Source organism: Coptis chinensis, chromosome 2, assembly GCF_015680905.1.
Source record: "Coptis chinensis isolate HL-2020 chromosome 2, ASM1568090v1, whole genome shotgun sequence".
In the NCBI taxonomy this organism is placed as follows: domain Eukaryota; kingdom Viridiplantae; phylum Streptophyta; class Magnoliopsida; order Ranunculales; family Ranunculaceae; genus Coptis; species Coptis chinensis.
In genome coordinates this window covers 72,892,819-72,964,907 of record NC_141457.1, presented here as the reverse complement: position 1 = coordinate 72,964,907, position 72,089 = coordinate 72,892,819, and the positions used below count along the sequence as shown (strand labels likewise).

General features: G+C 36.6%; 4 protein-coding genes and 2 long non-coding RNA genes across 9 annotated transcripts; 3 read left to right on the top strand and 3 right to left on the bottom strand.

The window, feature by feature from the left end:
• Positions 1–9,076: 9,076 nt before the first annotated feature.
• On the bottom strand, positions 9,077–10,525 carry LOC147517683 (uncharacterized). Its single transcript, XM_086593674.1, has one exon. The coding sequence runs from the start codon at positions 10,523–10,525 to the stop codon at positions 9,077–9,079; it is 1,449 nt and encodes a 482-aa protein (XP_086449800.1).
• Positions 10,526–15,906: 5,381 nt separating this feature from the next.
• On the top strand, positions 15,907–18,378 carry LOC147517682 (putative xyloglucan endotransglucosylase/hydrolase protein B). The gene is made up of 4 exons (XM_086593673.1): positions 15,907–16,096; positions 16,195–16,259; positions 16,400–16,556; positions 18,296–18,378. The coding sequence occupies exons 1-4, from the start codon at positions 15,907–15,909 to the stop codon at positions 18,376–18,378; spliced, it is 495 nt and encodes a 164-aa protein (XP_086449799.1).
• Positions 18,379–32,350: 13,972 nt separating this feature from the next.
• Positions 32,351–32,923, top strand: LOC147517681 (protein FAR1-RELATED SEQUENCE 6-like). Its single transcript, XM_086593672.1, has one exon. The coding sequence runs from the start codon at positions 32,351–32,353 to the stop codon at positions 32,921–32,923; it is 573 nt and encodes a 190-aa protein (XP_086449798.1).
• A 20,789-nt stretch (positions 32,924–53,712) lies between these two features.
• LOC147517680 (uncharacterized) lies at positions 53,713–56,214 on the top strand. Of its 3 annotated transcripts, none has more exons than XR_015213931.1 (3): positions 53,713–54,018; positions 54,839–54,964; positions 55,652–56,214. It is a non-coding gene; the product is annotated as an uncharacterized LOC147517680 (long non-coding RNA). The 3 variants fall into 3 exon arrangements; XR_015213932.1 differs by lacking the exon at positions 53,713–54,018 and adding an exon at positions 54,167–54,280; XR_015213930.1 differs by lacking the exon at positions 53,713–54,018 and having other exon boundaries at positions 54,674–54,964.
• Positions 56,215–58,961: 2,747 nt separating this feature from the next.
• Positions 58,962–70,888, bottom strand: LOC147517678 (putative methylesterase 11, chloroplastic). Of its 2 annotated transcripts, XM_086589812.1 has the most exons (8): positions 70,566–70,888; positions 64,118–64,675; positions 63,895–64,031; positions 63,679–63,721; positions 61,777–62,013; positions 60,733–60,876; positions 60,149–60,277; positions 58,962–59,550 (listed from the first exon to the last, which is right to left on the bottom strand). In XM_086589812.1, exons 1-8 carry the CDS (start codon positions 70,566–70,568, stop codon positions 59,281–59,283), a joined length of 1,521 nt encoding a protein of 506 aa, XP_086445938.1. In that variant the 5' UTR covers positions 70,569–70,888; the 3' UTR covers positions 58,962–59,280. The 2 variants fall into 2 exon arrangements, with proteins under 2 accessions (XP_086445938.1, XP_086445939.1); XM_086589813.1 differs by lacking the exon at positions 64,118–64,675 and having other exon boundaries at positions 70,566–70,733.
• Positions 66,240–66,691, bottom strand: LOC147517679 (uncharacterized). Its single transcript, XR_015211530.1, has 2 exons — positions 66,553–66,691; positions 66,240–66,451 (listed from the first exon to the last, which is right to left on the bottom strand). It is a non-coding gene; the product is annotated as an uncharacterized LOC147517679 (long non-coding RNA).
• Positions 70,889–72,089: the final 1,201 nt, after the last annotated feature.

The following is a 72,089-nucleotide window of genomic DNA, read 5'->3' as shown; positions in this document are numbered from 1 at the left end:
AGTTGGTATACCTGATTGTGTGTTTCTTTTCCTAGTGAAATTAGCTCCGAAATTGAGACTCTGTTTTGATTCATTAGTTCTTTCATTGAAGTAGGCTCATCTGTCACTGCTTGTTCAATTTGAACTCTTGTATTTCTAATTTGATATCTACGAAAAACAAATTAGGGATAAGTCATATTTGTTAATGTTTTTGTGAGGAATAGTAATGCTTTTGTTAACGAATATCACCTGTTTCTCATCTGGTCGACGTGGCCAAAATGTTCCAAATTCAAGTACAACTTTGTCGCAGATGTTAAACAAAGTTTGTATTCCTCTGTAAAATATGAAAATTCAAAACATTAGATTTGTACTTACTTCCATTATATATGTTTAACAGTCTATATAACTGATGATTAAGAATTGTACTTACTTCCAATCATTTTCAGGTATAATGATGTGATGATGAGCATCATATCTTCTTCTTGATTGCTGATATTTGCCAGTCTATCGGAGTTGTCACCCCATAAAGCTATAGTAAGCTCACTTCCCACGATTCACGATTTACATAGTTAGTCGTAAATAAATTAAGTTAAAAAATAATTTATGTAGATTTTGTTTACCTTTCGTTTTGTATTGTGATTTCCCTAAATCCTTGAGGTTTCTTTGGCCCGACTCTGATAAGTTTTCCTATGAAATCTGATTTGTAGACATTGTTAGGAATTAGTTATAATAAACAATATGGTATGTATAAAGAACTTACCTTTGGTATGAAAAACTGAGATATCTTTTGTTTTCATAAGATCTTCAAATTCTACGAACGAAAAATTATATCTGTTGAATGTCGTCCCAATTTCTTTCGAAGAAGATACTATAGTATCTTTTGTGAAAGAAATAGTGTACTTAGATCTTACTGGACGATATCTTCCGGTTGTTTCTTTGACTTCAAATTTATCAATTACAAATATGTCTCCTTCTATCAGTTTCTTTTCAAACATGTGTTGGATTCATGGTGAAATCTTTGCATGAATTTGATTCGACTGCACAATGTAATATAAGTGGATTAAAATTCAAAAATTATTTTGATATAAAAGAAGTAATTTTTTGAGTCTGTTCTACATTTTCGTCAAGTAGCAGCATGTGTAGACCATATGATTGTGTCTTGTCCTGTAGATTAACAGCTTCCCACATTCTGCTTATGCGTGGTCGAACCTTCCAACTGTCAGATTTGTCGTTTACCTCATCGAAAAAATTGAATTTTCCAAATATAATGTTACATTTACGGTATATCCAGCTATTAGAATTACAATTGTTATCACAATTATGATGAATATACAACTGTTTTGCTATGTATGCATGGACAGATGTATTATTTATGCTAAGTTCATGGATTAAAATAACAACAGTTTACTAATACTATTAAAAAATCTAATAAGATTGAAAAAGAAATTATTGTCATGTGTACCTTTTCTCTGTAGTAGCTCTATAGTTTTCTGTAAATTATATTAATCGGTTGTGTTGTATTTATAAGTTCCGAAGGTGTTGTTCTACTTTTAGAACTATACCTGCTTTGGACTTGTACCGTATGTATAAGTTTAATTAGGCAATACTTATCTAAATTTAAAACTTATCGTAGGTAGAAGTTGAATTAAGAAATACTTATCTGAATTAGAAACGGATAAGTATATAAAATAGAATTAATTTTAGTATGGTAAAGGCCGGACCAATCCAAGTTTGGCCCGTATTTAGTGGAAATCTAACTGAGTTAACAACAATGTAAACTTGTACAGAGATTCGCTAGAACAGCTCAAACTCTAGGTGCTCTTCAGTGTTTTTAAACTATTTGGTAGAGGAACTCTGGCTATTCTCCGATTATATTGTTGTTATGGATATCGAGGTGCTCGAAGTTAAGCTCGGTCGCTAAGATTCTCGAGGTAAGGGAGCTGAAAACTCATTTTGACCTAATGCAAGTATCTTTGTTCCTAATGCAAAGTTTATGGAACCTCATCGCATAATCTGTTGGAAGAGACGTCTCCATAAGCAAGTAAAGCATCCGGACCAAAGCTTGGGAATGTGTTACCCAGAAAAATTTGTTTTGGCGACAGGTTTAACAATAGTAGTCGATAAATTTTTGAGATCGTCTTAGGAATGGTACCTAAAAAGTATTCTAGATTAAATTTAATTTGGTCCCTCAGCGTAGTTGGTTTGGTCGACCTAAAAAAGTATTCTAGATTAAATTTATAACTTTTCGTCAAAGTTCCAAATATAATAGACCAAAGTCTAAAAACCTTAAATTTATAACTCGTCATTCCAGTGCCCCATTGTAAATCCAACCATAAGGAAGATAAAACTTTAGGTGTGGATTCTGTCCTGAGACCTCTCGCAGAGAATCTGCTAACAATGGGTGCTCTCCCATGGAAGGAATCAACTCTTCCTTCGTCTATTGATTGTATATGGTTCCACCTTGGCGTGTTTTTTATTCGGCCTTCAAGAGAATTATTTTTAAGATTAAGAACTTGAAGGCTAGACATTTGGTAGAGGAACTCTAGCTATTCTCCGATTATATTGTTGTTATGGAGATCGAGGTGCTCGAAGTTAAGCTCAGTACTAAGATTCTCGGTAAAGGAGCTGAAAACTCATTTTGACCTAATACAAGTATCTTTGTTTCTAATGCAAAGTTTATTGGAACCTCATCAGACAATCTGTTGGAAGAGACGTCTCCATAAGCAAGTAAAGCATCTGGACCAAAGCTTGGGAATGTGTTACCATAAAATATGTTTTCATGACAGTCTAACAATAGTAGTCGATAAATTTTTGAGATTGTCTTAGGAATGGTACCTAAAAAGTTGTTGTTTGGCCAACATAAGTATCATGACGGAAGTTGTATCTCCCATGTTTCTAGACAATTTGCCAGAGAAATAATTTATTGACAAAGCAAGTACTGACTTATGAAATAGAGGATGTGGCAGAGAACCTATGAGCTTGTTATCTGATAGAATTATAGTTTCGATATTGTGTTCAGCAAGCCATTCAGGGAAGTTTCCATTGAGCTCATTCTCGCTTAGATCAACGGGTTCGACGACATGACCTCAAAGATAACTGAGACAACATGCACTTTGGAGCTACATTAGCATTGTTGTTCCAAGTAAGGTTGTTTCCTCCAAGGTTGAAAACCCTCAGCGCCTTGATATCCATTAACTATATCTTGTACAAATTCTGTAATGACAAAGGGATTCCACCAGTCAAGTGGTTCTTGCTTAAGGCTATAGTTGAAATATTGGACAAAGTTCCAATGTTGGTAGGAATTTGCATTAATGGAAAGTTGTTGCACAAATCCAAGACTTGGAGCTCAGTTAAATGCAAAAGTGAATTTGAAAGCCCACCAGAGAATCTATTATGGCGAAGCGACAATTGCCGCAGCTGTGTTAGACTTGAATTCCTTGACTCTATTCCACCAAAAATTGTCTCTAATGATGAGTTGATATTGGTTTCATTGATGAGTTTTTTGTCTGTTTATGTTGTAATAATGAATTACTGAAAATGGGAACTTTAGATAAACTCCATGTTTAGCCTTAGTCCTCTACTCTTTGTTTCTGCCTTTCAAGTAACCTAATTCGTTTCAATTACCTCAAAGGAGTACCAAAAAAAATGCTTGGAAGGATTAGAAAAGGGTTTATGTGAAGTATAAATTCATACTTATTAAATCTTTAATGTATGCAAGAACAATATGGATACGACGCACTTAGTGTAGGTTGCACCTCTTCACCTCTAGTGAACTGAAGTTTCCAGCGAGGGCAATAAATAAGATGATGATCTACTCCACTCTCCTCGTTTGCAGAAGGGACACCATACGTAATTCTTGCCCAACTGCCACAGGTTGGATGACATTTTCAGTAACCAAGCCAAAAATATTGAGTCAAGCCATTACGTCGTAAAAACACGTAGTTCTTCATCCAGTGTTCTCAATATCTAGCCTGTAGTTTTTTTGCATATGCATATTATTATTTATTGAGATGTTTTGTCCGACATTGTAACTGTTAAGACACGCATAATTTTTATCGTTTAGAAACTGATGTTGAGGAGTTTTCCAGGGAAGGCCGTTATTTTTTATAGAAGTGTCTCAAGTTCTGCTATTAAGGCACAAAAATTAACAACCCTATTCTATGAAATGTAGTTGAAACAATAAGAGTTGTAAATGCAAGAAAAGAACTTAGAAAAAGTAGTGGTTACAGAAGATCTGAATTAATCTGTTCCGAAAGGTAAGTCTAACATCACAACTTTTTTTACTTTTCTGCTTTTTTTTCTAAACGATCTCGCCGGACTTTATTTTTCACTTCATCTGTCAATCCTTTGTAATCTTCATAATAAATAGTATTCTTGTGTATCTTGTAGTAACAGAGTCTGTTTTGCTCAATTATAATCCACGGATCACTTAATTTTTGAGTAATCATCATTCCATTCCAGTTGAAACTATTTTCGTCAACATCTATGCTATCCATGTGGTTTACCTGCATTATTTGATCGAATTTTAGTCACAATTAATATAAAATTTGATTCCTATATAACAGAAAATATGAATATGATACTGAACTATCTTTTTCTTATTATTCAAATTAGGTTTTTAATCGTATTAGCTTTTAAAACATGCACTATTGTTTCTATTGCTAAGAACAAATAGAGCGAATAAATACCATGGTAGATTATGAAATTACCTCGTAGATGATCTTATCTCTTATTAATAATCTGCAAAGAAAATAAAAATTGTGTAAGTTTTAAAAAAATAAATCACTACGATACTTATGATAAGCCTGTATAAAAATTGTCAGTATAAAAAGTTTTTTTTTTACCTTCAGCTACTGCATTGTGGTATACGGGAAGTTGTGTTGTTAAATTTATAAGGATCTATTGTGATATGGTTTTAGAAGTTTAGTTAAACTCATCTTTATAGTGTTTCTCTTTTATGAAAACTCTAAGTAGGAGTCCATTTGATATGTAGTCTTCGGTGAAAGGTGTAAATGGGTCTACCGAAGATATTTCATGGCAATTACAGAGTCTTTTGTTAGAGTTGGTCACTATGCATTAGTGTTTTGAGTCTTGTGTAGTTGTCTTTATTCCCAGAGAAGCTGACTTATGGAAGTCTAATATTGATCTGGGTTGTAATTTGGTTGTTCCTCTTACAGTCTTATGGGCTTACCAGAGTGATAAAATATGTTCTCTTCTTTTTCATTCTGTGTAGGTCCATTAGTCATTTTTATTTCTCCATGTGTATGGCCACAGTTCATCTGTCCATACCATCCACCAGGAGTGGAGAGTGGACAACTTTTGAATTTGTATTAGTGAGGATTATGAGAAACTCCTTTCTTTTACAAATTTATCCAAGTAAAATTTGATTATATTGTAAATTGGTATTATATTTGGATGAACATTTAGTTAATCTCATTCTAAAGTCTGACTCTACTTTTTAGTAGTCGTACCTTTAAACAATCGTAAATAATGTCAAAACAGAAAATATCCCTGACTGTAATTGTCCGAGTTCATGAGCATGAATACAGAAAATATCCACAACCACTTCTCTGAGAATGGGATTTTTCTCGATGCTGGAATCTAATATGTTTACTCCTACCATTAATGAAGCTTGTACATCAGAAAAAAAAAAAAACTAAGCTAGAGATAGGAGCTTATGCCTTCCAAATTTTTTTTTATCTATCTTTGACGCAACTGTAGTACGTTAAGGTAGTGAGTCTGATTAGGAATCTTCTCCGCCTGTTTGTGAGTGCTCATACTGGTTGCCTGGAGCTCCAAATGAGTGCGAGTTAGATCATTTTCAAGCTTACTTAGGGAAGAGTGTAGTTTTTCCATCTCGAGCATGCAGGGACCAGACCTTACAACACGGTTGTTAAGCTCTGCAGTCGCTCCAATAACCTGCGATGAGAAACGAAAAAAAATCAGAAGGACAAAGAAAGATAGAACTAAATACATGCATAACAATAGTAAATAGGAAAACAGAAAGCCTCACCCCTGATAAGCATCTGGCTATGTGGGTGTAAAGTTGTGATGCATCCCCCTTTCGCTTGGATCCAGAAGTCGATAATACCTCAGTTCCGGTCAGTTGCATATGAATTGGATTGAATCGTGGTTTTTAACATATTTCTATGTTTTTAAGAGTTCCAATTCTTGATTTTCCAAAGTTCAACTTGATACAAATAAGCGATATGTTCCAACTCCTTAAATAGACAAATAGGTGGAGCAAAGTTGGAATTGCGAGAAGTTTAAGATTGCTATATGGATGTTGGCGACCGAGCTTCCAAAGAGTAGAACCTTGGTTTAAAGTCCCTTTAAACAATCGTAAATAAAGTCAAAACAGAAAATATCACTGACTGTAATTGGCCGAGTTCATGAGCATGAATATAGAAAATATCCACAACCACGTCTCTGAGAATGGGGTTTTTCTCGATGCTGAAATCTAATATGTTTACTCCTCCTGCCATTAATGAAGCTTGTACATCAGAAAAAAAACACCTAGAGATAGGAGCCTATGCCTTCCAATTTTTTTTTTATCTGTCTTTGACGCAACTGTAGTACGTTAAGGTAGTGAGTCGGATTAGCAATCTTCTCCGCCTGTTTGTGAGTGCTCATACTGGTTGCCTGGAGCTTTAAATGAGTGCGAGTTAGATCGTTTTCAAGGCGATATTCTATCTTCTTGACACCAGAAGTAGTGTGTTCTGCATAAAATTAAGTAGACCTTGTGAACAATCTTACTATAAACATAAATAGATATGTTTAGTGTGTGGCAGGGTTTTGCCGAACTTGAATATGGGATGCTGCGTTACATAGGAGCTATTGATGACACAACTTTAGTTGTCACTTCTGCTAAGGATTCTGACTTGTAAGTTGTAATCCTTTCATGTATAGCTATTTTATTTTAGCAAATAAAATAAAATAAGTCAATCAATTATGCTGGAAACCTTTTGGTACTCGTAACACTGCAAGTATAAGGTTACTCATTACTGTAAACTTTCACTTCTTGAGCCACTTAGTTAATCAATAATATGAAAGACGCATCACATTCGCTTTCTCATCTTGTATTATTGTTTCTTTCCTAACTGCTGGTATAGGTTCTTGATCAGGATGAGACACCTTTTCTTTACAGCGGCACTTTCGACCCACCAATGATTTATCAAGACTGTGCCAAAGGTACCCAAGGGGACAATTTTTTTTTTTTTTTAAACAGTTGAGTGTTGTTTCCGGATGGGGTGGCAAGGTTCCCACTTGGGAAGCACAGTGCTTTGCCTTCCCCCTAACAACATAGGCACCAGCTAAGTACTGAACTCTGAAAAGAACCACTTCCCATTCAATACACTGAACTTATGACTATGTTTAACTTAAGGTACACTGCGACACAAACCAACATAATTAGAGTTGTGTCAGGTCCATTTTAATATCAAAAATATAATAGTCATTAGTTTTAGAAAATAATCATCTATTTCTGGACTCGATAATAGAAATGAAAGGTTATCTTAGTGTGATATGAACGTAGGCTCTATGCATGACTTTCCTTTAAGTGATGCTAATAAGGGGTGTCGCAGTTCTTAGAGGCCTATGCTCCAGAGCATCCCTGAGGAACTATAAGCTGTTGAACTAACTTTTCATATCCATTATTTCGTAGGAATTAACAATCCCATTCTTTTGTATCTATGCCCTAGTGCCTATAAAGATAACTATTTATCATTGATCTTAATCATGCCCCCTTTATTATATTTCAAGTTCAATTGTATGCATTTGAGGTTTCATAACTTTTAAGCATTTTTTTATTGCTCTAATTAAAAGTTACTGCTGATTTCAGTAGCAGGGACATTGTTTCGTGTCATAGAAAGCACTAAACATGTTAGCAATCTTATAGAAAATCAAGTTCGGAGATTTTATATCAGCTCCCATCTAATATGATGATATGAGCCTTAAGCAAGTTGAGCTACAGACTACAGATGATGGACTTACTACTAATGATGGTTTGCCCTCAACCATCAAGACTGAAAGTGTAGCAGCTTATCGAAGACGCGTGACGATGCGATATAAAGGACGGTGGTTTACCAATTTGTCGTGTGTGTCGGTGTTGAGCGGACAAAGAAGGAGAGGCTGCATTAGGATATATGGATATATTCTCTCCACTGCAGGAACTACCAAAAACTGATGTAGATAGGAGATATAATTCCAAGGATACCCCGAAGTTTGCCAAAAGGGACACAATTCATCCAAGGTGAGTATAGAGTTTCTGTTTCTAAATTGTAAAAAGTACATATTGACACTCTGATGCAGAAGAGTTCTCCTATCAACGTTGCTACATTGGACTTCCTGTTAGTCACTATTGATGTGCTAATATTTTAATTATGAAAGTACTTGGTCTTATGGATGGTGACTTTTAAGCGTATCTAATATTGAACATGACTCTTGTTTTTCATTCCATGTACATATCCCAACACTTTTTATATTATATTCTGTGATTGTACTTAAACAGGATAGCAGTTTCAGTCATATGGATCCGAGTGAACCTGCAGCTTCAGCCATGGGGCATCGCTTTGTGGGGTATAGAGATTATCAGGGAATGGGCTTGAGACGTCACTTCCCGGTTGAGCGGAAATGGGCTCTTGGACTTCAGGTTAATTTTTATGTTATATTTCTTATCCTTGCATGAAAAACATATACTGTTTCTTGGATCTGTTTCGTCGATATAACGGAGTAGGTCGGGAATTCTGAATTCTTTGCTCAGTGAAATCTACGCTACCACCGCTGTCATTGAAATATTGTAACGCAATAACACAAAGCACCAGATGATACTTGCAGATGTATTTCACTGGAGTAAAATCTGGACTTATTACTGATCCAAGTAATCATGTTGGTCACCTCAATTTATTTGCATGTCACTATATATATTTTTATACATACTCTAACAAACTTAAGAGCACTGACAGAAATCAGGACATAGAAACAAAAAAATTGGGTGTTTGGAAGCATCGAGTGTTTAGAATAAATAAAATCAGTGTCTAAAATATAAAAAATATAATAATCATTTGTTTTAAGAAAATACCTTTGAGTGTAATAATATTCAGATTGAATTGAAAACTTCTTTATAGACAATGTTTTGTGTATGTCCTTCAGGCTCGTCCCCATTCCTTCTGATTAAAAACTTCAGTCCCTCTCGTGAGCTTGTTCTTGAAACTGCAACATATAACTGGCCATAAGTGAAAACTGGCGTTGGCAAATATATTCCAACTTTTTCGAATGTTTGTCCCTGGCTTTTGTTTATGGTCATTGCGAAACAAACTTTAACAGGGAATTGCTTCCTTCTAAATTCAAATGGCCATTTCGTATTGCTTGGGGACAAAACTATTCTTGGAATAAAAACTGGATCTCCTACTCTGTTCCCTGTAATAATATCCGCATATATCACTTTGGAAGCCAATTTTGTGACGATCATCCTAGTCCCATTGCACAGTCCTCGACTCTGATTAAGGTTTCTCATTAACATGATCGGAACACCAACTTTTAAATCCAGTTTGTGGTTCGGTATGCCGGAAAATTCTAGAGTGTTTAAGAATTCTGTCGGGTATAAAACATCTTGCTCAGCACTTTTACCTTGAATTGGACTTAGTGAGTCTGCACTTAAGTATTTCTTTAGTTCTGTTGGGAGTTCTGAAATTATTGTGGAGTTAATTTCATCAACTGTTTCGTTCCTCGGGGCTAGAATGCTTCTTTCTTTAAGATATTGAATATCTGTATATTTGTTGACCAAATCCGGATATATGCATGACACAATATCTTCTACTGGATTATCACTATCCGGAATAAGCAGGTCTTCGGGAATTTTGATCCAAGTTGATTCCACCTCGTCACTCATTCTAGAAGTAGGAAGATTTCCGTCTCCAAGGTCTAAAACCCATTTGCTAAACTCTTCAATAGACTTTGTTGTAGCTGATTCTGTATTTTCATTCTTCAGTCGCATGTTCTCAGTTAAGTGAAAGACTTTGCAGTTTTTCCATAATTTTGACTTGTTGATAGAAGCATCAACAACATTAGTTCTTGTGCCTCTTGGAATGACTGGTAATATCTGTCTGAAATCTCCTCCCATTAGGAATGTTTTACCACCAAATTCTTTGCCTTGTGATTTAAAAAGATCCTCCAGTGTACGGTTTACTGCTTCAAATGCATGTCTGTGAGTCATTGGTGCTTCGTCCCACACTATTAGATCAGCCTGTCTGATAAGGTTGTGTAATAATGTCCCTTGAGAGATGTCACAATTGGTGTTTTCATCAGTCGGAATAACAATTTTAAACCTAGAGTGAGCAGTCCTTCCACCTGGAAGTAGGAGCGCAGCTATCCCAGAAGACGCAACTGCAAGAACAATCTTTCCTTCAGACCGAAGTTTAGATATAATTGTTTTGTAAAGATATGTTTTGCCAGTTCCTCCGCATCCGTACACGAAAAAAACACCTCCTGATTGAGATTGAACTGCATCATTAACAGAGTTGAATACCTCACGTTGATTAGCATTCATTCCGTTGTTAAGAATCTCATATTCTTTTCGCAACTCATTGCAGTCGTAGTCTAATTCTTCAAAGAATCAATCATATCCGTGGAGATCCTTGAAGACATATTAAATTTTGGGAAATCAGGAATGTTTGTGAGAGATAATCCTTTTTCAGCCATAATTTGTTCAATCTCACAGAGAGTCTCATTTCTAATCTGTTCTTCAGTGAGTTGGAGATTCTCATTATTGTTCTTCTTTCTATATCGAAACAAAACATCTTCTCCGAGGTGCTTTTGGTGTTTCTCCCAAAGTTTTTCAGGATATGTCACCCCACAAAACAAAATCAATGTGACGAACAATTGTCTCAAAGATTTTGGAACTTGCCAATGACTTGCTTCCTCCATAGCGTCATCCCATTCGCTGTCGTCCTCAAGTAATCCATGTGCCTTGATATAAAAATGAAAAAATAGAATAATAATGTAACAATATGAATTGCATTTTAATAGTAAACCATCATAAATGAGCTAAGGTTTTATGATTAATACATACTCTTTTATTTTTTGTTTCAATATCTTTTTCTGATGAAATGTTTTTACATCTAAATGAATTCTTGATAATGAGGATACATATATATTAGTTTACAACCAACTGTGTACTCTGACTATGCAGGTGTACATTACCAAGTAACGTGTAAACTCTCCCCTTATCTTAATTTCAGTAATACATTCATCAGAGTCCTTGATTTTCAGCATATATTAGAATGTTAGTTTCAGCAGTAGTGCATTAATCAAATCTCCCAAGTAACGTGTAAAACAAAAAAAGTAAGAAGTGTTGTATATATATATGTATAATATTGTCTTATTATTATTATTTTTCTTCTAATGTATTCAAATATTCATTGCATTTAATGGCCTTTTAATTGGAATAATCCGGGTATGCTGTAGCCTTTCTATTGTTTTGTACTATCTGCTTGTCTAATGTTTGAATGCATCAGATTTGCCATCTTTGTTACGACACGATTCTGTAAATTCTTATCGCGCAGATACATGGATTCTGAAATTCGGGCTATCATGGCGCAATACATGGCATTGGATAATCAGGGAGAGGTCCCAAATCATATGCCCCATGGGGACATCTGAAAGCTCATCGATTAAAAGATTGGGTGATCAAGAAAGCAAAAAGTAGAACGTATACACTTCCTCCCATTAATTAGGTTGCAGGCCATAGTTCTCTCCATAAAGCTCGGTGAGTGTTATTCTTTGCTGCTTGCTCATCTCCTTGTGAAATGTGGTGAAGTCTTACCCCGACTCTTATAAACGTGTATTCCCATTAGGATGGGCATTAAGAGCTTTTATCATGCAAAATAGGTCGGACTTGGGACAGAAACATTCGACCGATTTCTCATTTGTACTTTCGGTGGTGACTCATGGGAGGTTCTCTCTTTTTATTAGCTCGCAAATCTTGTTGACACAATTTTGGATACGAATTGGGAGATCAATTGGGATGGGGGCAGTTTGGTATTATCTCTGATAAGTTGACTGGAGAGGTTTTGGCATGTAAGTCTATAGCCAAGGAGAGATTGGTCATTGCAGATAGAAATAATGGCAAGGTTAGCGATGGAGCTTTGTGCTGGCACATTAGAGAAAAGGTACACAGTTCATTCGGAAGTGAGATAGTTAAGAACTGCAGAGGTGAAGCATCATCTGAACCCTGAAGTCACGATTCTATTATACAAACACCACTATGGTCACAGAAGCAAATGTCTACCATAAACTGCCGAAACATTAGAGCAAGTGCTTCTTGTAAAGAAATAAAAATACTCGTCACCCGTTTTTGTTATGACTTTACTTATATTTGAAATTCCAAAAATGCGCAGGCAAATAGGCTCCTGAAAGCCAGTAACAAAATGTTGTGTGCGACTTGTGTGCTGTTTTTTAAAACATGAACATAGACTGGAGAGGTCTCAAAGAATAATTAACATAAAATCATAAACTGGATGCAACTGCATTAAACTAAAATCAGAGATTAACTAATGAGTTTTATCAAGGTTTGGTGATTCATTTTTATAGAGAGTAGTGCAAGAAATTTAAATCAGTGATTAATATAATTTTCATATCTCATAGGTATGCATAGTTGCTAATATTTTTTTAAAATAATTTAATATAACGGGTGCACTTTTCTATGCATAGTTGTTATATGAAAATGTTTTTTTTCTTATGATTTGAAAAAAACATATATTTTTATTTTTGCTTTAATGTATGAGTAAAAAAAAGATATTAATATTATATTTATCTATTAACTTTTATTTATGATAAATTAGAGATCATACTAAAATCTATTTTATTTTCAATAACTTAGTGATAGCGAAAAGACTTACTATATACTCGTAGTTGTCTATCAGCTCAAACGCTTGTCTATATATATGTGCTTTTATATTAAGTTGTTTTGAAATTTATTTGCAACTATGTATAACTATGAGATATGATCGAATATTATATTGATCACTCATCCAAATTTCTTATAACATGAAAAACTCACTCTTAATAAAATAAAAAATAAATAAATAAACCACATTTAATAATAAAACCCTTCTACTTCATTTTGTTGTTCAACAATAGAATTTTGATTGGAATTTTGTGAGAATGCCCGATGAGGCGAAGATCAAATTCAAGCTACTGGAATAGCAAAGCATTCCCAATCATACGAAAATAAATATGACACACAATATTTTAAATGCAAAACTATACTTGTCGAGGCATTCCGACTACATATCCAAATATTATACTTTAAGGTTATATCAAATGAATTTACATACAGTTTTCGATTTCTTGTTAATTATTTTTTTAGCTTAATTCAATGCATTTGCATACAATTTTCGATTTTCCATTAATTATTTTTTGAGGTTAATTCAATGCATTTGCATCTAATTTCCAGTTAATTATTCTTTGAGGTTAGTTCAACGCATTTTCATCCAATTTTTCGATTTATTGTTAATTATTCTTTGAGATTAATTCAATGTATTTATATTAATTCAATTTTCAGTCACATTGTAGCTGAGTGTTCTACCAAGTCATTGTGCTGGAATTGTTGTGAGCCTGACCACATGGGCAGTGACTTCCAAAATGAGGTGATATGCCATACTTTCGGTAAAGTTGGTCACATTGCAAGAGATTCTGCTGTTGACCTCAAGGTTTGCAACAACTGCTATAAGACTGGCCATATAGGTGTTTACTGCACAAATGATAATGTATAATGTATAATGATAATGTGGCTAGATATTAATTTTATTGGTGTTTTTTTTGACGTAGTACTAGTAGATCTTCTTGGTTGTGCTGGACACTTGGAAGAAGCCTTAAACCTTGTAACGATGATACCTATTGAGGCGTGTGGGGAGCACTCTTTGGTGCTAATCGGATCCATTGAAATCCTGATTAGAGAAAAAGGAGTCAGAAAGAACCCTGGTTGCAGCTTGATGGAAGCAGAGGATGGGATTATACATGAGTTATTTGCTGGTGACATTACGCACCCAAAGTCAAAAGAGATGAAGGAAGCATTGGATGATCTTTTACAGACATCATTTGGACTATTTACTACGATTGCTGGAATCCCCATTAGGATTGTCCACATTGTGATGTGTGGTGCGTTTCTGATTATGAGGAGAGAGATTGTTGAGGGATAATATTAGGTTTCACCATTTTCATAATCGATTGTGCCACTATCTCATTAATATTTGGAAGACACTTTCCAGTATTTATATTGTTGAATGTTCAGGGCATCCACTTATTTACAATTACTCATTTCTTTTAGAAGGTCAGCAAACGAAACAATGCTATGATATGAATACCTACTCCAAAGGTGACAAATGACTTATATTTTTTTTGATATCGAACACAATATAACTTGAAGTAGTAGAATTGTAAAAGTGAGCGTGCTTATATTATAAATTTAAACTAAAAATTAATTGACTCTATAGTGACAAACTTTCATAAATAAGAATCGTTAAACCTTGGCCATTAAAAAAATACTATGTGACCAACATAATAAAGTTTTGGTATTAAAGTACTAATCTTCATGGTTTTCTTTTCTTTATTATGGAACTCTCCATGCCCTTCATTCCTTTAATTTTTTCTTTGAGATAATATATTTTATCTTTGTTGTGTTTATCATCAACCAAACAATCTAGCATAATATTTTTGAGGATGTCGAGTTGATTTTGTTTCTCTTCAACTTCTATTCTTTTCTTCATAAGTTCTTTGAAATTGAAGTCTTCAATTTCCATATCACGTTCATCCTTTATAAAAGCGTATTATGCGTGAAAAGTCTTTGAATCCTCTGCTTTTGCAACAGAATATGTTGGGCTTCCATCAATTTCTTTAACTATGACGTCTTCACTGTTAAAGAATAAGTCTTTTGGTAACTTTAATGTCACAGTGCTTTTGAATCGTCCGCTCTCTAATTCTGTGTTGTAGACTGGATCTTGTTGAATGTTAAGTCCTGCTTCTAGAATTTCCTTTAGCATTTTTTTTTTACATAAGCTGTAATTTTCATACATGCATTATCTGCAATATACATAATAAAATGAAGTCAATAAATAATTGTAAATAATAGAGAAGAGGAAGAAAATAGGCTACCTGGTTTTTCAATATGTGTAGTTAAATTGTTTTTTTTAGGTTAATAGATTATGTTTTACTAAGTGATTGGAAGTTCAATTTTCGTAGGTTTTTAGTTTTGTATATCTCTTAAATTTTGATATTTTGGAACATTGGGCTTCTCCTTTTTTGCAACCTCCACTCTATCAGGAGCATGGATTATGACACGTGTCGGGTATTTTGAAATTTGGATTTTGAATTTTATAGTGTGGGCACGTGCAATAGACGGTCAAACTTGGTAAATGAATCGTTAACTAACGATAGGGTTACCTAAAGTTAAGAAACGTAAAACTTTGGGTCCAATGCAAATACCCATATTATTGGGACGACCTAAAACTAAATCACCTTATTTTAAATTAGATTTTTTTTTTTTAATTAGGTAGAAGCTATCGGGTTTAGAAACCTATAAGTATACTATTACTGTTGGGCCTGGGCCCAACAAATTATAACTTATGTTTTAAGCGGGTACTGTATCAATTCAAATTTGAATTGGTACCTCTTTTTCCCACGCAGCTTCCTTTCAAACTAAATTGATTATGTGGTCGTTTCTTGATTCAATTGCAGAGGAGCAAAACAATAGTGATCAATTTTCAAGGGTTTATGATATTGACAAAGATTTAACCAAGAATACTTCCACGCCAGCAGTTTTTAATCAAGAACCAAATTTGAAACTTTATGAGAAGAATATTAGTAGTTGCTCAGACCCCCCATTGCTCATGTTACATTAGCTCTCATCTTATTTTTCCAAAAGAAGTAAAGATGGTTGCTTCTTCAGTGGGGATTCTGTGTTTGGTGTTTTTATTCTTAGCATCAGGAGCAATGAGTGCAGCTCCAAAGAAAGTTGTTCATGTTGCATTTAACAGGAACTATGTGCCCACATGGGCTTTTGATCACATTAAGTACTTCAATGGTGGTAATGAGATTCAGCTCCTCCTTGACAAATACATTGGTAAGACTGTAAGAGCAATACTCAAGTATGTTTCCTGTTTTTTTGTTGGGAAAACCCGAAAGTGTACTAATAGTGTTTAACTTGGATCCGTGTATCAGTCTTGGCCGGTTTTGATCAAAGGGGTCTTACTTGTTTGGACACTTCAAGTATGCAAATTAAGATGGTGCACGGGGATTCAATTTGAACTGTAATTGCCTTCTATGTAAGTGGTTCCCTGTTCACCAAAAGTTCTTGTTTACTTAATCACTTGGGAAGTATTCCAAATTTCTTATATTTTTGCAAATGTGCACAAATGATGTTCAGCTATCATCTCAAAACTTCGAGCATGATGAGATAGATTTTGAGTTCTTGGGAAACAGACGGGCCAGCATTTTCATTTTACGAATGTCTTCCACGGGAGGAAAGGGAGATTCCGGATGTAGTCTACTTAAGGAAGGTTTCACACAGAATGATTGCACAGGTTAGTATCTTTTTTCACATTATTAATTTGCTTTCTTGATTATAATTTCTTAATTAGTGTTTAATTTGCATTGTATGTTCTAGAAAAGTATATAATTGAGTAATGTTGAGCATTCTTTTTTTGGCCTCAGTTATTTGACTAGTACACTTGTTAGAATGTTTTTGTTGAATTGTCGCAGTTGTGTAATATACTTGTATATTATGTTATGTCAAAAAATTCAAATGAAAGTGATTACTATTTCAGCCTGTGGCGCCTATACTCTAAGCGTAGTGATCGGTCCTGCCCATGGTAACATGAAATCCAGAGATGACTAAGAAGCTGTACCGATGGACGTAGAAAGAACTACAGAAGTCTAGTCTAGCTAAGAGCACTAAGCCCATCAAATGCGGTCCTCCCTGGCTTATGTTCATAGGTGTTGGGAACTTTACTTCCTTAAGAGGGGGGCTCATGTGACATACCGGAACATCTTTCTTTAAGTATCGAAGCCGTCCATGAGTGAAGGATCAATCTCAGGAGATCCGTACCCACGCGAACAGTTAATAGTGAGTGGTTGTTACACTAATACAGGTCTTAAGTTCAATATGGTTAAATATAATTTTGAATTAAAACTCTTATATTTCATATAATTTCGTCTTTAATTGTCGGTTTTTACACTAATACAGGTCTTAAGTTCAATATAGTTCAATATAATTTTGAATTAAAAGACGCTAATATCTCATGTGTTTAAACTTTAATATTATCATCAGTTGAATCATAAAAGAGAAATCAACAAAATTATTAAATAAGATACTGGAAAAAGAAATTGTTTACCTTATCCATTTTTGTTAACTCTTTCTAAAGCCTTGATTGAATATGTTCTATTGCATGCAATAAAAAAAAGGAAAAAAAACTCAGTTATATATGTAAAACTAATGTAAATCAGACTAAAAGAAAAAACTGAAGGTTTACCTTTGTTTTTTGTTTTTTGTTAGGAAGATCGTGGGGTTTTTTTTATATATATTTGTTTAGGTTTTATTATGTCATTAGAAGTTTAGTATTAATAGGATTCTTATTAGATATGTTTGTTTAGGAAGTTAAGTATAAATAGGATTCTTTTGGTAGAAGAAGTCGTTATGTAGGCCTGGGAATTTTCATTCTATGTAATGGTAGAAGAAGTCGTTATATTCAGTATTCACCACTTTAGAATAATGGTTGTGGTGCAATGTCGACGGGCTTATGCTTCGGCGCTTCTTTCTCCGGTGTAAATCTTGTTACCGTAAGTAAACTTTCCAAGTGTATATTCAGGTCCAGAAATGTTGTCTTCCTCAGTTACTAATCCACTACCTTAACTTCTATTTATTATCCTAGAGATGGGCGGTGGATAATAATGAATACGCGTGTCAAAGTTTGAGGTTGAACCATCCCCATACAATGGTACTTAATTGACACATTCCTTTCTATTTAACGTTATGACAAGTACTTTGTTAATGAATATGCATGTAAGAGTTTGAGTTTAAACCACCTTGAGAAAGAGGTGCTTTGTTGATGCACTCTTCATTATCGAAAATTGTAACCACATTAACAATGTATGATTATTGCATATATAGGTGAGACATGAGAAAGCTGAAAATTTTCTGTCTCTACTACATGAAAATTTTCTGTCTCTACTACAAGAATGGGAGATGTCGTGGGCAAATATCGTCAATTTGATATTTCGGCGGTTATTATTGATATTTTGTATTACAATTGATATGTTGCAGAAAAGTGGGAAAATGAAGGAGGAAGGAGAGGATGGACACATGTCAAGAGGGGATTGGTTCAAGCTATTCTAAAAGAACTATAAATAGACTAGCAAGAAAAAGATTAATTCATTGGAGATCATTACAACAAAATGGAAAACTGAGAGTAAGAGAGAGAAAAAGAGAGAATATTGTAACCGATATTATTACTCAAGAACAAATATTATTTCAACTCGATTTTAATCTTGATCTTTCATCTTTGCAATTCATTACTATTAATAGTGATCAATTTCTTAGAGCACTACATTGGCGCTGTCTAGGTTCAAAGATAAAGATCGCGATTGTGATTTCTCGTTGTTTTTTTTCTTTGGTTGAATCCATTAATTGAAGTTTTTGGTTAGAAAGAGTAATCAGAATGCCTCCAAAGCATGCTACAACAAATAAGGCAATGATGGTTAATGAGGGAAGCACTTCTCAGGCTATATCTAAGAATGAGGAGAGAAGAACTCGAAGATCCACTAGTAGGATGATAGAAGAAGCAGAGGAGATACAAGAGAAAGAAGTGTCATTGAAAGATTTGTTGAGAAGGATGAATGATTTAGAAAAGCAGAATCAGATGTTAATGGCTGAGAATAAACTAATAAGGGAAGAGAAGGAGAAGCGTGCTGAAGACACTAGGTATGAGAAGGGTGATGAAGAATCGAGTTCAGGAACTCCAATAGTGCGAAAAAGTTATTTAGAGGAGAGAAGAAGGCCGAAGTCATATTGGAGAAGTACAATCGGTGGCAAGAACAACACCGGCAATAGCCCAAGAGGAAGAAGGAAAAGTACTAGTTACAAAGAAAATGGTGCAAGAAATGATGTCGAAGCAGTTAGGGGATCAGTTGTTAGAAAAAGTATCAGCATCGATAAGGAAGCTAGCAGATGATGTCGATAGAAATCCATTAAATAAAGAGATAGAGAGGGCTTCGTTACCTCCGAAGTTTAAGAATCCAAAATTAAGCCAATATGAAGGAGCTACGGATCCAATGGACCATCTTTTTAGTTACCGACATCAGTTCTCAATATATCAGGGTACCTAATATTGGGATACTGTACTATGTCGATCTTTTTCGTCAAGCTTAAAGGGCAAAGCTTTAAAGTGGTTCTGTACAATTCCAGAGGGGTCAATCTCAAGCTTTAGAGAAATTGAAGAAAGGTTCCTAACTAATTACGGTCACCAGAGGGTGAAACCTAAGCAGGTGTCGGCTTTGTTTCAATTAAAGCAAGCAAAGAAAGAATCTATGAAGGATTTCTTAACAAGGTTCAAGGCTGAGACACAGTCGGTGGAAAGGTTAGATGAATCGGAAATGACGGCTGTCATAGCGTTTCAAGCAGGATTAATGTCAGGATCTTTTATGCATAAGTATTTACTGAGAAAACAGGTTAAAACATTGCAGGAGTTGTATGACAAGGTCAATAGAGATATATTAGTAGAAGAGGGGTTGAGAACTGCCAATGCACAGGCAGTTTTACAAGTAACCGATGCAGGGAAAAAAGAAAAGGATAATAAGGATCGCCATGAAGGACGAGATTCCTCAAGATCAGAGAATAAGATACCTCAAGACAATTACTCTAATCGAGATAATCAGCCACAGTAGAGACGGAAATATGATAAGACTTTGAGAGAGGAACTCGATCCTAGTAACTTTATAGCTCTGAATTCTACCCCAGAAGATATTTTGCGAAGAATAGAAAAGGAAGATTTTGTTGTGTGGCCAAAATACACTCTAAGAGAAATAAAGGGGAAGCCGTATTGTTAGTTTCACAAGGTTGAGAACCATGAGACAAATAGATGTCTCCAGTTAGTTAAGGAAATAGACAAGCTAATGAAAGATGGAAAGTTGAGAGAGTTTCGGGCAGATATCAGGCCAGCAGAGACGGCAATGATACGAGAAAAGCCTTTGGGGGTAATAAACATGATTTATCGGGGGGAGGGGGGGGAATTCCTCATAAAAAGATTGTTCAAGATAAGATAAGGAAGATCTCAACGGTCAAAGAAGTGCTCAAGGTCAATATCGAGCCAGTACCAGTGAGCCAGCAACTGATATCGGCTAGTGTTCCAGGGGCAATCATGTTCGTAGCGGAAGATTTGTCCACACATGATAATGCTTTGCTAATCACTTTGTGTATTTTGGGTTATGATGTATAGAAGATATTAGTGGACTGTGGTAGTTCAATTAATATTCTATTTTGGAAGGCGTTTAGCGGAATTGGTTTCGATGAGTCACATTTAAAGCCCCTGAAGTTCAGTTTGTATGAGTTTAATGGAACGTGTACCAGACTAGCGGGAGAGATAAAATTGCCAGTAAGAGCGGGGCCTCAAACGGTGATGACAAAATTTGTGGTCATCAAGCACCAGTCTGATCATAATGTTATATTAGGAAGGAAATGGATACATAAAATGCGTGCTATTCCTAGTACATTTTATCAAGTTTTAAGATTCCCAACCATATCTGGTTTACATGAGATTAGGGGTGATCAGTCAGAATCAGAAAAGTGGTGATCAGTCAGTATATTATTTGCATATAACTTTCCAATGAAAATGTTGTGACTTTACATTGGAACATTGTCTCGACTTGCCTATAAATGATCCTTTCTCACGCTTCTGCAATATACTAACAAGATTCTCCTTGCTCTGCCGGTTGTAAGGTAAACATTCATAGTAATCGAAAGCACGATAACTTTGGCCAGCTCTCTATCTCAGATCGGTTATGGACAAGTTGTCCAAAACTTCCAAATGAGGCAAAGATGCTACCATGTATTCTCTCTAGTGTTTCTCAAAACAAATTGGAGAAGGATGATGTGGCACATACTTTTTTGAAGCAGCATCTGCATCACCTACAGTTTGTCTTGAATTGAATGGGCCAGCCAAAACCGATGGTAAGAGAAACTCTAACAGAGTTTTTGTTTTGTTTATCCACGATAAAAAAAAGGAAACAATGAATCGGCAAAAAAAAAAAAAAACATCTAACAGAGAATCTTTTTTTTTTTAGAATTCACGGCAAACAAAACACTTTATTCATTGTTGATCACACTCTCTCTCTATCTCTGATCGAGATGCTCGATGTTGCTAATGTTATTGATCAAATTGGTATTTCCCCAAATCACTTATGCATTCCTTGAATCAATTACACATTATTTTTTTTTGTTGCTGGATTGTATGCTATTGTTTCAATTTCTTTCTCTTGTTTGTTGTGGTTTGGTCTTGACGGATTGATTTTTGCTACTGATTTCTTTATTTTCTTTTAGTACTTGATTTTTGGTTATTTACTGCTATAACATTGTTATTTATAAAGAGAATGCTAGAAATTTATTTCTTATAAATTTGTTTGCCACCGATTGTTTGGAGAAGATGCACTCATGAAGAAAATATGAGGTAGATTTATGTTATATTCCTTTATGGTTCATGTGACGAGTGCTATGCTGCCTTCTTTTTCATGGAATCATATGCAATCTTTAGTTTGAGGTGGTCTACGACTCAAATTAATTTTTTTTCTTCTTCCTTCCGTTGACAAACTTTTGAATTGAAGTTTTTGAAAGAGTGGTTTTCGACTGTTGCTCTCTCTCTCAAAATGGAAAATCGATTAATTTAAGCAACTTAAATGAGACTATTAGCTTGATGATGTGTTTATATGATTTGATCAGTGTGAAATGGTTATTTATTAGAATTTTTGGATCTTAATTAAGTTGCACCGAGCTTATTGGCATTGATGTTTTGTGTGCTGGTTGATTTTGATGAAAATTGTTGTTAAAGCCATTTGCTAAGGAAATGCACTTATGAAGCCTTCGGTGTTACTGCTTAAATCAGATGGGTAATTGTTCATAAATTTGTCTATTAATTTTGGCTATTTCAGATATTAGTTCGAGCCACTTAAGAGGTTATTTCAAGAGTTTTCTCATTTATATCTGGAAGTAATTTTCTTATAGGCGCAACAATCAAAATGTATCCATCACATTTAAGTAATGGATTCCATGCCAAGAGTCAACTGATTATTTATTATTATTTTTTCCCTGTTTTGTCTATTGCTGCATATATGTCATCCCGAAGAAACATTATTGTTTTATATGGGATGATCAAACATTGAGTGTGTGTAATTTCCTGTGATGAGAATGGTTTATGCATGTACGTCATCTTTAACCTTAAAGTTTATTGTTCGAGGACACAAATTATGTTATTGATCCCTAATTTACAACACAAGATAGTGTACCATATTATCTGAGGTATTATTTATCTTACTGTGGGCTTTGTAATTGCATAAAAATGGGTATGCTTGATTGGGTATTTTATTAGGATTTTGTTGCTGGATTGGGTATTCCAAAACATGTGTTGACGTCCATGTTATGTACTCATATCAGGTATGCATCCCCTTATTCTCTTTCTTTTCAAATGATTAGTTGTAGATTTTGTCGTTTGGTCATTGCCGCATTAGTTTTGTTCCAATAAATTGTTAGGGTTTACAAATGAAATAGCAAAAAGCCAATTGAATCACAAATGATTGAATTAAAAACATGGAATAGCAGTATGTATTAGAGTTCAATTTCGACTTGATCGGTTTCGAGATGTATAGTTTCCTCATTAACGTTTTTAGTAAACATTGTTTATCAATCGAGCTTTCATAAACATAACCCACCAGCATGTCCGCAATGGATTCAATATCTCAGGTACTTTTTTGTGACGTACGTTACATTAACCTAATTAACCGATAGTTAGAAGTGGCATCAAGATGACATGTTATCCTTAATGTCAATCCAGACAAATTCAGATATGAAAAACTGTAAGGCTTAATCGTTACATCATCTCTCTCAACCTTTATATTGAGATTAGGTTTAACGAGTAGAGTGTGTTGGAGCTTCCAACTTCCCCGTACTATATGCTATGTTCGGCTTCACAACTCAAAATTTTGGAATTGTTTTACGATGGACTTCCTCTAGGTAATTCCAAGGGGGTCAAAATTGTGTTTGAAGTATTATTCTAAATTTCAGTTCATATATGTCCACAGAGGTGTTTTTGCTTCATGTGGTTTTCAGAAGATGCATGTGTGGCAAGATGGTTTTATGTATTCCATCGCTTGCATAAAGCCTTTACCTTGAAAAGGTCTTCGCAAGTTTTTTCTTTTTGTCCATTGTGATTGAAAGGTAATGAGCAAGCACCCGGCCTTGGTACTCTTAATTTCAAGCACCATGGTACACTTTTAGAGGCACTAGACTATCTATGTAACTATTTGAAACTTTAGATTATCATTGTAAGTATTTTCATACCTACTCTTCTAGAAGAGTTATGCCCATAATCGGATCTTTGAATTGTGATGAAGTAAATCATGATTAGAAATCAATTAGCAATTTATATATTGCACATTTTAAATTTATATATGACCAATTATAGACGAGTCTACAAGGATTGTGTTGAGAAAGAGATGTGCTTCCAGATATTCAAAATCAACGTCGACTACATTGATACTTTTAACAAAATTGGTGATCGAACCTATGTGCTAAGTGTCAATGGAAGAAACCCAGTAGAAAGATATTGACGTTCAATCAAATGTGAGTTTCCGGCCATGGGTTTCATGATTTACTTTTATGTATCTTCGATTCTCCGATATGGGTATATTTGATTTCTTTATTGGCAATGTTTTTCTATAATCAAATCTACAAACTATGCTATGGGTGCTTCACTTTTTTTCTTCTTTGTTTATCTTTCTAATATATATTTTGGTGGTGTTTGAGTTGTTCTTTAACACAGGATTGATTTGGACAGATGGCTAGAATTTCATGGCACTTCATTGCAAGCATAGCCATATAATCAAATCTACAAACTATGCTATGGGTGCTTCACTTTTTTTCTTCTTTGTTTATCTTTCTGATATATATTTTGGTGGTGTTTGAGTTGTTCTTTAACACAGGATTGATTTGGACAGATGGCTAGAATTTCATGGCACTTCATTGCATGCATAGCCATATAAAATGAAAAAAATATCATTTCATGCTAAATAGAAGATGTCTTTATGAGTTTTCATATTTGAAATGCTGTTATATATGTGACCTTAGTTGTTAACTCAAGCATAAACCTTTTATTCATTAATTTTATCTTATCGTGAGTATGCATCTCTTTTCTTTTCACTTCAATTTTTCTAATTATTCAATTTGGTTGTTGTTGTTGGATAAGCTACTTTAGGAGAAAACTTGAGTATCACATTTCTCTTCTTTTATTTGCCTTTACTCGGGTCATCAAGTGTTCAGATATATATAAACAAACATTACATTTAGTGATTTGCTAGATTTTTAATCTTCTTAATTGGGGGAATTAGTTTAGTCGTGTGACATTGGAATTGTTTGATTTTATCATTTCAAGATTTATAATCGGTTCTAGCAAGAAATATATTTTCCCAAACATGCAAGTGGTGTTCATTTTTTCATCAATTACCTAGGTTTTTCTTTTTCATTTCTTTTTGGTGTATGAAGCTTGATGGGGAAGCATTTATGTATTTTCGCTACAATTTGTCGTACTTAGGTTGGTATGATGGCATTGTTATTGTTAGTAATGGTACAAACATTTAATGTATTTTGGCTACAATTTGTCGTACATATATAGGCTGGTGTGATGGCATTGTTATTGTTAGTAATGGTACAGATAATGGCGTGTACTAATTTATGCTGAAGTATTCACAAAGAGCCAACTGTAGGGAGATAGTGGTGTATCAGTTTAGAGCATACATAATGTAGCTGGCAGTAGAAATAGCACTAGAAAGTCTTGGGATTGCCCGCTTCGTACCCCATAAGAATCCACGAGAACCAGCCCAAGCATCGTCCTTCTCCTCCCAAACATGGACCGTACCCTCATATTCTCTAACACATCTCAACATGTTATTGCTTTAGAATCTATGATCTTTTCTTTGTTATGTTATTGGTTGTCGCCGAAATGATTTTCAACTATCTTCTGCTATTGCAGGTGAATTTTATACTTCTCTAGGAGTCAAGAGTCAGGTATATCATTGACACCTATTCTCTGGTTTGTGTTTCAGTTTCTTCTTTACTACTCCAGTATTGTTTTTAGCATATGACTTCCATGTACTTTAAGTTTAGGTCTGGTTTCTTATTTGTTTAGGAACAACTTGATACATGCTACCAGTTTAGATCGTATGAACCGAAAGCGATTGGGATGAACTGAAAGCTATGTTTATGACAGGTACAATTCATAAATTCATATTCCTATACTTGCACTCTAAGCCACAAAATAACATAATCTCCTTTATAAAAGGTGATGAACATTTAGTAATCCTTAAAGTTTACGTGCTCACTTTTTGGATCAGTTTTTGCACTTAAGGCGAGTTAACAAACTATTTGCTCCGCAATAGCCTAGCACTTTTGTGAAAATGACTATCATCTATGAGCATAAACACTACGATTATGATCATGGCTTTTATGATCCAGATGACATGGGAATATTATCAAAAATACAGATGGGCGGAAGAATGGGTAGCAAAAGATGCTAATCAAAAGAAGAAAATGGTAAAGCAAGTCCATTCACAGGAACAAAAGAATACCGCCTTGATGAAATCTGACTTGGAGGAGGTGTGTATTTGTGTTGATATGAAGATACACTGTGTCCTCATTTTCTTTGGCTTCTGGATCTTGCTTCCGCTCTTGCAGTAAAACCTACTGTCGTTGGCCGAATAGATCTTTGAATCTTATTCACCTTAGTTATAATATTACAGAAAAGTGAAAAAGAAAAATGTAACAAGTACACATTTGCTCCTATGCAGCCTAAGATTTGTCAACTATGAATTATATTAATCAGTTGTATGTTATAATCCAAGTATTTTGTAAGGTTACGTAAAGTTATGAGATTAAAGGCAAATTTGTGTGGTCTTGACTCCTTTCGAAATATTTTTTCCTTGGATTTACTTTATTATTATATTTATTTTGCTTAGTTGCTATTTTACCCGCTATTTTTAAGTTTAATTTCTTTATTTATATGTAAACAAAACACCTATATGGATTTGACCACTTAATATCTATAGTTTTATTTTGTTGGTGATTAAAAGTTTTTTTTTTTTTTAGTTTATGTGATGGTTTAGTGAATCTGATCAGACTATTGAAATGACTCATCACATGTCATTTCAATGTATTTTTATAAGTTTTTTGATGATCCCAAATAATTAAAATCATACATAACTACAATATTATCATTTTATAACTAATAGAAGTATTTGTGAATTTGATTTTTATTGCTATTTTTTGCAGAGACACTGCAGGAGGATCTACGTACATAGTTGGCTATTATAGATCACCTTGATTAATCAACGGGAAATCAGAAGCTTGATGCAAAACACTCACGAGACAAAAAAATTGGATCAATCCCAAAGCACCTATGGACAGGAAAACAGAAGCCTGATGCAAAAGAATTGAATCAATCTCAAAGCACCCACCAAATGGGAAATCAGAAGCTTGAATAATACTATACTTACAATGTCTAAGGTTCGAGCTTATTGTATCCAACCAACCAAGAACGCCCAATATAACAAAATATCAAGTCTTTTTCATACACATTGTCCATTTGAAGTTTTTGGAGCAAGCTAAACCACTAATGCATTTGTTTTCTCATGATTTTACCATGTTTCTTGAAGAACATTATTGTTTGAATTGTACACCCATGAGGCGCTAATTATAGCACAAATTCCAATTGTATCATGACTATGATTTTTTTCTAATGGCAAATGTCTCTTAGAAAAAATATAAAGATGAAATTTCAAACGGGATCGTTACCAAAAGTCCAACATACATAGTCTTACTCAGAGAACAAATAATCCAAACTCACTCACTCTTTTTCTAAAAAGTCTGAAATTGTTAATAGAAAGACGATTATGACAATAAGCAGGATTAATGCACCATAAGTATGCAAAAACTGTAAATAGGCGCTACCGTGTGTAACAGTTCAACTCAATCTTAACGGGTTCAAATTTATATTTTAAAATAGTATTATCAAATAGTACCCATTCGTAGGACGGGTTTGAACGGGTGTCATTATATTAAATTATTGTAGAAAATATTAACAACTATGCATAACTATGAGATATGAAAATTATATTAATTAGTCATTCAAATTTTTTGCACTATAAAAAGGAAGCATCAAACCTTGATAAAACTCATAGACTTCTTTTTGTTGTTAGGTTTAATAATAGAAGTTTGATTGAAGTTTTGTGAGAATGCCCAATGTGACGAAGATAATATTGAAGCTACTTGAATAACATGACATTCTTAATCATAATAAAAAAAATTATGATAAACACTTCTTAAAATGCAAAACTATATTTGTCGAGACATTTATTCTCCCTACATATAATACAAACATGATATGTTTTAGGGTTATTAGTTTAATGCATTTGCATCAAGTTTTTTATTTTCCATTAATTATTCTTTGAGGTTAGTTCAATGTAGTACATTGCATTCAGTTTCCAATTTCTCATTAATTATTCTTTGATGTTAGTTCATCAATGCAGTTGCATCAAGTTTCCGATTTCCCATTAATTATTATTTGAAGTTAGTTCAGTGAAATTACATCCACTTTAATTATAATTTCCCGTTAGTTATTCATTAAGGTTAATTCAGTACAGTTGCATCCAGTTTTCGATATTTCGTTAATTAGTCTTTGAGATTAGTTCAATACATTTGCATCCAGGTTCCAATCTCCCGTTAATTACTCTTTGAGATTAGTTCAATACATCTGCATCTAGTTTCTGATTTTCCGTTATTTATATTTTGACATTAGTTGAATGCAGTTGCATCCCATTTTCGATTCCCATTATTTATTTTTTTAGGTTAGTTCAATGCAGTTACATCCAGTTTCCGATTTCTCGTTAATTATTATTTGCGGTTATTTCAATACATTTGCATCCAATTTTCAATTTCATGTTAATTGTTATTTAAGGTCAGTTCAATACATTTGCATCCAGTTTTTGATTTCTGGTTAATTATTCTGTAAGATTAGTTTAATGCATTTGCATCCATTTTCCGATTTATCGTTTATTATTTGATAAGATTGCATTTGCATCTAGTTCCCGATTCCTAATTAATTATTGTTTGAGCTTATTTCAATAAATTTGCATCCAGTTTCCGATTTCCCGTTAATTATATCTTGAGGTTAGTTCAATGCATTTGCATCCAATTTATTATTTATGCTTTGAGGTTAGTTCGATGCAATTACATATGGTTTCTGATTTTCCGTTAACTATTCTTTGAGGATATTTCAATGCACATTTACATTTACTTTCTGATTTCCCACCAATTATTCTATGAGGTTAGTTCAATGCAGTTGCATTCGGTTTTTGATTTTCTGTTAATTATTTTTTGAGTTTAGTTCAATGTATTTGCATCCAGTTTCTGCTTTCTCATTAATTATTATTTGAGGTTTGCTTGATGTATTTGCATACTGTTTACGATTTCCCATTAAATATTTTTCAAGGATTTGCATCAAATTTTCAATTTTCTGTTAGTTATTCTATGATGTTAGTTTAATGCAATTGCATCCAGTTTCCGATTTCTAGTTAATTACTTTTTTAGTTTAGTTTATTGCATTTGCATAAAGTTTTCAATATCCCGTTAATTACTCTTTGAGCTCAATTATGTATTTGAATCCAGTTTTCGATTTCCTTTTAATTATCTAATGTGGTGTGTAATACCAGCTTCTACTAATCCATCTGTAGTGTCCTTGCAAACATGACATAAAAAATAATTATATTTGATTCACTATGTTGGATCATCAAAGATTATCTAGTTCCCGATTTCCCGTTAATTATTATTTAAATTATGCATGACTCACTATATGGAATCTGCAAAGATTATCTATGAACGGGTATTGGGATTGTCATATTAATTATTCTAAAAAATATTTGCAAATAGGCATAACTATTATATATTAATATTATATCAATCACTCATCCAAATTTCTTATAACGTGAAAACCCCACTCTCCATTAAAAAAAACTCACATTTGATAAAACCCTCCAACTTCATTTTGTTGTTTAATAATAGAAGTTTGATTAAAATTTTGTGAGATTGCCTAATAAGGCGAAGTTCATATATATTGACGCTACTTGAATAACAAGGAGTTACCAATTATACGGAAAGAGATAAGATAAACACAATTCTAAATGCAAAACTATACTTATCGAGACATTCTCACAACATATAATCCAACTATGTTTTGAAGTTAGCTCAATGCATTTGTATCTAGTTTCTGATTTTCCATTTTTTATATTTTGAGGTTAATTCAATACAGTTGAATCCAATTTTTGATTCCTGTTATTTTTTTTAGGTTAGTTCAATGCGGTTGAATCTAGTTTCCAATTTCTCGTTAATTATTCTTTGCAGTTAGTTCAATACATTTGCATCCAATTTCCAATTCCTTGTTAATTGTTCTTTGAGGTCAGCTCAATGCATTTGCATCCAGTTTCTGATTTTCCATTAATTATTCTGTGAGATTAGTTTAATGCATTTGCATACAATTTCCGATTTCTCGTTTATTATTTGATAAGGTTGCATTTGCATATAGTTTTCGATTTCCCGTTAATTATTGTTTTAGGTTAATTCAATGAATTTGCATCCAGTTTCCAATTTCCTGTTAATTATTTTTTGAGGTTAGTTCAATACATTTGCATCCAATTTATTTTTTAAGATTAGTTCAGTGCAATTGCATCCGGTTTCTGATTTCCGTTAATTATTCTATAAGATTAGTTACACGCATTTGCATCATGTTTTCAATTTATAATTAATTTATCTTTGAGGTTAGTTCAATGCAATTGCATCCAGTTTTCGATTTCCCGTTAATTTAATCTTTGATGGTTAGTTCAATACATTTGCATCCAGTTTCCGATTTCCCGACAATTATTTTTTTATATTAGTTTGATGTATTTGCATCCAAGTTTTGATTTACCGTTAATTATTCTTTGAGGTTAGTTTAATGCAGTTGTATCCATATTTTATCCGATTTTCTATTAATTACTTTTTAAGATTAGTTTAATGCTTGTATTTGCACACAGTTTTCGATTTCCCGTTAAATATTATTTGAGGTTAGTTCGATGCATTTGCATCCAATTTTCGGTTCCCCATTAATTGTTTTTTTACGTTAGTTTCATTTAGTATTATATATGTTTTAAAATATTTGTCATTATTGCTTTGCCATTTTTTTTTCATTATTTTCTATTATATATTTTGTGATGTTATTTTTTGTATAATTTAATTTTCCACATGTAATTTGTTTTGGTTTGGTATATAATTTATTTAAGCCCAACGTCCACTTTAATTGAATTAAGTTATTATATATATATATATATATATATATATATATATATATATATATATATATATATATATATATAATGTTGAAAATTTATAAATTTATAAATTTAATTGGAATATGTCGTAATTATTGTGGTCAGAATGGTAATTTTTGGAATCCTTGATTATGAATAAATGTTTAAATCCCATTGTGGATGACGCATCAAATCGAAAGGGTTTTAGGAAAAATCGTTTTCAGTGGAAACTATTATTTTTAGCAATTTAGTTTTTTGTCTTATATTTTTTTTTCGTAATTAGCTATATTGTTTAGGAAAAGTTGGAGACTCTGTGAAACTCTATATGGGATTATTTTTCTGTAATTAGTTATAGCATTTAGGAAAAGTTAGAGACTCTATGAAACTTTGGATGAGATTGTTTTCTTATTTATATCCTATTTTTTTTTATAAGTAGTAATAGAGTTTAGAAAAAACTGGAGTCCCTGCGAGTGTTCCAAAAAATAGACTAGTGAGGGTATAACTATAATATAGATCTAAGGAATTGGAATATGTCGTAATTATTGTGGCCGTAATTGTGATTTTTTGAATCCTTAAACTGAATAAATGTCTAAATCACACAGTGGATGACATATCAAATCGAAAGGGTTTTAGGAAAATCATTTTCGGTGGAAGTTATTGTTTTTAATAATTTAGTTTTTTGTCTCCTATTTTTTTTTCGTAATTAGCTATATTGTTTAGGAAAAGTTGGAGATTCGGTGAAATTCTAGATGGGATAGTTTTTTCATAATTAGCTATAGTGTTTAGGAAAAGTTGGAGAGTCTGTGAAACTATATACGGGATAATAGAGTTTAGAAAAAATTTGAATCTCTATAAGGGTATAACTATAATATATATCTAAGGATAAAGATAAATATTTGTTTTCTATTTTATCTCTTACTTTTTCTTAATTAGCCATGACACGTGTACACTCTAGAAACGCTTGTTTCCTATTTTATCTCCTACTTTTTCTTAATTAGTCATGACACGTGGACACTCTAGAAACACTTCCTCAATTGAAGAGGGTAGAGCTATAATCGTGACATTACCCCTTAACATGTCTATCACGTGTTTTAAGTAATTAGGTTTTAGTGCCACTCTTTAATTAAATAATTAGGTTTTGGTAAAACTTTTTAAGTGGTCACTTCACCACGTGTTACATCTTTGTTGGTTGTTGCTGAAATTGAAATATGTATGTTATCTTCTCTACACCGAGTTGACTCAGTATGTTTTTTCTTCAAAGACTTTGATTTTTACTCCTTAATTAATGGTTTTTTATTTCATTGATATGGATTTAACGATAGCTTCAGTAGAAGTTTTAAGGGAAATTATAGAGTAACACATTGTGTTACGAGACTTTATAACACAAGCCAATATATGACTGCCACATGGATCTAGGTAAAAGGCAACCGGCTAGATGGAAAGAAGTCGGATAGTCTCCTCTCTAAGGAAAGAAATAAAAAAAGCTCTCTCCTTGTTCGTCTTCTCATTTTGTGGCGCGCTTATCCTCTGTTCGTCCTTCATCTACTTTGGCTGCAATCTTTTCCATCTACTTCTAGTGTTTTTCCGGCGGTCTTCACTATAGGTTATATGATTGTCAAGGCAGATTGCTTCACACATATAGTTCTATAGTATTTTCATATTATTTTTCCTTTCGAAAAAGCTTTGGCATTTCATGCTTTGAACATCTTTTTACCTATTTTATCAGATGGAAGATCTCAATGACAAGCATGTCGAGGTTAATGCTCAAACTGGTACAAATCGAGTTGAAGAAGCATTGCAGCCATCTGTAGGTATGGAATTTAATTTTTATGAAGATGCTTATGAATTCTTTAATCGATATGCCAAGAAAGTGGGCTTTGGAATTAGAGTAAGGAGTTCGTGGTGGAGAAACAAGCCCGATGAAGAAAACTCAAAAGAGAAGTACCATGTGATATTGTCTTGTAGCAGTGAAGGTTATAAGAGAATGAGGGAATGCAATCGTCTGAGGCTTGATACACGGACTGGTTGTGGAGCTATGATGAGGATTAAACTAATGGAATCTCAAAGGTGGAAAGTAACTGAAGTTAACTTTGTCCATACCCATTTAAATAGTCCGTCCAGAGCAAGATTTTCTAGATCACATAAGAAATTGGTGCCAAGAAACAAAAAGAAATTAGAGTTAGATTGTGATTTAGGTATACCAATATATATGGCGTATCAAAGGCTAGTTGTTGACGCAGGAGGTTATGAAAATCTGAGCTTTGGAGAAAATGAAGTTTATAACTATGTTGACTATTAAAAAACACCTAAAACTAAGTATGAACCCAGTTGTTACCCTCACACCTTACACATCTCTCTCCTCGATTTCGTCTTGATGACGATAAATACTCGTGGTTTTCATGGATCGGTGAACCCATTTTGCCTACGCATTAGGGAGGATCAAGTCGCCGTAGTTCTCCTTCTTCTCCTTCTCTCTCCTCTTTTTCCCTTCTCTAACCACCTCTCTCTCTCTATATCTCTTCTAACCACCTTTCTCTCTCTCCTAACCGCCCCTTATCCCATCATCATCTTTTTCTAGTCCCACGACCACTAATTGTCCAACTATCTCTTGATATATCGATGGCTTTGCTATCGTATAAGATGCCCCTTCACTATTATGCCTCCCTTTGGGTCACCAAACCACACTGGTCCCTATGCCCCTCCAGATTCCGGCGTCAGATTCCGCAGCATTTTTATGGACTGGATCACGTGCTCCCTCTTTCTCCTACCTTACGCTATCTCGGTCCCAAGACATGTCATCTTGATGGTCATGAATTAGGGCGATACTGAGATGCCCCTTTTGGTTTGACAAACACCCAAAGACCTTGACATCCCCCTATAATGCTTGAATTCTAAATCTTCGCAGAAGATCATGGCGTGATCTCATAATTTTGTGTATCCTCTAACACTAGCTCACAATCTCCGAATTATCTAATAGTTTGAATATGTCTCCATTTATATCATTCGCTCATATTGATATTTGCTCGAGTTCATCTCTTTGAAGTTTTTTAAGCCTACAAGTTTAAGGGAGTGTCCAACCAACACTTGTTTTGGACAAGAGGGTCCAAAGATGGCTCCTCCCACCTACTCCACTCGGATAGCACCTTGGTATATTCAAATAGCTTGCCCCGGTTTGTTTTTCCACAGTGAACTATGGTGTCATCAATTGACTTCGGTTTGCTCTTTGTATTACCGTTATTGCCCTTTGCTCTCCTTCATTGAACTTCGGTAGCATGTCCGCGATGTGTCTCAACACAGCCATCAACTCTCCTTTACATAACTTACTACTATATGCGTTATGTCTCATCCCCGCCATCAACTCTCCTTCAAAGAACTCATTGCATAAGTTGATTCGACATACAGAATGGCTCATCCCCCGCTTTCTTTGATCAAAAAGCTTGTTGGGGTTGCCCCTAAGATTGATTTGGTCATCTAGTCCGTGAAGGGCTCATCCCCCAAGACTTCGCTTATAGGCGCTTTTTTTGCCCCAAGCTTGATTCGACCTTTGCGGTCCACGAAGGGGCTCATCCCCGGCCTCTCTCTTAGAGGCAGCTCAATTTGCCCCCAAAGTTTGATTCGACATCTAGTCCACGAAGAGCTCATCCCCCGGCTCTCCGGCTTAGAGGCAGCTCATTTTGCCCCAAGCTTGATTTGAACATCACCGGTCCACGAAGGGCTCATCCCCTCGCCTCCTGGCTTAGGCAGCTCAATTTGCCCCCAAAGTTTGATTCGGACATCTAGTCCACGAAGGGCTCATCCCCCTGCTCGGAGGCTCATTTTGCCCCAAGCTTGATTCGGACAACACGAAGGGCTCATCCCTCCGCTCCTTTAATTTGCCCCTAAGTTTGATTCGACATCTAGTCCACGGGCGGCTCATCCCCCGGACTCAATTTGCCCCAAGTTTGATTCGGACATCTAGTCCCATGAAGGGCTCATCCCCCCTTCTTTGGTCATGGAAGCCCGATGGCGGCAGCTCGGTTGCCCCCAAGTTATTTTCGCTCATAGCCCACTCCCCGAAACAATTGGAAGAAGTATACTCTCTATTTCATTGATACCACATTTAACACAAACTATCATTCCTCACTCACTTAGCAATATCTAAAAGCAAGCTTCCTCTTTTAATTGAAAAACTAAACAAAATCCTCGAGGCTCCCCCGTATAGCTAGTATGAATTAGGTCTTACTCAATGTTATATCATGCAATATACATTTAATGCAGACAGTAAACTCTTTGATGATAATATAGTGTATGCAAATAAGGTAGTAAATGAGGTGAGATGGATCCATCTCCCAATACCAGCTCAAACTCCGCTCGGTTCCACGGTATCGCAGGTCTTTCTCTTTATCTGTAACCTGAAACTTTCATGTTCGAGTATTGTACAAATAACACATGAGATTCACTGAAGGATATTCCACATAAGCATTTGCATACAAGACTAATGGCGATAACGTGCTCAAGATTATGTACAATCCGCCTTACTCCCCGTGGTGTACAAAACTGCTGATTTGCTTAACTCCTAGAGCGAATATAGCTCCACGAATATATCACGATGTTCAGGGACCCCTTAGCATGTCCCTACATACATCTCGCCAAGGATGGGGACAAGGCTTGCTTGCCCCCAATGTAACTCGGCTGTTGGCGAGTCATTACTGCCTATCTATTATGTACATGACGGTCAAATAAACAAGTTACCTGCCATGTGTGTCTCGCATATCTCCTATACTTATCTTACCATTTATTTTACCATTCAGATTCGATGTCAGATCTCTGGGCTATGGATCTCCTTGTTCCTCCTCCTCGAAACAATGCATACTTTCGGCAATCACTTCTTCTTTGATTATTTCTGAAAGTAGGGTAGGCACCATCAACACTATCACGGAAATCAATTTGACGCCTATCCGTTCCATATAATATCACCGCAGAAGGACGAGATTGATGGGGCCAAAATACCATCACCGATAAGCATACTAGTACCCAAGAGCACGCCTAGGAGTAGTAAACCGCGATGATTCCCGGGCTTTTACTAATAAGCTTGTTCTTGCTTCTTTCACGGAATTTTGTGAATGTAAGCAGATAAGTTATCTTCTAAACTAAGAGTTCGTATTTCCGAGTCTCGGCAGAGTAGTGAGTACAAAGCAAAGATTCCACCTTTGCCATTGTCAACTGCTCCTAGAACAACTATTATATACTTGCAAGAATTAGAGTCAAAGTCCGTAAAACCAAAGAAAGAACCCAAGGATCTCATCATCGTTGTCCTAAAAAGCGTGTCCTCCTTGAGAATGTGCTTGTGAATACATAGATTGGTGAAATGCTCAAGTAACAACAACACCAAAGCTCGATAGGCTAGAGACAGGTGGTCATGGAAGTTTCACAAGAGTATAATACAACACAAATGGTGCTTCGCCACCAATGCCAGTCCAATGCTAAATTCACACTCTAAAGAACATACCGAGGCTATGACACAATGCATATACGCTCCAATCTATACCCATCCTTAAATTAAAATCTAAAATATCAAAATTCCCCTAAGAAAATCATTCCCCAAAGAAGACCAAACACAAATAACATGGTTTCGTTTCCAATGACATGAAGCTTCTCAACCCCGTGAAGAACTTTTTAGCTCTTTTGCCCAAAGTCAAGACAAGCATCTACCAAAGATACTCATTATCCTTCTTCTTCTTCCTTGCTGCTGCTAACTCCTCCAATGCCGCCTCTCATTCCTCACTTTCTCGGACTCTTCCCTCAATGCATTTACCATAGCCTTCAAAGCATTCACCTCTTAAAAGCCTCTAGTTGTAGAGGTGGAGATCTCAATCTCTCTCACCTTTATCAACATCAACAATTATTTGAGTTATTTCTGAAGCAAAGATTACGCAACATCTCACCATGAATTCTGCATTGATCCAACTCGCCATAGCTCGTGCTACCGAACTTGAACTACTTCGGCCTCGAGCCAATAGAAGCCCTGAACCATAAATGCCGGGTTGCTGACCGGGCCTTGTTTGTTCCCCCCGACCGACAAATCGTCCACCCATTCCTTTGACAAACTTGTTGATCCCGGTCATTACTTATGCAAAGAGGTTTATGAAGCGAATAGTGGATGATTGGGAAGTGAATACTTATATCTATGTTCATGACTTCAACCCTTCTCCTCTCAATGTGATAGGAACCAAACTTCTTACCCTACCTCACCAAAAGCAGATGGGGAATTGATGGACAAAAAGCCAAATGATAAACAAATGATCGATCATATATAAATGTCTCTTGAACTCATTGATCAAGTTCTCGGTTGATAAATGTCTCAAAGACCATTCATCATCGTAAACAAGAGCCCAAATATAGAAAAGAGTCAGTAATGCAAATATTCATCCGATGCTTTCCAACTCCCTCGGAGGGAACAAAAGGCAGTTCCATAAAACGATTAGTTCTCTCTCCGTTCTCTGAAAAGGTCCCACCTTCTCTATATCTCCCCAACACCAAATAGTGCTTGGTATATATATATATATATATATATATATATATATATATATATATATATATATATATATATATATATATATATATATATTTTTCACCCCAATCTTCTACTCATCGTTTAATGACGGCATCATTTGTATGAACCCGGTTGTTACCCTCACACCTTACACATCTCTCTCTCCTCGATTTAAGCCTTGATGATAAATACTGTGGTTTTTCATGGATCACCAACCCATTGGGTTGCCTACGCATACCCTCCTCCGGGGGAGGATCAATCGTAGTTCTCCTTCTTCTCCTTCTCTCTCTCCTTTTTCCCCTTCTCTAACCACCTCTCTCTCTCTCTCTTATATCTTCTAACCACCTCCTTCTCTCTCTAACCGCCCCTTATCCCATCATCTTCTTTCTAGTCCCACCCACCACTAATTGTCCAACTATCTCTTTGATATATTATTCGTATCCGTATGCCCCCTTCACTATTATGCCTCCCTTTGGGTCACCAAACCACACTGGTCCCTATGCCCTCCAGATTCAGCGTCCCTCCGTGATTCCGCGCCCCTTACATGATTTATGGACTGGATCACGTGCTCCCTCTTTCTCCTACCTTACGCTATCTCGGTCCCGAAGACATGTCATCTTGATGGTCATGAATTAGGCTGATACAGAGATGCGCAAGCCATTTATAGATACTTTTCTGATACACAAGTTAAAAGTCTAAAATTCTTTCATCTGATGGATCTTAGTAATGATGGGCGACTAAGAAATGTCTTTTGGGCTGATGGGTGGTCAAGGGCAGCATATGAATACTTCAATGATGTAGTTGCTTTCGACACCACTTATTTGACAAACAAATATGATTTATCTTTTGCGCCTTTTTGTAGGTGTGAATCATCACGGGCAATCTATATTACTTGGTTGTGGTTTGTTGGTAGATGAGATAATTGAGTCTTTTGAGTGGTTATTCAAAGCCTAGCTTTCTTGTATGTCTGGGAAACCCCCTGCTGCTATTATAACAGACCAGTGTAAGACCATGAAAAGTGCAATTGCTAATGTCTTTCCCAATGCTCGCCACCGTTTCTGCTTATGGCACATCATGTAGAAGGTACTAGAAAAATTAAAAGGAATATCTGATTATGAAGAAGTGAAACATAAATTATACAAGGTAGTTTATCAGTCTTTGAGGGTGCAAGAATTTGAAGCTACTTGGCAGGATATGATTAAGAGTTATGGACTTGAGAAACACGAGTGGCTTCTATCTCTTTATGAAGATCGAGAAAGTTCGATTCCGGTTTTCCTGAAAGGAACTTTTTTTGTATGGATGTCCACTACACAACGCAGTGAGAGCATGAATGCTTTCTTCGATAAGTATGTAAACAGAAAGACTTCCCTAAGAGAATTTGTGGGAAGGTATGAATTAGCGCTTAAGAGGAAGTACGATAAGGAGGCAAAGGCAGATGCTTGGTCACGACATAGAATTCCTGTGTTAAAAACAAGATATCCTTTTGAATTGCAGCTGTCCAAGATATATACACTAAAAATATATTTAAGAAATTTCAAAATTAAATTGAAGAGATGGCTTCTTGTTTCAACACCACACAACTACATGTAGATAGGCAAATTTTCACACACATTGTGAAGGTACGCATGGTGAGTAAAAAGGGAAAAAGATGGGTTAAGGAGTATGAGGTATTGTATGTATAATGGAAAGGAAATCGAAGTTCAATGCATCTGCAATTTGATTAACTTCAAGGGAATTTTGTGTCGACATGCTTTAAGCATACTTAACAATAATGGTATTGTTGAGATACCACCTCAATACATTATATCAAGATACAGGAAAGATTTTAAGCGAATGTATGTTCTAAACCCAGACTCCAATGATGTTGAAAGCGATAATCCGGTGCAATGGCATGACAATATTTATAAGTATGCTATTAAGTTTGTCGAAGAAGTAGTGGTATCAAAAGAACATTATAAAGTTGCATTAGAGGCACTGGCAGAAGCAATGAACAAAGTTAAACAGGTAGAAGGTTGTGAATTGAGTAATACTCCAACATCAACACCACCAAGTGCAACAGACGAACGGGTGCCGTTATATTAAATTATTGTAAAAAATATTAGCAACTATGCATAGCTATGAGATATGAAAATTATAATAATCAGTCATTCAAATTTCTTGCACAACTCTCTATAAAAAGGAAGCACCAAACCTTGATAAAACTCATCGATTTCTTTTTGTTGTTAGGTTTAATAATAGAAGTTTGATTGAAGTTTTGTGAGAATGCCCAATGTGACGAAGATAATATTGAAGCTACTTGAATAGCATGACATTCTTAATCATAATAAAAAAAATTATAATAAACACTACTTAAAATGCAAAACTATATTTGTCGAGACATTTATTCCCCCTACATATAATACAAACATATTTTAGGGTTATTAGTTTAATGTATTTGCATCAAGTTTCTAATTTTCTATTAATTATTCTTTGAGGTTAGTTTAATGTAGTACGTTGCATTCAATTTCCAATTTCTAATTAATTATTCTTTGAGGTTAGTTCAATGCAGTTGTATCAAATTTCTGATTTCCCGTTAATTATTATTTGAGATTAGTTCAGTGCAATTGCATCCACTTTATAATTTCCCGTTAGTTATTCATTAAGGTTAATTCAATACGGTTGTATACAATTTTTGATGTTTCGTTAATTACTCTTTGCGATTTGTTCAATTCATCTGCATCCAGTTTCTGATTTCCCGTTAATGGTTTTTCTAGGTTAGTTCGATAGTTTACAATTTATAGTTATTTATGCTTTGAGGTCATTGCGATACAGTTACATCCGGCTTCTGATTTCCAGTTCACTATTCTTTGAGGTTATTTCAATACATTTGCATCCAATTTCTGATTTCCCGTTAGTTAATCTCTAATTTTAGTTTAATGCAGTTGCATCCAGTTTATGATTTTCCGTTAATTATTATTTGAGGTTAGTTCAATACAATTGTATCCAATTTTCAATTTTATGTTAATTGTTTTTTTAGGTTAATTCAATGCATTTGCATCAAGTTTTTGATTTTCTGTTAATTATTTTTTGAGGTTAGTTCAATGCATTTAGATCAAATTTATAATTTCCTGTTAATTATTCATTTGGGTTAGTTCAGTGTAGTTTCATCCCTTTTTCAATGTTTTGTTAATTAGTCTTTGAGATTAGTTCATTGCAATTGCATCTAGTTTCCAATTTTCCGTTAATAATTCTTTAAGGTTAGTTCAATACATCTGCATCTAGTTTCTGATTATTTATGCTTTGAGATTAGTTCGATGCAATTACATCCGGTTTCTGATTTCCCGTTAACTATTCTTTGAGGTTATTTTAATGCATATATATTTGCATTTAGTTTTGAAAATGCAGTTGCAGTTGCATTCGATTTTTTATTTTCTGTTAATTATTTTTTGAGTTTAGTTCAATGCATTTGCATATAATTTCTGGTTTCCCATTAATTATTATTTGAGGTTTGTTTGATGTATTTGCATACCGTTTACGATTTTCCGTTAAATATTTTTTAAGGATTTGCATCCAATTTCTAATTTTCCGTTAGTTATTCTCTGATGTTAGTTTAATGCAATTGCATCCAGTTTCCGATTTCTAGTTAATTACTTTTTGAGTTTAGTTTATTGTATTTGCATAAAGTTTTCGATTTCCCGTTAATTACTCTTTGAGTTCAGTTATGTATTTGAATCCAATTTTCAATTTCCTTTTAATTATCCAATGTGGTGTGTAATACCAACTTCTACTGATCCATCTGTAGTTTCCTTGCAAACATAACATAAAAAATAAATTATGTTTGATTTACTATGTGGGATCATCAAAGATTATTCAGTTCCCAATTTCCCATTAATTATTCTTTAAATTATGCATGACTCACTATGTGGAATCTGCAAAGATTATCTATGAACGGTGTTATTATATTAATTATTCTAAAAAATATTTGCAAATATGCATAACTATTATATATTAATATTATATTGATCACTCATCCAAATTTCTTATAACGTGAAAACCTCACTCTCCATTAAAAAAAAACTCACCTTTGGTAAAACCCTTCAACTTCATTTTGTTGTTTAATAATATAAATTTGATTGAAGTTTTGTGAGGTTGCCTAATAAGGCAAAGTTCATATATATTGAAGCTAATTGAATAGTAAGGAGTTACCAGTCATACAAAAAGAGATAAGATAAATATCATTTTAAATGCAAAACTATACTTATCAAGACATTCACACAACATATAATCCAACCATGTTTTGACGTTAGTTCAATGCATTTGCATCCAGTTTCTGATTTTCCGTTATTTATATTTTGAGGTTAGTTCAATGCAGTTGAATCCAATTTTTGATTCCCGTTTTATTTTTTAGGTTAGTTCAATGCAGTTGCATCTAGTTTTCGATTTCTCGTTAATTATTATTTGCAGTTAGTTTAATACATTTGCATCCAATTTCCAATTCCCTATTAATTGTTCTTTGAGGTCAGCTCAATGCATTTGCATCCACTTTCTGATTTCCTGTTAATTATTCTGTGAGATTAGTTTAATGCATTTGTATACAGTTTTCGATTTCTGGTTTATTATTTGATAAGGTTGCATTTGCATCTAGTTTTCGGTTTCCCGTTAATTATTGTTTGAGGTTAGTTCAATGAATTTGCATCCAATTTCTAATTTCCCGTTAATTATTTCTTGAGGTTAGTTCAATACATTTGCATCCAGTTTATTTTTTAAGATTAGTTCAGTGCAGTTGTATCCGATTTTCGATTTTCTGTTAATTATTTTTTAAGATTAGTTCCACGCATTTGCATCATGTTTCCAATTTATAATTAATTTTTCTTTGAGGTTAGTTCAATGCATTTGCATCCAGTTCCCGATTTCCCGACAATTATTATTTTTATATAAGTTTGATATATTTGCATCCAAGTTTTGATTTCCCGTTAATTATTCTTTGAGGTTAGTTTAATGCAGTTGTATTAATATTCTGTTAATTTTTTTAATGCTTGCATTTGCATCTAGTTTCTGATTTCCCGTTAAATATTATTTGAGGTTAGTTCGATGCATTTGCATCTAGTTTTCGATTCCCCATTAATTATTTTTTGACGTTAGTTTCATTCAGTATTATATATGTTTTGAAATATTTGTCATTATTGTTTTGCCTTTTTTTTTCATTTTCTATTATATATTTTGTGATGTTATTTTTTGTATAATTTAATTTTCCACATGTAATTTGTTTTGGTTTGGTATATAATTTATTTAAGCCCAACATCCACTTTAACTGAATCTCATTATTCCGCTGAATTATATATATATTGTGGTCAGAATTGTGATATATATATAGTGTTGAAAATTTATAATTTAATTGGAATCTGTCGTAATTATTGTGACCAGAATTGTGATTTTTGGAATCCTTAACTATGAATAAATATTTAAATCCCATTGTGGATGATGCATCAAATCGAAAGTGTTTTAGGAAAATTGTTTTTGGTGGAAACTATTGTTTTTAGCAATTTAGTTTTTTTGTCTCATATTTTTTTTCGTAATTAGCTATATTTTTTGGGAAAAGTTTGAGACTCTATGAAACTCTAGATGACATTGTTTTTGTGAAACTCTAGATGGAATTGTTTTTTCGTAATTAGTTATAGTGTTTAGGAAAAGTTGGAGACTCTATAAAACTTTATATGGAATTGTCTTCTTATTTATATCATACTTTTTTATAAGTAGTAATAGAGTTTAGAAAAAACTAGAGTCCCTGCGAGTGTTCCAAAAAATAGATTGGTGAGGGTGTAACTAATATATATATATTCTACCCACCATGGATTATATCTCTACAAAAAATTATCTCAATTTGATATTTCTAGCCTTGTCAAACTTAAAATTATTTTTAGACCGTTAGATAAAATTGCAAACTTAAAACATTATTTTTGACAAAGTTCCACATATTGGATTGAGCTAATTTTTTGTAGGGATATAATCCATGGTGGGTAGAATATATCTACAAAAAATCAGCCACTAATTCATTGTTGAAATGCACTTTTTGATAGGATGTACAATAAGGATGTCACTCTAGCCAAGGCGATATATATATATATATATATATATATAATATGTCTTAATTATTGTGGTCGTAAACTCGTAATTGTGATTTTTTGAATCCTTAACTATGAATAAATGTCTAAATCACACAATGGATGGCGCATCAAATCGAAAGAGTTTTAGAAAAATCGTTTTCGGTGGAAATTATTGTTTTTAACAATTTAGTTTTTTGTTTATTATTATTTTTTAGTAATTAGCTATATTGTTTAAGAAAAGTTGGAGATTTTGTGAAACTCTAGATGTGATTTGTAGTGGCATGATGCCGTCCCGTAATATCAGGGGGAAAAGGGGCCGGACTTAACATAACACACAAAGGCGGCACAAAGACTCGATCGAGGATGAAGACGCGGTCGCGCTGATATCTAAAACCCTACACTTGGAGGGGAGGGGACCGCGAGATAGAGGGACAGGTGGAGGGTTGAGATGAGAGAGTGAGGGGATATAAAAGAGAAGAGATGGGAGAGAGAGAAAGGAGGAGGAAAAAGAGGGGCAGGAGAGGAGAAGAGAGAGGGAGTGGTAATACTGCCTAGATGGAGAGTGTGTGAACAGGGTATGCAGAGATCATTAGAGTTATAACATTTGTGAGTGAACAGTGTTTGTAGTTACCATTTGAGTTATAACATTTGGCGCCGTCTGTGGGGAAAAAACAAGGTAGAAATGGCACCAAAGAAGGCGGCGGGTAGGCCCCGAAAGACGAGAGTCCCGGAACAAATGCCGGAAGCGGTGGAAGAAGGAGAGGGGACGAGGAGGGAGGGAAGCAGAGGAGGAGGCGCGGCTCATGCGAGAAGAAATTGGGAGGCTGAGGGAGGAGAATGAGGAGCTGAGAAGAGAAAAATAGAGAGTGGAGGAAGAATCCGGGGACGAGACAGAAGAGGAAGAGGAGAAAGAAAAGGCGGAGGCTGAGGAGCAAGGGCCGGCCTTGGTGGACAATCCGGTGACCGGGTTAACGATAGAGCAGGTCTGGCAAATGATTAACAGCGACAGAGAGGCAAACCTTCAACAGACAAGGGCCCATACGGCCGGCGGCCAAGTGGTGGTGGCGGGTTGAATCGCAATCCGGGCGGACGCGACGCGATATGGACTTCCGAGGTACCAAAACGTTTCAACCAGCCGAGATTCGAGAGATATGACGGCACGGGTGACCCGGCAGATCACATCCATCACTTCAGACAGCAGATGCCTCTCTGGCAAGAGACGAGGTATGATGGTCTCGGTGCATGATGTTCCCGCTAGCCTTAAGGGTGGAGCTTCCGACCGGTACTATCGATTACCCTCAAAGAGCATAACCCATTTCCGTGAGCCGAAAGCGCGCCATGGACCATTTTATACATCGAAAGAGGAGAGTGGTAGATATCAGCGGCCTTATTTAATGTTAGACAAAGGTCCGCGGAGTCACCGAGAGAGTATCCGTGGTCGCCTGCCCTAAAGAGACCTTAAAGGTGGAAAATCTGGATGAGAGACGGGCGGTAATAGCATTCGAAAGAATGGACCGAATCGGCGGTCCATCAAATCCGTGGCTAAGAACGAGATTGCGACCTTTGCAATTATTATACCCGCGGGTAGAAAAGTACATTAGATAATCGGGATACCATGCGAAGGAATCGAAGAGGGGAGTCAAGACAATCTATCGGCCGAGAGAAAGGGAGGGAGCCAGCGGTAAGAGACAGGGGAAAGGACCGAGACCAGGGAGAGATACCGCGGACAATCATCGAGGCGGAAAAGGGGAAGGGAAGTAAATAAAAAGAGAGCAGAGAGAGGGAAGCCATACCACCTAATTAGAGTCCGTCCTACCGGTGAAACCACCGAGTGAGATATTGCCGCTGATAAAAATTTGCAAGGGTATGAAGGACCGCGAACCATTCCGGCGGAAATGCCTAACAAGCCATACTGCGACTATCACCAGGTGCACAATCATGAAACCAACGACTGTTATGCCTTAAAATGGTTAGTCCAGAGATTGGTGGAGAAGGGGATGCTGAGGGAATTTGTGGGGGAGCCTCCAAAGGGGAGCAGGCCGGCAGCGCGGCGAATAATACCGGAACTATAAATGTTATTTTCAGCGGGGAAGCACTGAGCCATAATGCCCACCGGGACAAGGTTAGAAGGACAGCGAGTATCCAGCAGGTCAATGAGTCACACCGAGGACAGAGATACAGAGTGGAGTCAATGGAAGAGACAATTACATTCTCCAAGGCAGACCTCCGAGCCGTGGATACACCGCATGAGGATGCGTTGGTCATCACCGTTGCGATGGGTAATTATGTGGTCAAAAGGGTCCTGATAGACTGCGGTAGCGCCGTGGATTTGCTGTTCAGAGGGGCTCTTGAGGAGATGGGGATCAACCCGGGGCAACTAAGACCTCCGCGGACAAGTTTGTACGGATTCAATGGAAGTGTCACTGAGCCTATGGGGGAACTCCTGCTGCCAGTAACAACGGGACCTGTGACAGTGTTCTCAAGGTTTATGGTGGTCGATTCCAGCTCCCAGTACAACGCGATCCTGGGGAGGAGATGGATACATGAGATGAGGGCGGTGCCGTCGACGTACTATCAAGTTATTCGATTCCCTACCGCAATGGGAACATACGAGGTCCACGGCGATCAGGTGGCATCCAAAAATAGTCACAGAAATACGATCAAGAGGATGTCCCGCGGACCAGAGGATAAGCCAACGAGCTCCAGGAAGAGGCCTGCGTAGCAATTACAGTGTGGGGCCGTGGAAAGGGGGGAGAAAGCCGCGGTGGTCCCAAAAACTTTGGATGAGATAGAGATGGTAAACTTGGGAGAGGGAGAGGAAAAGAAGTTCACATCGATAGGGTCGAGTCTTGCAGTGGAATGGAGGGAAAAGCTGGTGCAATGTTTGGTGAGAAACAAAGACGTCTTTGCGTGGGGGATAGAGGATATCACTGGTCTAGATCCGGAATTCGCATGTCATCGCATGCATATGAGGGAGGACGCGAAGCCAGTGAGACAGAAGATGAGGGGTATGAGACCCAAATACGCGGAGGGAATCCGAGAAGAAGTTTCCAGATTAAAGAATGCGGGGATTATAAGGGAGGTGGAATTCACGGACTGGTTGTCCAACATAGTCGCGGTCCCGAAGAAAAATGGGAAGGTCCGGATGTGTGTTGATTTCACGGATGTAAATTTAGAGTGCCCGAAGGACAGTTATCCAATGCCGCGAGTTGACGAGTTGGTAGACAGGACGGCGGGGTTCCGCATGTTCTCGTTTATGGACGCATCGATGGGGTACAACCAGGTGGCGATGTATGGTCCGGATCAGGAGAAAACCTCCTTCGTGGTGGAAGGAGGCACATACTGCTATACGAGGATGCCATTTGGGTTGAAAAATGCAGGGGCCACATTCCAACGCCTGGGGGAGAAGATGTTCGAGGGCAAAATTTGCAAAGGCATTGAAATATACATCGATGATATGGTGGAGAAGAGCATGTCGGAGCAGGAACATTTGGAGGGGTTGGAGGAGACATTCCAGGTACTGCGAACCCACAATTTGAAGCTCAACCCCGAGAAATGTACATTTGGGGTAACCACAGGGAAATTTCTAGGGTATATTGTGACACAGCGGGGGATAGAGGCAAACCCAGAGCAGATTAGGTCATTGGTAGAGATGCCCTCGCCACAGACAGCAAAGGAGGTGCAGCGGTTGGCTGGAAGGGTCGCGGCTCTCAATAGGTTCATATCGAAGTCATCCGACAAATGCAAAGCCACCGATTTGCATAGCCGAGGAACACCGCGGATTTTACATGGACGGCAGAGTGTGAACAGGCATTCCAGGGGCTTAAAAGTTATTTGGGGGAGATGCCCTTGTTGTCGCGACCGGAAGAGGGAGAAAAGTTGTATCTATATCTGGGGGTCACAGATTACGCAATCAGCTCGGTCCTCGTTCGAATAGTGGATAAAATAGAAAGACCAGTGTACTTTCAGAGCAAGACGATGTTGGATGCGGAAACCAGATATAGTCGCGTGGAGAAGTACGCCCTCGCCTTGATATTTTCTGCCCTGAAACTAAAGCCCTATTTCGAAGCCCACTCAGTGATCGTGGTCACGAACTTGCCCCTTAAGCAGGCTCTGAGAGCAGAGAAATCAGGGAGAATGTTGAAATAGGTTGTGATGCTGAGTGCATATGAGATCCAATACCAGGTTAGGACAGCAGAGAAAGCTCAGGCCCTGGCTGAGTTCTTGGCGGAGTTCCCCGCAGAGGACCCTACTTGGGGAGAGGAGATGGTTTTGGAAAGTGAGGGAGAAAAAGAGCGAGATAGCTCGGATCCATGGGACGAAGGTAACGGTTGGAGAGTTTTTACCGACGGGTCAGCGACAGATGCAGGCAACGGAATTGGCGTAGTATTGGTCACGCCAAACAATAACAGGCTAGAGCTAACGATGAAATTAGGGTTCGCGGCATCTAATAACGAGGCGCAGTATGAGGCGTAATTGGTGCGGGCATGGGAATGGCGTAAGGCTTGGGGGTGAAGGAACTTACCGCGGTAATCGACTCAATTTAGTCGCGGTGCCAGCGAATGGTGGATTCGCGCGACGATGTCCCGTGATGGCAAGATATTTGGGGTCCTCCGGTCGGGCGGCGGTTCACAAAATATTCGGTTTGTGCATTTGAACCGGGAGAACTGGCCATACCGATGCTCTAGCATATGTGGCCGCAGCCATGCCAGGGTCCAAAGAAAGGTCTATAGAGGTGAAAAGACTGGACAGACCGAGCACCGAGGAATCATCGGGAATAATGAATACTATAGAGAGCGCCGAAGGATGGATGTTGCCTATCAAGCAGTTCTTGACAGGAGGGGAGAATATTGGTCCCCGGGAGAGACGAAGGTTGGAACAGACCGCTCGGAGATACACATTAGTGGAGGAGAGTTATATCGGAGGAATTTCAAGGGACCGTTGTTGAAATGCTTGGGGCCGGGACTGGCTCGAGAGGCGCTCAGTGAGCTATATGAAGGGGATTGTGGGAGTCACTCGGCGGCAGGACAACAGTGCACCGGTTGCTGACACAGGGTTACTTCTGGCCTCACATGAAGAGAGACGCTGTGGAATTCTCCAAAAAATGTGAGAAGTGTCAGAGATTTTCTCAGTTAATATGGGCCCCAGCAGAGCCACTGCACAGTGTGTCTAGCCCATGGCCATTCGCGATGTGGGCCCTTGACATAGTGGGGCCGCTGCCCATGGCCCGCGGTAAAAGGAGGTTCTTATTGGTCGCGACTGACTATTTTACCAAGTGGATTGAAGCCGTACCGCTACAGCAGGTGAAAGAGGTGCAAGTGATCAAGTTCTTGTGGGAAAATATCATTTGCCGTTTTGGTCAGCCCTATTCTATCATCGCGGATAATGGAACCCAGTTCCACGGGTTCAAAGGTTAGAGTTTTCTGCAAGCGTATCACATCAAAACGAGATTCTCGCCCCCTACAACCCCGAGGGAAACGGACAGCGAGTCCTCTAACAAAACCATACTCAACAATCTCAAGAGGAAGCCGAGGGCAAGAAGGGATCCCGGGCCGATGAACTAAGTCGGGTGCTTTTGGGCCTATCGGACAACCCCACCTAACATCCACCGGAGAAACCCCTTTGCTTTGGCATATGGAGTATAGGCCGCGGATACCAACAGAGATGGTGGCGGCGACCACTAGGACCGCTGGTGGCGAGGATGGGTCAAATCCGGGCATTCCCGCTAGAGACATGAACCTAGCAGAGGAAAAGAGAGACACAAAGACGCGATCAAATTGGAGGAATATCACCGCTGCCGCAAAGCAAAGCGACGACAAGAAGTCGAGAGTGAGGAGATTTAAGGTGGGGAGACAAGGTGCTCCGAAAGTGACTCCCAAAGACCAAAAAGCAAGCGAGGGGAAGTTGGGGCCGACGTGGGAGGGGCCTTACGTGGTGGTCGAGGTAGGGGGAACCGGCAGCTACAAGTTACAAACCTTGGAGGGAACAGCGGTGGATAGGCCGTGGAATGTAAGGTTGCTGAAAATATTTCACGAGTAAATGTAATGAGAGAAACTGAAAACTGCATGAGCTATTTGTACATATATAAAACCGTAGCACTTTTGAGGTGAAGATTATTGTTTGAATTTTCATTGCCCCTCAGAGTGAAGGGAAGTGGGGGGGATGAGCCCCCCAAGGACGAGAGGTCCAAACCTTAGTGGGGCAAAAAGGAGTTGCCCCACTAGGATGAGGTCTCTCAGGGCCGGGGTGAGAGGAGTTGCCCCGGACCCATGGGAGATAGGGGCAAACGGGGCGAAGGCTTCCGAGAGGCCGCGTGCGCGAGAGCCCGCGGAAATAGAGAGAGTAGCGGAGTCCCGATCTAGATGTGGGGCAGGCAAATCGAACATTCCCAACCGACAGGGAGAATACACTAATATGGGCCATAGCTAGTAGAATACACTAAAAAGTTCTATGGGCGCCCTAAGATTCAAATTTTCAAAATAATACTTTTAAATATTCGTCCAATAAAACGCTTAACGGTAAAATAATGATATCGTGTTTTAAAACGGGTATATAAATTTAAAATTTGGCTATATATTTTACATTTAAAATTTTGATATATAAATATATAACGCTTTTTTTTTATTTTTACAATTTTATTCATGAAAAAATAATACAAATGTCATTTTATTCGCCAAACCTTATAAAGAGAATAATTCGCAATAATTCGAAGAATTATAAGCCCCACCAAACCAATTCAGCCAGGGATTAAAACAATTCAAAAATTCATTTTCATTCGCCAAACCTTATAATTCGTGAATAATTCGGCTGGAGGATGATATGGGCCGGCTCATTGATGGATCAAATACATCCGAGGGTTGACCAATGTCTATATAAAAAAAAAAAGGGGCAAAACATAATATGAACATCCCAACTCCCTTCAAAAGTAGCATAAAGAAAGTATGACAAAGGGCATCAAAAGAAGCTTTGCAGAAACAAGCTATTTTCAAGACACGCGGTGCTTTCGAGGATCACCGCGGGCGCGGCTTCCGTGAAGGAGGCGGCCTTCTTTGGTAAGCCGGTCAATCTCCTCCTTGACCTTCTTGGCTACCCTCTTCGGCTTCAGGGCCCGATAGATGTCGGAGTTCGCCCATGTGGCCCTCATGCTGCGTGTGGAGTGCCGCAACAAATGCCTTCGGGTGCTTCCGAGAAAAGGAGTCTAGAGCGGCAAAGATGCTTCTTTTAAAGGGTCTCGGCTGGTTGCTCAGCGGTCATCGACCTTGTCCATATAAGCCGTGGGGCGGCCTCGCGTCCCGAGCTCATCTTGGGCCTTGAGCTTGTCTAGTTCCGCGTCGCATTCTTCTCTTCGATGGGCCACCTCCTTATCAAGTTCATCAATCCGCCACGCACCAAACAGGCCGCGGATCATGAAGGAGATATCCAGACTCATCTGAGGAAGGGAGCAAAAGTTAGGATATTCAGAGAGAGAGAAGAAAGATATCAAATGCAAAGAGAGGGGTACCTTCTCCCAGCCTGAGTAGAAGGAAGTCCGGTGAGACTCAAAGGAACCACCTTCGGCGTATGCCATGTCTTCGGGGAGGTGAGACCCATAGAACAGGAAAGAAGCCACTGCCGGGTTTTTCAAAGCAGAGTCCTTGATATTTAGAGTGCGGTTCCGGAGCTTGAAGGCAGGGCAAAAGGGAGGAATGGGTTCATCGGCCTCCTTGTCAGTTCGGGGCGCCACCTCCTTCCCGGGCCGCTGTTCCACTGGAGGAGGCGCGGTAGGTTGGGGCGCGGCCTTAGATGGGGGGCCTGCTCCAGGAACGGAGGGCCGTGGACGTTTGGGGGCTGGGGAAGGTGAAGAATGAGCTACGGCAACAACATCCTCATCTGAGTCACTGTCGAAGAGTTTGCGTTTGTTAACGCCCATGTTTGAAGTGGGAGAAGTGGTGGAGGGGGAATGAGATGTGGAGTATTGGTCTTCCCAAGTTTCCAGGGAGCGGTATGGAGTAGGGGCTGCGGAGTGATGAGTGGTATGGTGAACAGGCTGAGGGCGGGGTGGGGAGTTGGCGGTACGGCGCTTTTTCTTGGGAGGGGGAGTGACACGGGGCTTTCTTTCTTTAGGGGGAGGAGGACGGAAAAATGGGGCACTATATTTTCCTATGGATGCCAGTTCAGGATCGGACAGTAGGGGAGTAGCGGTGGCAGGGTCAATCCCAAGTATCACGGACTGAGCCGCGCCCAGGTCACGAATCCTCTGGAAAGTCGTGGAAAAGATGTTGTCGTAGGGCCGCGACTTTGAGTCGGGTCGCCAACCTGAAATAGACAAACGACAAGTCAGATGAAAAACCAAAAGATCTACTTCAATGGTGGTAGATAAAGAGTGGGACTCACCACTGGGGAGGAAAGCCAGGTGATTGAGATTCAATTCAGGTGGAAGATCCGCGGAGAGGAAATTTCCTGAGATATAAAGAGGGTAGTGGTGCCACAATTTGTCTGGAGGAGGTGATAATACTGAAGATAAAGTGTTGTTTTCTAGTATGAGGCAAAAGGAGTGATAGCCCAATAATCGACTTCCTTGGTGCTCTTCTTGAGGTAAAATGAGCGCCATGTCGCCAACCGCTATCCCGGTACTTTCCGAAGGTTGTAGTGGTTCGCGGCATACATGACCCTCCGTGAAATTGCCGATACCTTGGCGGGGGGATGTTGAAGTGATTACACACCTCGACATCAAGGCGGGTGAGGGGCAATCGAAGGCCGGGCGACAATTTGTCCTACCGCGGGTACCACAAGACACCCGGCTTGTGGGGGACCAAGCGGTGGGAAATAGGTTAAGTCGCACGGCTCTGGGGTGACGCCAATCGGGTACCCATAAGCCGCTTTAACGGCCTCAAGATTAGGTCTACGCTCGTGGTGGTGGCGGCGGCAAAAAGCTTGCCCGAGGTAGATGGGGGCCTCGGTCCGGTCGGGGAGGGAGGCAAGGCTACGGTGTAGGGAGGAGGAGGAGGTGGCGGATCTAGAAATAGACATCGGGGACAGGGTGGAAGACGCACAGCCACAACAAGGTAGAAAAGGAAGTGGAGATGAACAGTTCCAAATACAAAGGAAAAATGCGCAATATAGCAATTAAGGGAGCTAGAGAGGAAAGGAGACCAACCTGAGGAAAAGAGAGAGCAACCGGAGCAAGAATGTCAGCTGAGGAACCCGGAGAAGACGAATCGAAAGCAAGCGAATCGGAGCCGGAAGACAAGAAAAAGAAAGGTGGAGGAAGAGGGGGGAGGAACTGAAAGGCAAAAGAAAGGCGAGTGAGAGAGAGAAAAGAAATCGAGCGGGCTTTTTATAAGAGGTGGGGGCAAAAGGGTAACTGCAGGGGTGCTGAAATCGAGGAGACACCGAAAAGAGCCAACAAGCAAAAGACACGGAGGCAGGCACGAAACGAGGGGCGAAGTGAAAATGGCATGGACACTCATGAAAACAAATTGTGAGGGGAAGAGGAAGGCCACTCCGGAATGAGGAAGGTTCGCGGACTCTCGACTCCCGATTGAGATATCATCATCGACTCGAGGGGCATCCAGAGTGGCATGATGCCGCCCCGTAATATCGAGGGGAAAAAGGGACGGACTTAACATAACACACAAGGCAAAGCGCGTAAAGACCGAAACCCTACACTTGAGAGGAGGGGACCGCGAAAGACGATTCAGGAGAGGGTCGGTGATGAAAACCCTACACTTGGAGGGAGGGGACCGCCCTAGAGATAGAGGGAGGAAAAAAAGAGGGGCGTGAGATGAGAGAGAGAGAGGAGATATAAAAGAGAGATAGAGATGGAGAGAGAAAAAGGAGGAGGAAAAAGGAAAAAAGAGGAGAGAGAGAAGGAGAGGGGAGTGGTAATATGCCTTGGATGGAGTGTTTGATAGAGAAGATCATGGTTAACATCATTTGATGGTTTCATAATTAGCAGTGTTTAGAAAAAGTTAGAGATCATTAGATTGTTTCTTTATTTATATCCTATTTTTATATTTAGTAATAGAGTTTGAGTCTTTAGTTATAGTTTGAATATATATAACATAATGATAAATGCTTTTCCTAATTTATCTCCTATTTTTTTAATTAGAAAAAAAAAACGTTAGATTGAAGAGGGTCCAAACTTATTTAGATGAGATTGTTTATCATTTATTTATATCCTACTGCTTTTTCATATTTAGCTATAGTAATAGAAAAAGTTTAAAAAAAACTAGATGAGATTGTTTCTTTATTTATATCCTACTATTTTATATTTAGTAATAGAGGGTATGTGTTAGTTATAATATATATCTAAGGATAATGATAAATATTTGTTTCCTATTTTATCTCCTATTTTTTCTTAATTAGTTTTCACACACTCTAAAAACGCTTCCTCAATTGAAGAGGGTAGAGCTATAACTTATTTAGAATGATGGCATGTCTGTTTATGATTCACTTTACTTGATAACTTCTGATGTTCCTGTTGCTAGAAACTGTTGTCATCAAACTTTAGTATTAATAGAGCATTTTATGTTGGTTTCATACTAGGCAATTTTTTCTAGGTGATTGAACTGTACTAACAGAATAGCATGTTTACGTACATTTACAACCTGTAAATGAGGGCGACACGTCTTTAAATTTGTTTTTATTTTTATTTTACCTTTCTAAACTTATTTTCCATGATCGTATCACTGATAATAACTTAATGGCAGTTCAGCCATATATATTAAACAACCATGATGATTTTGTACTCTAATACACAGTAGTCAAGGGCACAAAGAACTTTCGCAGACTGTTAAGGTATCTGCTACCCCAGTTATTCTGTTCGGGATTTTAGTTCTTAACAGAGTATGTCTTGCTTACTTAATTTTTGTCATAAGGTAATTTGATATGCAAGTTGGATAGTAAGTGTTCAACATTAAATATTTCTTGCAAATTTTCTTTTGTGCAAAGAGAGGGAGTGCTAATCGAGCTATATGTGAGGGTACGTTATCTTTTTGCAATTTGTTCGGACTAGATTATGAAGCTAAGATAAGATGGAAGATGTGTTCTCTTCTCATTTGTAAGATTACCTTTTTAGTTTGACATGCTTTTTCGGTCCTATATGTTTATTTCCAATGTTTCGCTGCTGTCTATATTTTTTATATTACTACCCTTCTGGTGTTTCTTTTACTACTTAGATGTTAGATGGCCTTCAAGTGTCTTTAAATAATGATATCATTGTAGGGACGAACTATTCTTGCTATCCAGGTCACCTTTCTATGGAAAAAAAATCTTCTCATTTACAAGAAGCCTTTATGTAATGCTCTAAAATGTTTGTGCTATAAAAGCTTTATTATAAAAAGCTTTATTGGTCAATTACCTGATTAAGATTATTAGAGTTGCAACACTTGCCTTAATACCTTGCCTGATGACTTCATCCTGCCTTTATGACCCGGGACCAATTACTTATTTGCTTTTCAAATTTTAAATTCCAATGTCTTCATGGCCTCCACACTAGAAAAAAATTTAGCCCAATGGTTTCGTGATAATGGACAACTATGTCAGAATCATTGAATCATAAATACATTTCGCTATAACTATACCAAAAAATGATTAACTTTGGATATTGTTTTCGCAGGTGCAATTTTGCATTTGCTTCTTTTGAATTGTGCTGATCTATCCCTTCTCCAAATCAATATGTTAATGCACATTTTAAATTACTCCGAGAGCTTCGAATAGGATCATCTGTGAGGCACTAATAGAGGTAAGAATTTGTGATCGAATTAATTTCTATTGTCTCCTCTACCTTCTATCTTTAGTGCAAGCTGTTCTTTATAGTCTACTTACACACTCATCTTTCATTATTGAACTTTTTAACCCATGTTTCCTTACTCTGGTAAATAAAAGTTTTGATTTCAGGGAATTTAAATAACACATTAGTGCAAATGCTTGATATGTGTAAGATCAAGTAGATTAAGATGATTTGCACAAACACCACGACGTCACGATATTGGTTTCAGAAGCTGATATAATATTTTGTACCAATGCAAAAGATCAAGAATCTAATGATCTAATGTTTTGTGCCAGTGCAGAAGATTAAGCTTATGCTAATGATTCTCAAACTGAACACTCATTGTTTTCTCGGTGTCATAATTCAAATCCAAAGTACAGATTAGATTCTAAAGAAAAAATTACACCGGAACTGTCATAATTGAGAAGATAAATTTTGCGTCAAGTCTGACTTAATTACCATAAACAAAAATAATTCATATAATGAAAATTTGATGAAATACTATCTTTATTTAAGTAGTTATACCTACTGAATGATGATTATGTTATGTTACTCCCAGGATAATTAGACTTAATATAAAATATGAGATTATTTTGTAATAGTTTGGTACAACTTTTGTATGTATATAGTATGAAAGTCTAATGGTGACAATTATTGCAGGTTCCTTGACCAACCAATCGTGATGAAATTATGTCTGGTGCACCTAACCCATTTGAGTCTGACCAAGATGGGTTGTACACACCAGACCTTTATTCTACCTGCAAAATTGACCGAACACCAAGTCGCCAAGGTAACAATGAGCATGTTACATGTGTGAACAATCTAGCTCTTAATGAAATAGACTAGGCCAATTAATGCACTTGGAAGAAACTATACCAACATGCCCGAAGCAAGATTTTACACCCCAGAGTAAATGCCAAGCACTGAAGATGAAGACTAGATAATAATGAGCATTTCAGATCAGCAACGGTCTCAATCCAGAAGTCCTCTTACAGCCGATGATGCTAAGGAATTCACTGGGAGGAGGAAGGTGCTGGATCTGAAGATTTGACATGTCGCCAAACATATATAGTGCACATTGGACAATATATGTGAAGTTTTTATGCTATGATAGTTTGGTTTTCATTGTGTTCGACTCTTGCATTTTTTTTTCCCCTTTTTATTTATGCCTTATTTTTTGGAAATGATATTTAATTATAAGCTTCCTATATAGCATTTCACTATTTGAATTTCAAAGCTTTTGTTTCCAATAGGAACACATTACTATTATCTTATATTAATTTCGATGTGCACCATTTTCCACTAATTGATTAACTCAGAAAAACAACATGCATACCTTCTATGTATTGGCGATGTAAGGACTCTGCAGTACTTATCAGAATTGAAGTTTAACTTCTCTAGATACTTCCCTAACCCACTCATTAGGTTTATTTAGAAAGAAAAGATGCTGCCAATTGGGCTCCAGATAAGGTTTTGGAATTAGCCCTGGTTTATGTGTGCTTGGATTTTTAAGCAGTATATTTTGGCCTAAAATCTGTAACCATTCATTCAGGCCATTGCAGAAGTTTTATAAGTCTGAAACCGGTCATTAAACATCAAAGTGTTTTTTTTTTCGCATTCGCGAATGCGTCGTTAGAAAAGATTAATTATTCTACTTTTTAGACCAATTTTTCAGTCCTTCTATGACCACCAATTTTTTAGTCATATGACCAAACGTAGTTTTATAAAGCATATATATATATATATATAAGAACCGCTTAAACCTGATATTTTGGTTTATTAAATAAACCTATTCTTATTGCAGTGAAGCGATTTCTCGGATAGTATGATTTTTGATGATGCTCTTAATCTTATGTCTTTATTTTCATAATATGATTTTTAAATTTTTGAGTTTTAATCTAAAAATAATATATATTAATATAATTTCAAGAATGTGAATGAATCATTTTAAATAATATGAAACTAATTCTAATTTTAGTAAAGTGGGAGAGTTTTTTTAGTAATTGTTTAAAAAGAAAAAATAAAATGCAAAGACCTAGATAAAATTTAAAATACTTAAGTTGTAAACTTAAAATAGCTGAAAATACAATCGATTAAGAATACAAAAATCATAAAGATGAAGTGGGACTCCTAAAGACCCGCTAGTGGTGTAAATTAAGAATATAATCGTTATCCATGATTTGAAAGTTGAAAGGCAGTGGGTGCAAAGCCGTTATCCATGACAAGCCAGCCAGAATTTAAGTGAGGGTGAGCCTACATAGATCCTCTATCAACAACTTAATAGGTTCTAGTTTCCAACTATGAGAGTTATGCTCCAAAGGAGATATAACATTTTGAATTGTTAACAAACTATCTCCCTCAAACAAAATAGAGTTCTCTCCTGTACTTCAAGCAAGCTTCGTTGCAATCTCCAAGTCCACCATCTCAGTCTCCTCCACATCTACTGCTCTGAACCTCTTGATCGCTGCTCCCTTTAGGGTGCCTTCGTTATCCCAAGCCAGAGCTCTAGCTACCGCATCTACTGTCCCCCTATCAAAAGCAGCATCAAACTTTATTAGTATAGTCTCTAATTCAATAACAGGAAATAATTCATTATAAGGGCTAGTGTTATGAATCCTAGTTTGTCTTATTTGGGAACTATTGTTCCCTATTCTCTGATTATCTCCAAAGGCTTTGAGACATCTCATCCATAGGGCTGCTGTTCTTCTTAGCAGACCCTCTCTATTGCTGGCTATGCCTTCGAACTTTGCATTGTTCCTTGTCTCCCATATACCTTGTAGTATAAGGAGAGCCAGACTTCCTTTTTCAGCAATTCCTGGATCTGCCTCCTTAGTCTACTATACAAGTAGGTCAACCCAATCTCTTATAGTGTAGTGTCCCAGCTCGTCTAGTTTCCCCCCAAGTTAGAGACAAACCAAACAGACTTAGACCATTTGCACTTGAAGAAAATATGTATAGGGTTCTCTTGCTCCATCCAGCACAGAGGACAAGAGAACTCTCCTTTAATCTCTCTTCTCCTTAGCAAATCCCCAGTAGGAAGGATTCCCATGTACAACTTCCATAGGAACAAATGTATGTTGGCTGGGACTGGAGCTTTCCAGATAGTTTTGATGGTATTAATGTTGAAAGAGGAGAAATGTTCCATGCCACTATTCCCTAACATTCTTTGATAGGCAGATTTGACAGACAAAATACCGTTTCTGGTATCCATCCATCTAATATTATATTTCCCAGCAAACATAAGTCTAATAATGACTTGCTTTATAAGGTTTCCAATAGTAGATGGCTTTAGGTGATCAATCATATTTGTGTCCCATCTACTATCATCAGCCAAAATAATATCCTTAACTTTGAGAGTTTGAAGGTCTTGTCTCAAAGGAAGGAGATCATTAATAAGGATTGGTTGATTATTAAGACTGAGCCAAGGATAGCTCATGACCAGCACTTCCTCATCCTTTACAATGCCCGAGATACAACCCTCCAGGACTTTCTGACCAATTTTATGGACCCCTTTCCAAAACCAAGAGGCATATGGAAAAGGGTTCTTTTTAACATCCAACAAGTTCCTACCATATATGGCCCTGAAAGTTCTAGCCCACATAGACTTTTTATCTGTGAGAGCTTTCCAAGAAAACTTAGCTAGCATAACTTGATTCATATCATGTGTTTTTCTTACGCCTAAGCCACCACTAGTTTTAGATTTACATATGCTATCCCACCCAATAGTATGGATGTTTTTCCTACAATAATCTTTGATTTACCTTTTATAAAGAACTAGATTTGTAACTTGGGGGCCCTTTTGTATGCTGGGGCCCTAAGCAAGTGCTTATTTTACTTTTTAGTTGAGCCGGCCCTTTTGTGAACCAGTCTAAAACTCTAAATAATTGTTTTTAGATTTTCGATACAAAAATGCCTGACAATTTCCAACTACCCACCAGCGGCGCTGTCTAAAGGAAAAGCAACACTTCAGTTAGTTCGAACGACAACACTTCCATAACCAGAAGAAACACCTAATTCAAAGAGGACGCAGCATTTCTAGACAAAAATCAACGGAAATTCCAACATGGAAGTGAATCACATGCTGACATGCATGCATCCTCGGTGAGGCATGGTTGCAACGTATATACAATCTCATGCTTGTACAAAATATGAAGGATCCCAAATATGAAATTTAATGAAAATGCTACTAAACATAATATCCCACAGAATACGCATCAAGCGGTCACAAAATCAGCATCATTCTGCTTGCCTTGCATGCATATACCAGTGAGTCCTAAAATTTCATGTTATCAGATCTTAGAGATCTCCACCAAGAGTTTGTGCAGGGATTTTGGCTTTGAAAAGAAAGGTGAGTGATCGGAGCCTTTTAGCAGGAAGACCCGTTCTGGAGGATTTGCATTTATCATGCTCTGTTGTAGAGATAGCGGTATGACACCATCATCAGTAGTCTTTATATAAAATTTCCTGACAGAACCATAGTTTTCATCAGAAAGAGAAAGCGTCTCTAAAACTGGCGCACACGGGATCGGCCTCGACGCAACTGAAGCCAATGCAACATCCTAACAAAAAAAGAAAAGAGTTGATCACTATAACGTGAGTATAAGTATCAAGTATCATTATAGGGAAGAAATAAAAACTAAATATCAACTAAAAGTTAGGTATTTCCAAAAACAGGACATTTCACCTCACAAGGAGCTGCATTACACGTGTAGAGAAAGAAAGGCTGGAGGTTTGAGTGTTCCATTGTGCTTTAGGTAGGTAAACCATGTATTGGTTAATTAATGACGTAAGATTTTGGGTTTAGGTGTTGTGTGATTTTCCCTATCACATTACATCCCATTTAATATTATTACTTTGGTAAAACAAATAGTATTCGGCGTGTGTGTGTGTGTGTGTGTGTGTGTGTGTGTGTGAAGAGATTTTCAATCCAAAGCAAACTGACAGCTCAAGATGGGATCTATTATGAGCCTCTGCATCTAGCATTGGGTAGATGAATATTAACTATGGATAAATAGCAAACAAAGAACAGCAGAAAGTGCCCATTTATAATTTGTTAAGCAGCTCAGCTAGAATCTGATATACAAATAAAATCTTATGAACATTTCAGGCTTTGAGCAACCACTACCTTGTCTAAGCAAATGAAAAAAAAAGGCATACCTTAATAGGACTTTGATTAAACAGTAAGTCCTTCAATAATGGCGTGATGAGAGAAATAGAAGTGGTAGGACAGTCATTTCCATTTGCATAATGAAGTATCTGAGCCCTCCTCAGATCATTCGAACCTGCCTGTAAAATGAATAGAATACAAGTCAGTTATAACAATTACATTGTGGCTCCACTTCCTAACTACCTTAACATACAAAATATGTTCAAAATATCATAGCAAGTCAAAACACTCGGCAAATCAACAAACATACAACCATACTTACCATAATCATCTCCTTGGACTTTTCCATGGGATATTAATGCTGTCAGTGGGTGTGTTTTTCTAAATAGGAAGGCAAAGAACCAGTATATATTCACTGATTAATAAATTCACAAGCATTTGTACATAAATCAATTTAATACAGCTAGTTTTAGTTAATCTCTAAACTGATTTCGAGCAGATTAATAATCATGTATGAGTAACTTGATACACGGTACCATGCATTTACCAAAAAATAACGTTAGACGTTCTCTTAACATTCTAAAGCAACTTGAAACCTAGCCAAATAGCACATTATCAATAAGTGATGCCAGACCTGTAGGGAGAACATATCATTAGTACTCTGTCCATCAGGCAACATTGCTGCAGCAATAAAAACACCTTTTGCAACCTTGGATGGGAACAACTCCATGGCATACGATATACATGCACCACCCAAACCATGCCCCACCAAAATCACCTGCACCAACATTTATATATATGATTATCACAAAAGTGAAACTTTCTCTAAAAAAAATTACCCTACCAAATTAAGAAGCACTCCAACTGCCACTATGAGCAAATTCAACTTTAGAATTACCTAATCTGAGCACATTTAAGACAAAAAGAATCAGTTCTTGGCTTCCTGCTGTTTTACTTGGATATATTTATTTTCCGAAGGCCTTTATGGGATGGAGAATATTCAGGAAAATAAAAATAAAAAGTGATGGGAAAGATTACTCAGCCTAGCAGGCATGTGAGTGTGGGGTGAATTATGAGAAGTTGGTCTCTTCACACTTTATGCCCATAGTTTGGATGGCAAATCTCATGCATAGGTAAAACTTCTCTATGATTTTCTCAACTGATTAATGATACCATAGCCAAGAAATATGAAAATAATCGTGTTAGAAAGCTTGCTGACCATTTACTCTCAGAACAATTTAAATAAAAGCACTTTCAGGACACGCTACACACAATCAGTCTATCACAAAGGTATCACAAAAGAAATTTTAGCAGAAACCTACACTGCCAAAAGAAACACTACTAGTTCGCAATAGCATAGATATTGAAAGAAAAGCCTTTCATGGTTAGTAGAGAACTACATGTTACCTTAAAAGATGGAATTTTAAATGTACCCCCTTGCTGATAACATCATATGTTTTCAATTTTTTTATCAGGTGAAAGTGAAGCTCTAGAGAATTGGGTAGTGAATACCGAAAAAATGGTAGATTCCTAAACTTGAGACACTAAAATTGCATGATAGCAGGTTTCTCGAAGTATATGCATGTCACAGAAAGTGAAAAACCAACAATAATAATGAATTAATTCACATAAAACAATAATAAGAAAGCAATAAATAACTTAAAAGAACAGAATTAACCTTTTCCCCATTTCCAAGATTTTCGAGGAAATCAGTAAGCGGCTTTACATATTCAGCAAGACTACTAATGTTGTTTGTATCACATGAATGAACTCCGGATCTAGTTAAATCTATAGCATCAACTTTGAATCCTCCTTCCTCTAAAAGTGCTATGGTTTTGTACCAACACCAAGCACCAAAACCTCCTCCATGTACAAGGACAAATCGGTTGGTCTCCAGTTCTTTAATATTCAGTTCCTGTCTCAAAAAAAAACAACAACAAACAAACTACATTGTTATGAATGCTTCACCACTGCAATATGTGATAAGTACTTAACATGAAAAGATCTCTAATATCAGTGATGACAAGAAACAAATGACTTGAGCAGTACCAACCATAATTGGTCAATAAACTACTATACTATTACTTGAAAAAAAGGAACACAAAAACATACCATGAGTTTAAAATCAAAGAACAAATATCACAACTGAACCAACAATGTTTAACATAGCTTTACTTGAAACAAACAGAACAAGAACCCTTGGTTTTTTCTATATACACAGTCCCCAAACCCACCAAATGCATGTTTATTACACATGTACACCTGAGACTAGCTTTTGTTGTCAAAAACAAATATCAGTGATATTTAGCACAACTACAAGATATAGTAAATGCCACATACTGAATTTTTAATAAATCAAAACTAAATACCACTGAAAAAATAACAAATAAAAAATAAAATGTAAAAATCTAACCATTCTATTACACAAAAAATACCACGTATTTGTTTACCACTGCTAGTATGAGTTTTAAGTTTTTAACTCTTTGTTTTTTGTGAAACTTATTAGCTTTAATTACTCAATACCGCTAGGAACTTTTGTGAGCAATAGAAGAATAGAACTCTAATCCACTATCCACATAACATAAGTATAAAAAAATCATTTGGACTCATTTCTCTACACCAGCACAAACTATTTGGGAAAAAAACATACGAGGCATGATTATTATTGACATGGACACACAGAAAAAACAGGTCCAAGAAATGTAAGAAAAATAACCAAAGCCAAACAACATCACTGTTTAAATAGATTGAAGGGAATAAAATATTTGTACCGCCCCCCAAAAAACATCACCTAACCCTAATGGAGACTCGAGGAGCTTATGATAAATTGGAAATCAATCATCACATCAAGTAGCTGAAATCACAGTAAGTGTTTTGCTACCTTTGTACACTATATGCAAGGTAAGATGCGTGTGTACTTGTGGGTGCAACCCCTTTATGCTGTAAACTGGTGAAATGCTCCTTCACTGGCAAATTTTACCCCTTGTAAAATGAAGATTTATTTACCAAAAAACGGATTACTAACGTGTAAGAAGAAGCCTCCTAGGCAATACAAAATTACTAACAGATCTTGGTTGGAGACAAAGCAGTATGCCAATGGCTTGTTATCAAAGGCAAAACTTGTCTGTCATCAAGGTGGAGACACAGATGCTCAAAATGAAATTATACCGCCGTGTCATGACTGATAAATTTCATAGCCAGTTTAATATTATGAAAATCCGAAGAACATATGTTTCAAATATGGTGTAACAATATGTATAGAAAAGGATTTTACCATTAGTTCACTTTTCTACTACTAATTTTAAGAATGGGGACACAATTTGTTCCTCGGGGTCTACTAAGAAGTCATAAATGTATGCTGCCACATTTCAGACGTATGGGCAAGTCAACGGAAAAGAGAAAACCAGGTAAGATTAACAAGGGCACAATACAACGTGACAGTCAGGAATATCTTATCAAATGTATCTTCAATCTAGAAACTTTAACAAGTAATATTCAATCACAAATGCAAATGTAAAGTAAACCGTGTCTAACAATGGGGGGAAAAAAATAAGCAAGAGGGAAAAGAACAAAAATTCACCTGGGGATGCCGAATATCAATGTGATGAGATTTATGTAGCAATCTGCAATTTAACCAGGAAAGAGTCTTTACATGAAATTTCTTCTAAAAGAATTGTACAACAACACCAATAAATAATTTATCTAAAATAACTTGGGACTGAAAATACAAGGCTATAGAACTAGAATAATCTAAGTGAAAATGAAAACTTCAAAGCGCGCGAACTTCAGAAAATACCTCTGTGTCTCGGAGTCTAAACTTTCAACGATTTTGTCAATTGGCCAGACATGCAAACAGTTGTTCATAAATTGGCACCTACTCGCTTTGAATCCGACAACTTGATCTTGAAGATTGAGCAAAACCCCCGAAAAAGACTACACAAAAACAACCAAAATTTGCATTAAGATATAAGTATAATTATAATGGAAAATTCAATGCTAAGAAAAAATACATTATTTACCTGAGAGTCCCATTTAAAGTGAATTTTCTCTCCACACCAATTTGTGATTTCTGATTCATCGAAAGTGTGCATGTACACTCGATATTCACCAATAAAATCAAACAAATCTAAACAACGTACGGAGAGCTCATGTTCACTTGGTGAAGACACTGGAGGAAAAGAGTACTGAGGGGCAAGAGTTGCCACTGGCAACACTGGACAGTTTTCTACGCTAATAATTACAAGATCGTGTTTTGAATCTAAATATAATACTACTCCTATATATGACACTCTGAACGAATCTTTGTTTTGCATTGTTACGAAAACGCTCCCATCTAGTAATGAGTTTTCAGCTATACTCTTTAACAAAAAATGGGCCACCCCCCATACCAGTGTGGTTTTCTCATCGGAATGATAAACAAAACCTATATTTGATACAAGTTTCCCCAAAACATTTTTGCAGGAAATCATTACCAAAGAAGGCAATAATTTACCTGCATAGAATGATTCGGGACATAGGGGGGGGCATGTATCAAAGAACTCTGAAAGAGGAAGAGAAGCAGCAATGGAAGACACAACCTACAAACACAATGAAAAAACATACGTCACAAAAGCCAGTCAACATCCTGTAATTATGATGAAAAATAGTTTGACAGAAAGTAGAATCACAACAACAAAAAAAAACATTCTTAAACTCATACACTGACCACAACCGTTTCAAGTGAAAGAAGATGCACTGATTGGGTCTTAAAAGCTCCATGCTCTGTTTGGTTTGATGCAAACAAGTGCAAATAGCAAACGGATGCAATTACACCCTAATGCAGGACAATGAATTGCATTGACAATTCACTTCACCTATTTGGCTAGAGTAGTGCAGAAATGCAGAACTACCTTACGTCATCTTTTACTTAATTTTATTTATTTATTTATACATCATTTTCATCTTCTTCTCCACAACAGATGCATAACCATTCTATCGAAAAAAAAATGCATAACCAAATGATTTTCTCATTTCCATAGTTTCATTACTTTCATATACCCACTTTTAAGATTAAAATTGGTCTTTAATTTTAATAGTTATCTGCAAAATCAGAAATCTCAACAATAATTAATGCCAAAAAAAAAAAAGCCTATCTCAAGAATCTGTTTTTCCTCCAATGATTTGTTTAATTTCGTCAAAGATTCAACGAAATTAGTTAATTTGAGATGGTTTATTCTTCATGGAGAGGAGAGATTGAGATTGCTGGTGGTGGCTACGAAGAAGAGAGAGTTACCGAAAAAAAGCTACGAGAGAAAAAGAATTGCAAATAGTTACACGGCTTTTGACTAAAAACAAGTTGGGTATTTGGCAACACAATTTTGACTAAAAAGTAAAAGTTGATGAAATTACTTGGATATTGATTCCGAAGTAAATGAGTCAATATTTAGATTGGAAAATTTATGCATTAAAAAGTCCATTTGTAATACAACCGTAAGTAGTGGTGGTGTTAGTTATTTTTGTAAAAAAGAGTTTTGTTTGATTTGGACTCTTAAAATATATTGGAATAAAAAATTGTAACTAAACATAATATTGGAAGTGGCATTGTGGAAATTGTGGAAAGTGGGTAGTTAACGTCTGTGGAATTATATAAACCATATTAAGCTCCTTACGAGATAAAGAAATTGGAGTCCCCAATTCTTAACTCATGCCATAACAAAGTAACTTACTGGATAACATAAAGAAGTCCAGATATACAGTCACATACATGTTTGACAATCAAAAGTCAGTCAAAACAAAATCCAAAGGATATATAGACTTTATATATACATCATACAACTGAAACAGCAACAGCAACAGATTATCCGGTGAAACGACTGAAAAAATAGACTTTTTTTTTGTTCGACTTGAAGGACGGAACAACATATTGATTCAATAAAACCCAGATTACTGACATTCAATTGCCATTTTACTTTGAAACCCTTAATTAGTGTTCTACTTTGAAACACCAAATCAACTAAAATTCAGAAAGAAAAAGTTATAAACACACATGAAAGAGAGAAAACTCACCAAGATGATGTTGGGACCTGCTATCGGCGAGAGTGAGAGAGGAGTTTGTTATGAATGTGTGAATAGAAATTCAACTAGAGCCGCCTCTTACAATCCTTTTATTTTCTTTTTAAGCACCTAATCTTTCTTACTTCTCTACCCTAGACGTGTCCTAATCCTATTACATCTATTTCGATTACAATTACTAACTTGTCCCTCTTAAACTCATAAATACTTGTCTCTCCTATAAGACATGACAAGGATTGAAATGTTGGACCAGTCTTCCCAAGTGGCTATGAGACCATTGAATGCAACTGCTTGGTATAAGTCTGCGGGCAAGTATGGCAATGGGTTACAGTTTGAAATTGCCAAGTTTTTTCTTGAGTTGAGAGACATGAAAAACTGTTGTGGTGAGTGTCCTGTCATGCACCTTAAGTATGTTTCCAGGCAAGCATTTGTACGTTCAGTTTGACCATCAGTTTGGGGGCGGTAGGCTGTACTAAGATGTAGGTCAGTGCCTAGAGCTTTAAAAAGACTGCCAAAACGAGCTGAGAAAAACTTTGTCCCTGTTAGAAACAATCGTTTGAGGAAGGCCATGTAGTTTGTAAATGTGTTCCATGAAAACTTTAGCAACTGTAGAGGCAGTATACGGATGACTGAGAGCCAAAAATTGGTCATACTTGGTGAATCTGTCAACGATGACCAGAATAACTTCCTTGCCATCAGATTGGGTAAACCTTCAATGAAATCCATGCCAATATGTTGCTAAGCATGCTCTGGAATTGGCAGTGGTTGAAGCAGACCTGTTGGCAGTTTGTGTTCACCCTTCCACCTTTTTGACAAACATCACAACTTGTTACAAATTGAAAAGCACATCTTTCTTCATACCTGGCCAATACAAGTAGGTTTTAGCCCTGAGATAGGTGCCCTGAATGCCTGAGTGACCTCCAATAGCTGAAGAAGGAATGGTAGTTAATAACTTGGAGCGTAAGTCAGTGTGATTGCCAACGTAAAGTCGCCCCTTGTATCTTAGTATGTCCTTCTCATAAGTATAGGGGCACAACTGGTTGGGGAAATGATGATTTGAGGGATGAGTTGTTGAAGAACAGTGTCTTGGGCATAACTAAGAGATACTTCTGACATCGACTGCGGTTGTATGCCCGTAATGAGGTTGCAGTCCCCTTGTTCTTCTACCAGTCTTGAAAGTGCATAAGCTGCAGTGTTCTCCTTCCCTTTTTTGTATTTGATTTCGTAGTCGAAACCCAGTAATTTAGTAAGCTGCTGCACCTCTGCTGTAATAAGGTTGTGATTCTTTGCTCCATAAAGAACTTGATACTCTGTTGGTTTGTATGGATAATGAAGTGGTGACCTTGCAAATATGAACGCCATCTAGTTACTTCCATGACAATGGCAAGTAGTTCCTTCTCATAGGTAGAGAATCCGAGGGCTTTTAGGCCCTAATGCCATGCTGAAAAAAGCAATTGGATGACCATCTTGCATTAAAACAGCCCCAATTCCTCTGGCACAGGCATCCGTCTCCACTATGAAAGGCTGCTTGAAATTAGGAAGGGCTAAAACAGGGGTAGAGGTCAATGCTCCTTTGAGTTCATCAAATGCTTTGTCAGCCAATGGGGACCATTTGAAATTGTTTTTCTTAAGCATGTCAGTAAGCGGTCGACTGATGTTACCATAACTCTTGACATATCTTCTGTAGTAGCCAGTTAATCCTAGAAAGCCCCGCAAGCCTTTGATTGTTTTAGGTTTTGGCCAACTGACCATGGCTTCAATTTTGGCTGGAACAGCTGCTACACCTTCAAGGGTAATTAAGTGACCCAAATATTCTAATGGGGGCTGTGCAAAGGAGCATTTAGAAGCCTTTGCGTAAAGTGTGTGGGATCGCAAGGTGCTCAAAACTTGTCTCAAGTGGGCTAGGTGTTCCTCCATACTGGTACTATACACTAGTATGTCATCAAAAACGACTAAGACATGCTTTCTAAGATAAGGATTGAAAATGTCATTCATCAATGCTTGAAACGTAGCTGGGGTATTGGTGAGACCAAAAGGTATTACCTTGAATTCATAATGACCTTGATGAGTTCTGAAGGCTGTCTTGTAGATGTCCTCTGGATGTACTAAAATCTGGTGATAACCCAATCAAAGGTCATTCTTGGAAAAGATGTACGCACCATGTAATTCATCTAGTAACTCATCAATGACTGGCATCGGAAACTTATCTTTAACTGTCATATCATTCAACTTTTTGTAGTCCACGCAGAACCTCCAAGTGCCATCTTTTTTCTTCGCCAATAGGACAGGTGACGCAAAAGGGCTGTGACTAGGTTGAATTAGTCCTGACTACAGCATTTCTTTCATTAAGGTTTCGAGGACAGCCTTTTGTATATAAGGGTGTTTGTAGGGTCTTTGGTTGGTGGGTGTAGCATCCGGTTTGAGTGGAATGCGGTGGTCTAGTGTTCTAGAAGGAGGAAGACTATGTGGCTCATGAAAAACATCAGCAAACTCTTGAATCATTTTATTTTATTGTGCTCAAAAGCCTATATTGATGCTGAAGATTGTTTGAAGAGAACATCTGGAATTGCTACCATCAACTTTGCGCACTTTATCTCATCACCATGGTCAGATTCATTTAGCCTCCACGTTACTTGGATCTGAACTGTCTTATGTTACTGCCTTTAATAAAGTTACTACAACTAAGAACATCTTTAGGAGAAAAACCAAAAAAACACCAAATTTTTTAACCAAACCAAACACCAAACCAAAAAAATACCAACCAACTTCAAGAGAAACATCAAATATTCGATATCAAATGACGCGGTTTTGGATAAACCGCGTTGTATAGCCCACGCGGCTTTCTCAAAACCGCGACACTGATCCGAATATTCAACAATCTAATAAACCAAGACGTGAGCGGGTTTGACTTACACAAGTCCAAACTATAACTAAAATATAAAACAACCTCTGAACATCGCATTCTAAAAAAAATCGGCAAAATTTCTTCTGTATTTCCAACATTTCATAAATTTAAAACCTGTCCTAAAAATCAAATAATATATTTCCATTTAATATATTAAAACCTCAGTCGTAAACCCAACTACTAAAAGATATACTGATTCGTGGAACTGGCTACTTAACCATCTCGACAAATGCCAGTTAAATCAAGTAGTCAATCCTCGAATCAAAAGAAAACAATTTATATACGAACAACATCCCAGAAACCCTAATACATGTCTTATACAATACAAATAGAATCATGAAAACAATAAACCATTATTCAAACAGAATATAACTTCCTCCAATTTCATTCTCCATGTCCACTTTGGAAACCGTAGTTTCTCTGGATATCACAACCACTAGCAATATATAAACAATCGGTACCATTTCGACATAAATAACACGGTATGGTCCCAGTTTAATTTCAACAAAAGAAGTCATTATTGCTATTGAACCACTCACGTGCATCAAGACGCGTAGTTCCTTTTACCTTTCGAGACTCACTAGATAGCTTCTCGCTTAAGTAGAGGCATGTAGTTTCTTGCCACGTAAGAAGAACACTTTATATCATATTTGTAAATGTGTAACTATCATAAGCATTAGTTACACCAATAAATACACTAATTACATAATATCTAATATAAAGGTTGCACTTTACTACAAAGCTGCCTACGTATCCAAATCCTTTAAGGTTTGGAATCAAGCCTTATGTAGCTATTCAATTATCCAATACCACAACTCTATAGACAATATAATATACACGACTTCGATTTCATTGATAAACCCAACTAGATTTATCAAAATAGCGTAGCAAATACAAATTTCTAATTAAAAAGAAAGAATCAATCACAAACAATACTTGAGCAAATATATATAACCACATCCAAAGTAATTAATCATACAAGCTTATCGTAACTTTTCACACCTAAATAAACCCCTTTATAAAAGGATGCATGGTTATCGGGAACCAACTGTTCCAATTACCCGTTCATACTACTAACATATATAAAATAAGCCAAAACAACACTGCATCACCTTTAGCACCCAACAACCTCGCTTCAGAAATACAACCTCATACTTATATCAAACTTCCTCATAAACAATAATTTTTTATCCAATGCAAAAGAATTACACAACCCCCTTTTTATATAACAATATGTAGAACAGTACAGTTCTACAGGAACCACTGCTACAAAAACTAGTACACTGCTATAGTGTCACAGAGCTACAGTGCTACAGTACCTCATTATTAAATTCACACTCAAAATCATATGCTTTTAGTCCTAAATTTTTAAAATCAAAATTTGAATTTCACTATAAGCATCGAATTACATACAATTCATGTAGAATCTAAAACCCCCAAATTATAGGGTTTAAACAAAATAATAAATCAATCCAATTAAACTTTAACGAACAAAAACAAAATCAACTCACCATGGTCAAAGATCAAAAACTGTCGCCCGTTCGAAAATCGAGAACCAAAACTTTGCGAGCGTCCACTCAGCAAACCGTGGCCTCCTTCCACTTCAATTTCCTATTTTTCCCTCTCTATTTTCTTTTTTTGTTTTTGGACGCTAGGTTTTTCAAAAAAATAACAAAACTATTTTCAAATATAATTAAAACCTAAATATTAAAACACATTTTCTTGTCAGACCTCCAAATGGTCCAAAAAGGGCCCAAGGTCCATATACCAACATAGTTTGGCGTTTTCTCGCTCACTAATGTGGACTTAAAATACCGGTTTTTAAACCTATTACAACAATATATGTACTTTATTTTAACAATTATATCAATATGAAAAGCGCGGGGATTACACATATCAGCACTTCCATCGGACAAAGTGTAAGTATGGGTAAGAAGTAAGTGTCATAACTTACTTTGGGCACACTTCTGAATCAACTCACTTCCTAAGGGATGGAAGTGAAACTCCAAGGGAAGTTGCTAAATCTTTGGAACTAATTGGTACTGTAGGACCAAAACTCCTAGTCAGGAACTACAAGTTTGAATATATGCATCTTAGTTAGTGAGGAACGGCAAATCCATAACTCCACTTTGTTTATAAGGGAAGTCTGGCCAAGTTTACAACTCTACGTCCTAGCTAGTCGGGAACTTCGATCACTTCGTAGGTGAGAATTCCAAGTTTGCAAGTCAGGAACTTCACTTTTTTGTTGGGAAGTCCAACTTCCGAACTCCACTTCCTAGCTAGTCGGGAAGTGTAAGTCCGAAAGATTACTTCATAGTTCAGATGTATGGACACCGCATGTGCCAACTATGCTCCTAGATGCTACTCCTGAGTGTGGGTAGAATAGGTACGCCTAATATAAAATTTTTTTAATATAACAAAAAAAATAATTGTTAATGACAAATATTTTTAAAATATATATAAGAGTGATGACTAATTCATAAATAAAATGGTAGAAGCCCTAGGTAATAATTAAAAAATAAATAATTAACAAAATCAAAACTTGGATCATCCATTCTTTTCATATTCCTCTTTGAATTTGCTACTTAACTTAATAGAATAAAAGAAACGATTGGAAGATCTCTATTACCGGATCTCTATTACTTAATCCTTATTTATATCATACTTTTTTATATTTAGTAATAGAGTTTAGGAAAAACTAGAGTCTCTATGAGGGTATAGCTATAATCTACTATCTATATACTAAAAGCAGACCCTAAATCGAGGATTTTCTTTCCTATATAGAAAGACTCTAATACGGAGAGTTAGTTTTTTAAAGAATAATTCTCTCCTATGACACTCTAATACGAAAGATAGTCTTTCTAATAATAGCCTACAAAATCTCACATACATAAACATCTTAGAGAGTTTGAGTGTATTTTCAATTCTTACATATTTGATCAAATAAAAAAATTGCTAAAAAAATAGGTAATTTGTAAAAAATAATTAACATAAATTTCCTATTATGAATCAAACACTTTTAGTATTCCAATTCT

Coding starts and splice junctions, on each gene's coding strand:
- LOC147517683 (XM_086593674.1), bottom strand. CDS start 10,525: ATGAATGCTAATCAACGTGAGGTATTCAACTCTGTTAATGATGCAGTT.
- LOC147517682 (XM_086593673.1), top strand. CDS start 15,907: ATGGTTGCTTCTTCAGTGGGGATTCTGTGTTTGGTGTTTTTATTCTTA. Junction 16,097..16,194: donor CCTCCTTGACAAATACATTG/GTAAGACTGTAA, acceptor TCCGTGTATCAG/TCTTGGCCGGTTTTGATCAA. Junction 16,557..18,295: donor CACACAGAATGATTGCACAG/GTTAGTATCTTT, acceptor GATATGTTGCAG/AAAAGTGGGAAAATGAAGGA.
- LOC147517681 (XM_086593672.1), top strand. CDS start 32,351: ATGGAAGATCTCAATGACAAGCATGTCGAGGTTAATGCTCAAACTGGT.
- LOC147517678 (XM_086589812.1), bottom strand. Junction 64,032..64,117: donor ACTTTAAATGGGACTCTCAG/GTAAATAATGTA, acceptor GTTTTTGTGTAG/TCTTTTTCGGGGGTTTTGCT. Junction 63,722..63,894: donor TTAGACTCCGAGACACAGAG/GTATTTTCTGAA, acceptor GTTAAATTGCAG/ATTGCTACATAAATCTCATC.